Genomic DNA, 72,089 nt, shown 5'->3' with positions numbered 1-72,089 from the left:
ATGTATGTTTATCATTAAATGTTTTTACAGTTTTAAAGTTAAAAGTTTAATTTAGCAGTTATAATATATGATTATAAAAATTTACTGTTGAAATTGATGACAAAAGTTTTATGCAGAAATTTTTAAATTTATATTTATTCTAAAAGCAGTCTTGAAGTTATATTATTAAATATTGTTTTACGAAATTCTTTAAAAGCTCATTTTAGCCACACACTAATAATAATCTTATTTACTTACTGAGCGTCGTCTCACCCCAATCATATTTTATTTCAGATAACTCTGAAGGACATGTCGGAAATCAGGCTTAGCAAGCATGCGGGTGGGGATTAGAAAAATAAAGATTAATTAGAAATATAGTATGATTTCAGATATTTACGTTTGTGTAATTTTCTTCTTTTGAAATAAGTGATTGTAACATGAATAATTAGCGCTCTGGTTTGAATAAAATTTGAGTTTATTTGCTTCCGCTGTAAATTAGTAGTAAAAAGTTAATATCCCAGGCCCCTCGGGGTCGGGGTGTTACATATAAGGCTTAGTTTGGCCTCTCTATGACTTTATAAAAGGCCTTTTCAAAAGGGCTAATTAATATTGTTGTGAAATTTGTCCCCCTGGGGATGAAAAAAGACTTATTAGAAAGAAAAAATTGGCTTGAGTGTTTGATAAAGATTTTGTAAGGAGTCTAAAAGTGTTTAAAATAACAAAAAATGAATACATATTGTTGAAAAATATAATTAATGCATTGATAGTTTTGTAATATTTGAGAAAAAAAAAAAAAGACTAGAGACAACAATGGAATAAAAAATTTGTTGGCAAAAATCTAACTTTTAGCTTTTGAAAGTTTAAAATATGTAACTTTTAAAAGTTCCTCAAAAAGCTAAAATTTGTTTTTTTTTTTAAGTTGAAAAAGTTATTTACAAAATGCGTTATCTTAGCTTTAACTTATAAAAAGGAGAAGTCAGGGGAAAATGGGCCGGGGGGGGGGGGGTGGGGAACTTGAGCTAAGGTTTTTTTTAGCCTATCTCACATTCCATATCCTTTCCCACCTCCCCCCAATAGTTTCGTAATCGTTTTTGTGTGAAAAGATAAAACGTTAAAAATATTGCACAATGTTAAGGGTCCACAATCATATCATAAAAGTGTTTGCTCATCTTATGGGGCAATTTTAGGTCTAAAATGTGAAGAATGATTTAGTTTTTGATCAAATTACTAAGTTGGGAAAATGATCATTTCCATAGTTAGGATAAGATTCTATGTGCATAGGAAATGACACCAAGTGGCAACCTATAAGGCAAGTGGCATCCACCACTTCAACATTCGCATCCATCCCCTATCTAGTTAAGTAAAAGGTGCAACCACACTCCCTCCTATAGCTACTATGCAAATTAGTTGAATGTTGTTTTTTTGAGCCTTTTGTTTGTTTATAAATAGAGACTTAGAGCCTTCTAAATGCATTATAGGAGATATATATATATATATATATATAAGGTTGCCAAGATTTAAGAATGAAATTTTTTGTTGCCTTAATGCTTTAAGAATGGGAAACTAATATTGGTTGGGTATCTTTTCAGAATGAAACAATCTCTTCCCATAGGACTTGGAAAACCTAAAAAACAAAATATATATATCATCACAAAATTAAAAAATGTTTAAGGACCTAAAATTGTTCATCACTAAAAAATCTCCAAAATCTAATAACTATTTTTTACAGTAAAAAAATTTAATGAAAAATATATCTTGTTGCTAAAGTTATTTTGTTTATTTGTTTTTCAATTCCACAATATTCCTATACAGTTTCTTTGATCAATTGCGTCTCTATTTTGGAAGGTTATAAATCAATTCAGTATCTCATTCACCAAAAAAATAAAAAGATATGATTAAATGAAATATTTAATCAACATATGAAAACAACATTTGAATACTATCACACAAACATCTCATCAAAATTTTAAATATTTCAAGATACTATAGTGTTAATGCAAACATTAACAATTAATTCAATAACTTGAAAATTGATGAATTAAAGGTCCATAACTCCAATAAAATCACTCCACCATATCTAAAATGCAAAAAAAAAAAAAAAAAAAAAAAAATTACATACGAAAATTTGAAATTGTATAACAATTTAATCTAGCATAGAATTGTTTTATATTTTTGGGTACCAAAAACCTTATTTTAGGTTAGTTTTTCCCACCCCCAATTCCTGTTTGTGAAACTGTGAGCTCATTTTTAATACACCATACTTTAAGTTGATTTTCACACCTAAGGTTCCAAGATGTGAATCATTAGCCCATTTTTAGCACATCTTGATAGTTACAAAAGTTTTATTGCTGTATAGTTTATGACTTTTAGATTCATATTGTGAATTTCGAGTATCTAGAACACCATTTTTTAAGTTGGTATTTTCCTAAGGTTCCAACTTATGAATTAATAGCCTATTAGCACAGCTTGATCCTACATGTCACATTACTTGAAATATTTACAATTATTAGCATATGGTTTTTCGCTTTTGGATATGTATTATATTATACAAATAAAACCTTATTTTAAGTTGGGTTTTTTCCACATAAGATAACTGTCGCAATGTCCTAGACAGCCAGCTCCCAAAAAGGGGATCGAATCACTGAATCGCCTTGACCGAATGGTGAACTCAAAATCATGTGAACTTGGTGTAATATATGGGACTAAGAAGTTGGTCAAATATAAGTCAATGGAGTTGACACTAACCTATTTTTATCCTCAATTAGGTTAAAACACCTATTTAATATGTTAAGCTACAATAGACAACATTACGAGGTTGGATTCAGGAGTATAATTATTCAAATAGAAGGTACTTACACCCCTTCATAGCCGTGCAATGGACGGTATCTAATTAGCTTATAATTACCTTTGAATCAACTGATTGAGACTCCAATTTGTTTTATTCATTTCCCTAACTATTAATTAGTAGATACCCCTGCAAAAGACAAAGACTACTGTTGTTTCTGGTGTGGCTCTTATACTTCGGGGGTTTATAAACAAAGAGAGAAAAATATATGAATGTGTTCTTGGTGTAGGGCAGCAGCAAATACTTGTCAACGAGGGGATAGACTAGTCAATGAGGGGTCTTCTCTATCTCGTCAACGAGTGCTCTGTTCTGGTTTATGAGTGCTTCTGAGCTGCGAGAAAATATTTGAATTTTGAATGTAAACGGTGTGATGGTTGGGGATTCGGAGGGAATTCTTCGAGGGCGTGTTATATATGTTCTTCTGAGCATATTTTGTCATGTAAGAGAATAAGAGAGGGTGAGAGAAGGAGAGAAGATCATTGTAGTGTGTAATCTTTGATCTTCATAGTGAAATCTCTTGTCGATTGCTCCCGTGGATGTAGGCTTTGCCGAACCACGTAATTCTTGGTGTTGCTACTCTTATCTTTACTTTCTTTATATTGTTATGGTTGTGGAATAATTCTATATTTCACCATTAAGATTGTTGCATATGGTATTGTTTGATCCTTTACAATGTTTATTCCGCTATGCATTGTTTGAAGAGGCGTTATTTTCACAACAATTGGTATCAGAGAAAGGTTTATACAAAATTTCAAACAGATAGCATGGATGCAACAACTTGGAATGAATTGGGAGCAATCATTCGGTTTTGTTTGGCTAAGGACTTGTTGTATCATGTCATGGATGAGAATTCTCCAGCATTAGTTTAGTGAAAATAGGAATGTCAATATATGTCTAACAGTTTGTCAAAATCTTCAAGTGTAATGGAGGAGGACTCGAAATATAGTGATAGAGATATGCTACATGTTTCATTGGGTTCGGAGTGCCTCACAAGTGATTCTTGGATCTTAGATACTGGATGCTTTTATCCTAGAAAATGGTTTGACATCTACAAGTTAGTTTATACTGGTTGCATTTTGATGGAAGAATGATATTTCATGCAAAATGTTTGTTATTGGAAATGTCAAAACCAAAATGTATAATGGTGTTGTAAGAATCATATGTGATGTAAAGCATGAATCGGGTCTAAAGAAGAATGGTATTTCATTAGGAAATTTAGACTGTAATGGATATTGTTAAAATTATGAATGTGGAGAAATGAAAGTGTGTGAAGGTAACTTGATAGTAATGAAAAGGGAAAAAGTAGCGTGAAATATTTATGCACTGTAGGGTGTTACAGTTGTAGGTGGAGTTGCAACTGTTGAATCTGAGTCAAGTATCCTATGGCATATGTGATTAAAGCATATTGGTGATTACATGTATTCAGATATTTGGGAACCAATGATGATAGCATCAGGGGATAGACATATGTATTTCATATGTTTATCACGAAGGTCTTGGTGTACTTCTTGCAGTGGTTGAGGTGGAGAACCAGACTGGGAGAGAGATTCTCAAATCAAACATTAGGGCTGAGTACGTTGGTTTTGTTCAAGGAGTTTTGTGAGCAAGGCAAGTTATATATAGGGCTTGCATGGTACTTCTTAGTGAAGTCAATAAGTATGATGCGTTTCTCATGTGACCAATCACCAAAGGTATCGCTAGATGAGAAAGTTGCAAGTGAATTGTGGGCAAGTTTTGCGGTAGACTACTCGGTTGCAAGTGGATGTCCACAGGTGCACTATTCTAATGATGGAGGATCTAGGCTTGATGTTATGTTCAGACGGTACACTTTTCTAGGGTATAAGAAAGGTAGGTGCAAGCTGGGTGATCCTATAGCAAACAAAGGGGTGATCGAGGACATAACTTTTGGTGATAGAGCCACGGGGTAGCGTACTCAGGCAAAGGAAAAGAAACAAGTGCCATAAAACTACAGTAGCAACAATCATGTTATTTAGGTGGAATTAGGGACTCAAGGCAGAAATGCGGGAAATTCTATCTTGGGTCAATAGTATCATGGTATGAATGAGCATTTGATGCAAGTGGAGCAATAGACTTAGGGCAAAGATGACATAGTTCATATTGTAGGGAGTTTTTCAGCTCGAGAGATTAGCAGGATCATGGTGGGCTCATATGCACTATCAGATCACTACTCAGGTGAGTTGGTAAGGCTTCCAGTTTGGAAGAGGGTGATAGGATGACGTGGAGTGATGTATATGTTGTGTGTGAATAACATGTTATTGGCTAGAAAGACTTTGATTGAGGCTAATCAGTTACGAACTCTGTTGAAAGGTTTTGACATGAATGTGATAGCTTTGGTGTATTCCTAAGAGAGAGAGGGGGGTGTGAATTGGGTATTTAAAATTTATTCCTAGGTTTAACTTGTTCAACAGTAGTATTTCACAACTTAGGACCTTTTTATATACACACACCCAAATGAGCAGATAATATGCGAAAATTAAATCATGCGCTATAACATACACGTGCTGAAATGTAAAGTGTGGAAAATATAAAGTACACGCGTGATATGTTATCGGGGTTCGGCCAACTGTGCCTACGTCCCCACCTTGGCTAACAAGCACAAGGATTACCATTATAGGCTCACTTAATGGGTGGAGTGGCACCTAATACAACCAGGTCAATTAGCACAGGGCTGACCTTAACCTTTACAAAATCTCCTTGCGGGGTGGAGAAAGCCCTAGGTCAAATTCACAGGGCTGATCCCAACCTGATCCTTCCGGGTTAGATCAAACCCCCCCAGGCCATGCCTGGAAATACAACAGTATTTTTCACAAAGTAACCGGTACAGTGATTATGCTTCTCAAGTAAAGCAGATATGTACCCAATACGCACAGTATAAACAATCAACCACACATCAACAATATAGGTAAATATAAGCTCAGTGATGTGTATTTTTGTGCAAGCTACACTCAACAAGATATGATCGTTAATATGCTCAAGGGTTTTCTAATCAAGTTATTTCTTTGAAACAGTATATATCAAATCTCAATAATAATCAAGGTTTCAAAGATGCTGCAAATATTCAAAACAACTCAAAATATTTTCTTCAATGTAATATGCTCAAGAGTTGCTTGAAAGAATAATATAGCTTGTAGAAAAAATGTTTTTGCACAACAAAATCAAGTTATAGGAATCTTTGCAATGACAATGCAAAGATCCTTAAGCTAATGAGTTTATCCCAACACTAGATTTATCAAGTAAAAATCTGTAGGAAAACTCTTGCTTAACTCCCATCAAACAATCAAGCAAAGCAATGAGAGTATGAGCAATACTAATATACACTAGCACAACCAATATACTCTCACAAAACTAAAATGTATCAAGGGAATAGAAATTTAAGAGTATTTGGACAAAAGGAGTATTTTCAAGAGAGAGGATTTTTGGCTAATGAATTTGCTAATCTCTCTCTAATCCTCACAAATGAAACAATATATATAGGCCAAGACCAAAATATAGCTGTTTAGGACCTATAGGGTAATATTAGAAAAGTTCTAAAATGCTTAGGGAGTACTAACCTAAATTAACTCAATTTACCGCAATTAAATTATTTTTAACTCGGCGAGGTTCGGGTGGTTGAACTGTGGTTCGGTCGCCCGAACAAACACAGTTATAAATGTCCTTTAAATTAGTTCGGCAGTTTGAGTGTAGGTTTGGTAGCCCGAACAAAAGTCAAAAATATTTGTTCGTAGGTTCGAGTGCCCGGTCCTAGGTTTGGTTAACCAAACTAGCCAATTCAGTCGCTTGAGCCCTGTTTTGAACGTGATCGTTCGGGCGCCCGAGTAGTTGAAATGGAACCTGACACAGGTTCGAGTGTCCAAGGGAGATACGCTCAAAATATGTTCGATCGCCCAAAGCATGGTCAAACTGTTGACTTCTCAATAGTTCGGGCGCCCGAGTTGATTTGTTCACCTAGGGTTCGTTCACCCGAGATCTCTCACACTTTCCGTATTTTGTCCAATTTGTCGCCAGAGATCTCTTATACTTTCCCTATTTTGTCCAATTTTATTTTAATTCTTTCCCATGATAATGTAAGTGATTATGGAGGCTTTATGCACAATGTGTAGGAACCTAGGGTCTTTTCAAGTACGCCCAAAAACCTAGCGTCGGTCAACCTTCGGTCGACCGAAGGGTGCCCTAAAGTCATTCGATTCCTATGGTCAAACTACGGTCTTTTTGAGCTTAGAAAACCTACATACATGACATACAGAGATTATTACAAACCGATATCCTAATTACTATTACAGACCCAACTGAATGAAAAAATACAACACATGAAAGCAAAAAGGGTCTTCATATTTCTTCAACTCTCCGAGTGCTATCATATGATATTCTCAATGAAAACCTGCACAACAACTTGGCAGACATTAAATATCTAAGTATTTGTCAAAATCAAAATTGGGTGTGACCTATCAAGTCAACATAATGTGTTGGATACGGCCAAAATAGGTCTTGGTTTGTTGATTCGCATGGAGAAAACTGCAAGGAGATTAGTGTTATCTCAGGGTGGTTTTGTGAACAGGGCTACAAGGAGATTGGTGTTATCTCAGGGTGGCTTTATGGATGGAACCGCAGGGAGACTTCGTTTGCTATCTCAAGGGGGTTCTATGGAGAATCATTATGGAAGGTCTATCGTACGGTACCCAAGGACGGGTTGTGATGTCTGGGATGTGTCAAAGGTTCCCATGATTGTAATGGGGTGTTTCAGCAAGCAACAGAGTGGACCGTCAGTTGTTAGTTTTGTTGAACACTATATAGGGGGCTTTGGTGATAGAAGACTTGCAGTAGCTTTTGTGTTTACTATTGTGGGATGGTCTTATTGGAAGCCTAAGGTGAAGTCTTCGGGTATTAAGGTCTAAAGACTTCTAATAATTTTTCTACTTTTTTTTTTTGAATTTTTTATGATTTCTCTACAATTTTGTATCAATTTTTTTGAAATTTTTATGAATTTAAATTGATTTTTTAAAACATTTTAAAAATAAAAAAGGGTTGTTCAAATCGGTTGAATTGAGTCAAATAGGTCAATCTAGTCCAACTAGTGAATGAAAGTAGGATCGAGTTAACCCGATCAATTCGGGTTGACTTAAGTCAAATTGGATTAACCCAATCAACATAAGAGAGGTAGGAACTAGGTTAAATTAAGCACCATGTTAGACTCTCTCACTGGACGATGCTACGAAACATAGATCATGACATGTGTTAAAATTCGGGTAGCCCGGCCCCAGAGAAACATAGATTGAGCAGTCGAGAGCCTAAAATGTGTCACGTGCGATGAATGACACGTGTCAGTCGATCTAATGGTCCAAATTCAATTTTCGTTTTATTATTATTTTACTCATTTTATTGCTTTTCTTTTTTTTTTCCCCCCAAGTTTCATTTCTTTTGTCTTCACTTCTCTCACCTTCTCTTAGCCTCTTCCCTATTCAAAACTAGAGCAGAGAACCCTACGAGTTCTCTATTGTCCCTCTATGCAGCCATGGAGACTTAAGCCTCCTGGCCACTAGTTCCTTAACAAAACTACCACACTCCCTCTCTATTCAAGTACCGGACTCCTCCAGCTTAACAAGTTACACTCACCCCCAACCCAAGTATTTATCTCTCTTCTCCTCACTAGTCTCTCTCTCTCTCTCTCTCTCTCTCTCTTTCTCTCTCTCTCAAATCTCTCACTCTTTTTGACCTTGTCTCTTCTCTAATCTCATATCTCTCTCTGCATTTGAAACCCAGTAGAGAACCTTTAAAGGTTCTCTACAACTCCTGTCATTGCCATGGGATCCCCAAGCTCCTTGTTTCCAAGTGCCTTCCGGTGAACAAAGACTCCAACCAGTAAGCTCACTTTGGCCAAGTTACTCAGTAGGAGCCCCCAAGACCTCATAAGGACCCTCATTTGCCTAAGTACGAATGCTCTCCCACTTTTCTCTTCTTTTTCAATTGTTTAATCTTGCACAAACAAGTACAAAATATGAACAGGACAATCTTGCACAGTCTAAGAACATGCCTCGAGTCTTCACATAGCAAATAGGTAGAAGAACTCTCGTCAATTATATGGGTCTACCATACGACCCTGCGAACAATTATGGGAGAAAGCCCCTTCATGCTCGCCTTTGGAACGGAAGCAATCATCCCTATGGAAATAGGAATCTCTTCTTGACGAACGCAACATTTTAACAAAGAGAACAACAATGAAGAGTTCAGAGCAGAGTTAGATCTTCTGGAGGAAAGGCAAGATCAAGCGCACGTGAGAATCACAACATACCAACAGAAGGTGGTCAGGTATTACAATGCTCGAGTAAAGGCACAAATGTTCAATCTAGGAGATTTAGTCCTAAGGAAGGTACAAAACAACCCTGCAGAAACTAGGTCAAGCAAGTTGAAGCTCAGTTGGGAAGGACCGTGCCAAATAGCATCAGAAATCAAGTTGGGAGCATACACATTGAAAGACTTAGAAGGGAAGGAGATTAAAAACACATGGAACTCTGAAATATTAAAGAAGTACTATTCATAAATTGCTATTCATAAATTGTACGCTTCAAAAGCAAGTTACAAAAGCTTTGAAAGCAAGTTACAAAACGTTAGAAAGCAATAAAACTTCAAGCTGGTTTTTTCTAGTCACTAGCTTTGATACCTTCTCCACCCTCCTCTTCAATCTCTTCAGTCTCGTCAATCTCCTCCTCCGAATGTGGACTCTCATTGCCATAACCAAATGAGCAGACACCGGTTAGGGGAAGATCAGGATGCAGCGTCCTAACCTACTCTCGACACCTCCGAAAGCTTTCTCGGTACGACTGATAAGTATTGATGATAAACTGGTTGGAGTTGCGATAGTTCAATATCGCGATGCTCACAGAAGCAAGTTCCTTTTCATTCTGAATCCTCGCAATTTCCTCTTGAAGAGCCCTCTCCTGATGAACAGCTTCGGAGCGAGCTTCGTGTAGGTCATTCTACGTAGTGACATATCGTTCCTTGGCCTCCATAGAGACACGATACATCTCGACCACCTTTTCCTCCATGGACAGAGACATAGCTACTAGCTGAAAATAATATCAATAGCAGAATGTACTGCGCGCCAAAGAGTAAGACTAGAAAGGGTAGGGTCGTGTAAGGTAGGTTCCCCGGAAGCTTTAGGTGTCGATGGAACCATCTGAGTTGGAAGCTACTCGTCATCTATTGCGGGAACATCTTCCACTTGAGAAGAATCGCCTTGTAATTTTTTTTTTCTTCTTTCTTGCTTGCTCTTTGTCTTTTCATTTGAGCAAGCACGATCTCATAGCGATTAAAGTTCATACCTAGCGATTAAGGTAGCGATTAAATGTTTGAACCTAATTAAAGGAACTTCAATTGGTTAAAAATAAAAAATAAACTAGTGTGGTACATATGCATATAATATATGAAAGTACAGATAGTTTAAGTCATTTTGTTGACAAAAATATTATTATTTTTTCAAAAGTATTAAAATTAGATAAAATTGCAATTATGGATTTTTAAATAGTTTAGGTTTTAATCTAAAAATTCCATTTCATTAAAAGTAAAATAAATGTGAATATATATTTTATATAAACGTTATATCTTAAAATAAAATAGATAAGTTCTACTAACATCTATAAAATTTTTGTAACATTATCATTTAGGTAAATAATAATTTAACTTCTAAAAGAGAAAATTTTGAAATAAACACATCAACCTAGAAATATCCTCCAAATATTTAAAATTAAAAAAGAAACTCATTAATTGGTTGTTAAGCAAGCAAAATATTGAAATTGCAAAATATATAGCTAGCAAAACATAATTTATAAATTGAAATAAACTCAATCATATTTTCAATGGAAGAAGTCATATAATGAAATTTTAATTAAAAATTTAATTAAAACATGAATTAAAAATGGTAACATAATTTAATAATTTTATATTAATTATCTTTTGAAACTTAATAATGTTATTCAAATAATAATAATAATAATAATAAATATTTGCACAATATTTATAACAAAAGTGAGCAACCAAACAATACTTATAATCAACACATTTTAAACCAAACAATACTTATGACTTTTAGTATTTTCCAATTCAATATTAAAATTAATATGATTTTAATCAAATTATTTCCATGTTTATAATATTTTATTTACTTTATTTCTTTTATTAAAAGGAATTTATACGAGCAAATTTTCTATATTGATTATTGAAAAGATAGCATCACATGTGCATGCACATAATTGATTTTACTCTAAATAACTCATAAAAGTTTTATTTATTTTACATTTAAGCTAATTAAGAAAGAAATAAAAGTAACTTAATTTCAAATAGATACAAAATTAATTAATCCCAAAGAACCCCTTTGTCAAATTATTGATGTTTAAGTAATTCAGTTCTCTATATTAAAATTATTTACATACAATAATTTTAGTGGGTTAAAATGATTAAATTTTTATGTGTAAATATTAATAGTTAAGACAAAAAATACCTTTGAAATCTTCTGAAACTTGGTAAAAAAGATGGGGAACTCTCTTGATGTTCCAAAAATCTTCTTGACTTCCTCTCAAATTTCAAAAATATCACAGGTCTTCTTTGAGATTTACTAAAATGATACAAAACTCCCCTTGTCTTTGTAAAATAAAAGGGGAAGTTTGTTTCTTTTTGGCAAATCTTAGGAAAGATCTCTGAAATTTTTAAAATCTTAAAAAATGTTCATAAAATTTTTGAAATCTTAAAAAAGGTTAATGTCTTTTTACTAACCTTAAAAGAAGTCAATGCCTTTTGTCCTAATATCTATTATTAAATTACATCTTATATGCATTCAATTCATAACATAATATATATCCTATTTTTTTTCTTAAATATCACATTTTTTTTTTTTTTTTTGTAATTAGACTCAATAACCTTTAAATTTTACCTGATGGACATCAAACCCAAGTGAAATTACCTATAAATTTATCTTCAATACTGTAATTATTGAGTAATTGGGTAAAATGGAAAACCTAAACTCAATGATAGGTCTCTCTCTATTTATAATATATGTAAGTATAATTGGAATGACCATAATAACCTTACTAACTCACACTTATTACTAACAAAACTCTAATACATAATAATAATAATAATAATGCTAAAAGACTAAATAACCATTAACACTCCCCCTCAAGCTAGAGCATATATATCATATGCTCCTAACTTGTTTTAAATGAATTGAACACAAGCACTTCTCAAGGCTTTAGTGAACAAATCAGCAAGCTGAAACTTAGACTTCACATGAGTGGTCGTAATGAGCTTCTGTACAAGTTTATCTCGAATAAAGTAGCAATCAACTTCAATGTGTTTTGTCAACTCATAGAAGTCAGGGTTGGAGGCAATATGAATACCAACTCGAATATCACACATCAACTCCATAGGTTGACAATATGGAAAGCCTAGTTCTTTCAACATGTTCTTCAGTCAAATAAGTTCACATGTGGTATGCGTCATAGCTCTATACTTTGACTCAACACTCGACCTGACAACCACAGTTTGTTTCTAACTTTTCCAAGACATCAAATTACCATATCATGTTGGATTATCACTTTACCTAAAAGTTTAAGTTTTTAGGTTGTGGGCCAACAATGCATATCAAGCTTTAACCCCCCCCCCCCCGGCGGGCGCACGTGGAGAGATACACACACAACAAATAATACCAATTATAGGGAATATAATTCTTTTTAAAAATATCACACAATAAAATATAGACAACAAGACTAAAATTTAGGACCTCCTTGTATCCTACTCTAATACCATGTTGAGTAGTTAGGTAAAATAACAAACCTAAACTCATTGATAGATTTCAGCCTCTATTTATAATATATGTAAGTACAATCGGAATGACCATAATACCCTTACTAACTCACACTTATTACTAAAAAAACTACAACACATAATAATAATAATGCTAAAAGACTAAATAACCATTAATAGTAATTTTTTATCTTATGCATAAATCTCATCTAATCGACATATAATTTCAGCAAAAAATTAATCTCAAATAAACATGAAAAATAGTTTACATTAATCCTTATACTCAAATAATTTGATTTTTATACTAAACGAGATTTACACAATATTTTTCACATGCATTAAAATGACTAATTTGTTATAATTTTATGTTATATAGATTAATATTAATTATTAAATTTCATATAGTATTTTGAACAATAAAAATGTCTTGATTCTAATGACAAAGACAAAGTCACTTGGGTATTATCAATTTTTGATTCTTTTCACTTGGGTATTATCAATTTTTGATTCTTTCTCTTTCTACCATGCTTGGCAGCATATCATATTTAAAAGTTCCATGGTTATTTTTAATTCTATTTTTTTCCATTTCTTTCCATTCCAATATAGCAAATGTGTATTTATTGCTATAATTTTTTTTCTCATTTCTAATATGTTCCTCTTATTCTTTGTCTTAAAAAATATATTCAGTACACGTCTAATTTATAGTATAATAAAACTAATTAGATCCTTCTAAGCATTCTTATATTCATGTATATATTCTTTTATAAATTTATAGTTGATTTTTTTTTGTTTGTTAAAATGACAATTAGATTCTTAATAATGAAAGAACTTTTTCTGTTGATTCATTTATTTTGTATTTTTTTTTTAATTTGAATATCACTTTCACATTACCTCCAATAATGGGAGGCTTACTAACAGGCGTCTGACATATTGTTCATTTCGACGAGATATTGTTCATTTTGACCTACTAACTTCATAATTTTATCTTGTAAAAGGTGTCTCGCATAGTCAAATTCAAATCTTCCTCACAAATCTAAAATTTTTCTAATACACATCTAATGTGGGACCGTCACATGCTCTTGTCCGATCTCTAACTTTCTCGTCATAGTGAACCATACCTGTGTTTAAGATCCACTCATATACATGATAATATCCCCATGGTGGTTCTAATATCAAATGTAATAGTTTTGGCCCAACTCTGTTGAGACATTGTTTGCTTTAGCAACTGATCTCATGATTTTGTTGTACAAAAGGCACCTCATATAGCTCGAGTCTGAACTATCCTTACAAGTCAAGATTTCCTTAGTATACATCTGATGTATAACCGTGATACTTGAGCTATATAACGAGAGATAACTCATTTTTCATTCCATAATCAGTTTAATCCTTTTTAAAATTCAAACTCGAAAATAGTCTCAAACTTTAACAATGCCTCGTAAGAAAGTGATCGAACAAAATCTATCCATTCCTTATTCTCGTGTAATGATTCAAATATTCATCAAGTAGAATAAGGAGATGAGACCTAATAATTGAAGGCTAATATTATATTTATTTTATATCATTTTGTTTAAAATTTTTCATACTTGCTTAACACGTTCTAGTTATTATTAGCTTTCTTATAAGTAAAACTTTAATTTCACACATACAATTTTTTGACCAGCATATATAAAAAATGAACAAGGTCTTCGGCCTCCAAATCGCAATGCATATTTATGGTAATTTTGAATAAAATAAAGTAAAATTATGAGAACGAAGCACCATTAATTTTTTTGTGCAATTACATAAAGAAATAGTCATTTATTATAATGCCACATAATTTAAGATACTTATTTGTTTATTATTTTTTAAAGGAAATAAATTTATTAAATACTTATTTTGATACATAAATTAATTATAATATTTTATTTAGAGACTATCCTAAATTGTTAAATTTAAGTTTTTATTCTCCATTACACGTGATTAGTTGATAATATGATAAAAATATATTTTCAATAATTTATGCGCAAATTAATTAGTCAAATTAAAATTTATATTTGTTACACTCTAAATTATAGTTTTTATAAAATATGTATGAAAAATAAATAATCAATGCACAGGTGTCTGTTATCTATTAGTAGAATTAAATGACAATTACAAAAGAGCGTGCTTAGGCAGAGCTGTGGTTGGACGGCAAAAGAAAACTATATTTTCTATCTCATACTTTACGTGCTATGCCACAAACCTCGTTCGCAAGGTGACACAGCGCCCTTCTACCAAAATGTCAATGTCGCATTCTCCATACTGCCACCTTTGATCCTCTACCCCACGCCACAGGGGACGAGGTACCAAATTTTCCATCACTTTCTCGCATTTTCTCTTTCTGGGCTCTGAAAACTTTGAACCAGCAGTTTTTTTTTTTTTTCTCTTTTTCAATAGACGAATTAAAAGCGTCGGCTTTCGTTCGCGGGCACTTTCGGCATGTGTCGTGCTGTATAGTTGTAGCCGACTTTTTGGCCTTTGTCGGCGTTTTGATTAGCTCATATTCTAATCTGAAAACAACGTGCAGATCTGTCAGAAGAAAATTTCAAAGTCTGTTTTGTTAGGTTGGGGCTATATATTCTGTTGTCTTCTCCGGCTTTAATCTTCTTCTAAATGGGTTTTGGGTTTTGTCATGAGTTCCAAGGTGGGTGGCTTTGATTTGCCGATCTGCACTGAAACTTTTGTGCTCTGCTTTCCTGGATTTCTCATGCGAAAAGGTTTGCTTTCTATTCTTATTGTTATTTTTTCTTAATTGTTGTTTTCTGTTGATAATGTCTGGACCCTTTAAATTATAATTTTGATTGATCCAGGGTTGTTTGGGTAGTAAATCATTATGGGGAACTGGTTCTTCTGGATATGAATTTTTTCTGCTAAGATTTTTGTTAATTGCTAGCTTTTGCTTTATTTAAATTTTGGGGTTTAAACAGGTATTGAACACATATAATCACAGTTTATTTATTTTTCTTTCGTTTCATTTGCCGAGAATTTTATTTTATAGTTGCTGATATTTGAGTTCAATCTATGGTTCTTATTGGGTATTGATTTTGCATGAGAAGTTTTTTTTTTTTTTTCTTTTAAAAAACAAGTTCGTTTTGTTAGCTTCTGACAAAGGCATACATTAAGGTCTAGTTGTCAATGCTGCGTGAAAGATGGTGTTATTGCTTTTTTGCTAAGAAACCTGTTTGAATAACTTCTGACTGGCTCAATTGGATGATTGTGTTGTTCTTTCTTTCTTTTTTTGTTAATAAACTCGTCCTATTAGCTTCTGATTCGTCTACACAACATGCATTGCTTTATTTTAACCGTTTCATGCCTTCTTGGCTTCAATGAATGTTGAAAATGTCTCACAGTTGACTTTTATTATATATATATATATATATTAATTTGGATGTGTTGCTCTTGATGGTTGTAGCTTTTGGTTCTTTTCTAAACTGTTTCTTCCCCTTGTCTGATTATTAATGCCCACAGTGCTAAACTACGCTTGGATATTTGATTTTGTTCTTTGAAGATTGGAGGCGTTGATCCATTGTAGGCGTTGATCTGTTGCTGTGAATTCATTCACTTTTGCTGGGTATGGCTGTGGCCGGGATTTCTTCTACCCAGTCACAAACATATTCACAAGGTTTTACCGTGGCTTTGGCATCAGCTGTACTTGAATGGTTGTTGATTTTTTTGCTGTTCATTGATGCCATTTTCTCATACTTAGTGACAAGGTTTGCTCGCCACTGTGGACTGCAAACACCGTGTTTGATATGCTCAAGACTTGATCATGTTTTGGGCAATGAAAAATTGGGATTTTATTTGGATTTGATCTGCAGGAATCATAAATTGGAGATATCATCCTTAGTTTTTTGTCATGCTCACAATAAGATTGTTGATGTTCATGGGATGTGTGAAAATTGCCTCTTCTCGTTTGCTACCATAAATAAGTCCAATGCCGAAACGTACAGATTGCTGGTTGGTAAATTGGGGGCAGAACCTCACATTGATTTTGATGAAGATCCTTCATGTGAATCTCATAACCTTGGCTCATTGATAAAAAGGCATTGTTGTTGTTGCAACAACCTTTTCATTTCTGGTGGTTATGCCCAAAAATTGCTTCAGACTGAGTTAGTTGGACCTAAGGCTGCTGAATTTGATCTGCCTTTATCCAGTGCTATTGTACATGATTGTGCTGACTTAAAGAAGAGAGAAAACAAATCATCTGGACCAGTTCACACTTCTCAGTTAAGAAATAGTGGATTTGATCCTTTGTCTCATATAGGCTATTCAGAGCTGAAGATCACTTCAGATACTGAATCAGATGTCCTGCTGTCTGATGATGATGATACGGGTGCTTTAGTTCGTGAAACTGATGGTCCTAAGGAAGATTTTCAAATTAAATGTGTACAGATGGAACCTCATATTGTTACTTCGACTGAGAATTTTATATCAGAGAAACTGATACATCCACCTTCCAAGCCTGAGGATTTGGTTTCATTTTCAAAGGTGCAGTTAGTTAATGTGGAGCCAAATGATGGGACAGTTGTCGCAGGTACTGATGCCGTTGGTCATGGCTTGGAGGAACTTTCTTGGCAACAGGCTGAGCCTAAAATTGATTCTTCTGGGTTTGCTCAGCTTATTTCCCATGAAGCTGCCCCTCAGTCGTCCAATGCAACAGAAACTGCCCCTGAAGTATTGGGAGCAAGTGGTAAGCTCTTAACTCTGTACTCTTTCTTTCCCTTTTCCATTGTTGTTGCGAATGTTTGGACACCAAATGAAAAATAAAGGCGCTTTGTTCCTTTCACCCTTTCATGGTATTTGAAACGCATATTTTGTCTCTCTATTACGTTTATGATAATTTCATGTCTTCCTTTTTCGTTAATACTTATACTGCATTTTAATTTCAAAGAATGATTTAATTCTTAATTTTATAACGTATGTATGTATGTATGTGTGTGTGTGTGTATGTATTCTGATCCTGGCAATGACTCCATTTTACATTACATCCTTCTGTATCGAAATCCAATGATAATGGAAATTGAATTGTTTTATTTCTATTTGATGCTTAAAAACCCCATTACCAGATTATGTCATATTCCTATTATGTAGCTTGTAATAATCTCTTGCCACCAATGTTTCAGACAGCAGTGAACTTGAGAAGCCATCCGTAACTGAGACGGGAGACATCTGTAAGACAGGAAGTGGATCAATAACAACAAGTGAAGCAGCTGTTGAAACTAGTCTGCAAGTGCCCAACAACTTGGAAGTGGTTTCATTTTCAAAGGTGCAGTTAGTTAATGTGGAGCCAAATGATGGGACAGTTGTGGCATGTACTGATGCCGTTGGTCATGGCTTGGAGGAACTTTCTTGGCAACAGGCTGAGACTAAAATTGATTCTTCTGGGTTTGCTCAGCTTATTTCCCATGAAGCTGCCCCTCAGTCATCCAATGCAACAGAAACTGCCCCTGAAGTATTGGGAGCAAGTGGTAATCTCTTAGCTCTGTACTCTTTCTTTCCCTTTTCCATTGTTGTTGGGAATGTTTGGACACCAAATGAAAAATAAAGACACTTTGTTCCTTTCATCCTTTCATGGTATTTGAAATGCATATTTTGTCTCTCTCTATTACATTCATGATAATTTCATGTCTTCCTTTTTCCTTAATACTTATACCGCATTTTAATTTCAAAGAATGATTTAATTCTTAATTTTATAACGCATGTATGCATATATGTATGTATGTATGTTTATTCTGATCCTGGCAATGATTCCATTTTACATTACATCCTTCTGTATCGAAATCCAGTGATAATGGAAATTGAATTGTTTTATTTCTATTTGATGCTTAAAAACCCCATTACCAGATTATGTCATATTCCTGTTATGTAGCTTGTAATAATCTCTTGCCACCAATGTTTCAGGCAGCAGTGGACTTGAGAAGCCATCCGTAACTGAGACAGGAGACATCCGCAAGACAGGAAGTGGATCAATAACAACAAGTGAAGCATCCGTTGAAACTAGTCTGCAAGTACCCAACAACTTGGAACTTGGTGATGCTTATAAGATAGCTGTTGGCAATAGGGGAAGACAGTTTTCTGGTTTGCTTGCAGAACAATGGTCTGGGAAAGATTCTGCAAAAGTTAATGAAGATTTGAAGCTCTTGCTGTCACAAATCTCTGCTAATAGAGGGATTGACCTACCATTGAATGATATGAGTCCTAGAGTGTCTTTAAATATTGATGAATTGAAGTCATCTGATGCCTCTGGTACGGTTGGGTTGCAGATTCTTCAGAAAAGGAAATCACTGGAGAGAAATGAATCTGGTTTTGAATCTCTGGATGGTAGCGTTGTCAGTGAAATCGAAGGGGAAAGTTTGGTTGATAGGTTAAAACGACAGGTTGAGCATGACAGGAAATCCTTAAATGCTTTATATAAGGACCTGGAGGAAGAAAGAAATGCTTCTGCAGTTGCTGCAAATCAAGCTATGGCTATGATTACTAGACTGCAGGAGGAGAAAGCAGCACTCCATATGGAAGCTTTACAATACTTAAGAATGATGGAAGAGCAAGCTGAGTATGACATGGAAGCACTGCAAAAAGCAAATGATCTCCTTTCAGAGAGAGAGAAAGAAATGCAAGATCTAGAAGAAGAGCTAGAGTTTTGCAGGAAGAAGCTCCCTAATGAACCAATTTTGGAGAGTATAGTGAGGTCAGCTTCTGATTTGAAGCCAGGAGGTACTAGATTGGAACTGTCAGATGCAAGTCATGCTGAAAATAATGCAAGCTCACCCAGCAACTCAGTTGCTATGGTACATGTATTATGTGATGAACTTGAAGGATCGGAAGTGCTGGTTGGGGGTAAGAATACGAGTATTGTGAAGAATCTGTTATCAGAGCTTGAAGATGAAAGATCATCTATTTCAAAGTGTCTGAAGAAGTTGGAGAAGAAGCTTCTTGAGTTCTCAAATAATGGATTACACTCTGACCTGGCAAATGGTGAGTATTCTGCAAATGAAGGAGATGAGTTAAATAATTTGAACACACTTGAGGTTAGAAAGGGGTCTGAGGAAAACAGTAGATTGGTAGAAAGCAGTGGAAGTCCAAGTGATCAAGAAGGACGTATTCTGTCATTTCAGGGCAACGAATTTGTTAGCAAGGAAAATAGTGAATTTAATAGTAGTGGGCAAGGTTGCCCCATGATATGTAGAGAAACTGATTTTGTTGCTCTTGGGAATGAGGTTTCTGATTTGAAGGACCGATTGGAAGCACTTGAGGCAGACAGGAATTTCCTTGAACACACTATAAACTCAATTAGAAATGGAGATGAGGGACTTAAGCTTGTTCAGGAGTTAGTTCATCACCTGCGAGAATTACGGAGGACTGAGATAAGAAGAGATCAGCCTAATTAACATGCTTGAGGCTTCATACTGTACTGCAAAACAGGTAAACTCTCTCATTAACATACTACTATGTTGATATAGTTGTGATGTTTCTTTAGAGAAAGCCGTCTAAGTCTCCAACCCCTTAATATTTCAGTAATATTTTATTCCATATGCCCTAATTTTTTTTGACAATTATTAACAAAGAAGGTGCTTTGTGAGGGTACTGTGTTATTAGGACCTGTTTAATACTTGACTTCAAGTATTGCAAACTGAATATAAATGGTGATTCCTCTATTCAGTACTTTGATAATGCATATTCAACAGTTGAGAAGGTCTGAGCTCTGAATTATTAAGTTAGATGGGCTTGACTGAAGATTGAATACTGAATTTAGGCTGTTTTCTGGTACTAGCTATTTCTAGTTCAGAAAATTAGCACCTTAAATTTTAATGAGACTCATTGCCGAGTATTTGATAAATGTTTAGTTTACATGCATATGTCTCCATACTATGTATTCTTTTGCCATGTGGTTTGCAAATAAAATATCATGGTGCAAAGTTAGTTCCACCTCATATGTTTAAGAAGAGAAAAATCTGAATGATAGTTTTTAGATTTTTATTCTCATTGAGTGAATGGTATTTCTTAGATGTAGCTGATAGTTTTCTAATCATATCGCCTAAATTATCTGCTTATCTTTTGGATTTGCAGTCCTTTATCTAGTGGTATGTTGTTTGGGATGCTCCATTAGACTTTCAGTGCATGATCACTTGATTAAATAATCTAGTGCTGCCCTGACCAAGAAAAGAAGTCTGAGATATAGATGGAACTTGAAAGTTGACTGTCAGGTGAAATTTTTGGCTTGAACTTCAATAACATCACGCAAAATTCTGAACTGTTTAACTGATTTATATGATTATTTGAAGTTGAAATTACTTACGAATTACAGCCTTTCACTCATTTCTAAATAGTTGGGGAGCAAATACAGAACTAACTAAACATTAGCATTTCCAGGAGATAAGCTGACATGATGTAGCTTATTATTTCCTAGTTTGGGGTTAATGTTAAAAGAAGTACAATCTTCATGTAAAATCATTGAGGTGATAACTTTAGCTGCACCTAGGTTTGCTACATGGTGGAAGAAAGCAGATGGGAATGAGAAGGAGAGTGAGAGAGCCAGCATACACACACACGCATGTGCGTGCATGCACCCATACACACACACGCACACACACACAGATGTTAGATCTTCTTCAGTTTCTACTAGGCAGTAGTGTGCGCATATGCCTAACTCATTTAAATTACCCTCAATATTATAGCAACAGTTGCTTGTTTCTTTCCTATAATCCTATGACACCAAGTTAACACAACAAACATGCGATACCATGATCTATGAGATGGAGATTGACATTCGACCTGAATAGGACCATGTTTTCTAGATGGCAAACCATCTTGAAATACCTCAAATTCTGAACTAGAGCATCCTGATGACTAGTTCTTTACCTTTCTAGATCATGACTAACACCAGTTGCAATGAATATAAAAGGTTGACTAACTTTAGGGTAATTCAGATTTCCATCCAATCTTCTATGTTGTCCAGGGTCAAATTGTTGGGCTTTGTGGAGCCTAGTTGTGTTTGATCAGGATGATGACCTGACCCGAAATAATGTTGTGTGGTTTTTTAATGGGAGATTTTTACTGAGGCTTAGTCCATGGAGCGGCTGTAGCGCTCATGGACAAGCCTCTTGGGGGTCCAGGGAGAACGCTTCCAGGAAAAAAATTTTGGCCCGTTTTGTAGCCCATTGTGAATCTTGTGCATAGGATATATATATATAAACCGTTGTTTGGGTGATTAGGGTTTTTTGACGCAGTTTTTGAGAGAGAAGAGAAGAAAAATTGTACTGTGCACTTTGTATTTTTCCCTGATAATAGTGAAATCCTTGCAATTTTGTGGACGTAGGCAAATTGCCAAACCACGTAAATACTGTCTTGTGCGTGTGATTATTTTTCTTTGGTCTGTGTTTTTTCTCTATTTTGTTTCTCACAAGTTTTTAGGGAATTTCATGATAATTTCCTTACAACTGGTATTAGAGCCTAGGGTTAGGTATGAGTGGGAGCAATGGCAGAGGAAGCAGGAAAGGTGCCTAGAATAGAAAAGTTCGATGGCACAAACTTTGGATTTTGGAGGATGCAAATCAACGATTATCTATATGGGAAGAAGTTGCATCTGCCGCTTCTAGTGGAAAAACCTGTGACTATGAAGGATGAGGAATGGACTCTTCTTGACAGAGAGGTACTGGGAGTTCTCAGGTTAACTCTGTCTAGGTCTGTCACAAAATGTTGTAAAGGAGAAGACCACAACAAATTTGATGAAGGCTTTAACTGGTATGTATGAAAAGCCGTCAACAAACAACAAGGTGCATCTAATGAAGAAACTGTTCAATTTGAAGATGGCATAGAATGCATCAGTAGCACAATATCTGAATGAGTTTAACACTATCATAAATCAATTGTCGTTTGTAGAAATTGATTTTGATGATGAGATTCGTGCACTGATCGTTTTGGCTTCCTTGCCAAACAGTTGGGAGGCAATGAGGATGACAATAAGCAATTCTACGAGAAAAGAAAAACTGAAATACAATGACATATGAGATTTAATTCTGACTGAGGAGATTCGCAGAAAAGATGCAGGTGAAACCTCAGGATCTGGTTCTGCCCTAAATCTTGAGACAAGAGGCAGAGGTAATGACAGAAATTCAAATCGGGGCAAATCAAAATCTAGAAAGTCTAATCGAAACAGAAGTAAATCTAGATCAGGCCAACAAGTACAATGCCGGAACTGTGGGAAAACGGGTCACTTTAGGAGGCAATGCAAAAGTCTTAAGAAGAAAAATGAAGATAATTCTGCTAATGCTGTAATAAAAGAGGTATAAGATGCATTACTTCTTGCAGTAAACAGTCCACTTGATGAGTGGGTTTTGGACTCAGGAACTTCGTTTCATACCACTCCATACTAAGAAATCATATAGAACTATGCTGTAGGTGATTTTGGTAAGATGTATTTGGCTAATGGTACAACCTTGGATGTCATGGGTATGGGAAACGTTCGGATATTGTTGCCCAATGGGTTTGTTTGGTTATTGGAGAAGGTTCGACATATTCCTGACCTGCAATTTTGTTTGTTGGTGGTACTTGGAAGGTTACAAAGGGAGCCAGGGTATTGGCTCGTGGAAAGAAGACTGGTACTCTATATATGACCTCAAGTCCGAGAGACACAATTGCAGTTGTTGAAGCAAGTACCAATACAAGCTTATGGCGCCGCAGACTTGGTCACATGAGTGAGAAAGGAATGAAGATGCTGCTGTCAAAAGGGAAACTACTAGAATTGAAGTCCGTTGATTTTGATATGTGTGAAAGCTGCATCTTAGGAAAGCAGAAAAAGGTGAGTTTCTTGAAAACTGAGAGGACATCGAAGGCTGAAAAATTGGAGTTAGTACACACTGATTTATGGAGGCCTTCTCCGGTTGCATCCCTTGGAGGTTCAAGGTATTACATCACTTTCATTGATGACTCAAGCAAAAAGGTATGGGTTTATTTTCTGAAAAATAAATCTGATGTAGTTGAGACTTTTAAGAAGTGGAAGGCTATGGTTAAGACAGAAATGTTTGAGGTCAGAAAATGGAGGAGAGTACATAGATGGAGGGTTCAGTGAGTATTGTGCTGCACATGGAATCAGGATGGAGAAGACCATTCTTGGGACACCATAGCAAAATGGTGTGGTTGAGCGCATGAACGGAACTCACAATGAGCGTGCTAGGAGTATGGGTTGCATGCTGGACTACCAAAAACATTCTAGGCTGATGCTGTTAGTACCACAGCTTACCTGATAAATCGAGGACCTTCAGTTACCATGAAGTTCAGACTTCCTGAAGAGGTTTGGAGCAATAAAAAAAGTAAAGTTTTCCCATTTAAAAGTTTTTGGTTGTGTTTCTTGTGTTCATATTGATTCCGATGCTCGTAGTAAACTTGATGCAAAGTTTAAAATATGTTTTTTCATTGGTTATGGTGATGAGAAATTTGGCTATCGGTTTTGGGATGAACAAAACAGAAAAATCATCAAAAGAAGAAATATGATATTTAATGAATAGGTTATGTACAAGGACAGGTCAACTCTAGTGCTAGATGTCACAGAGATGGATAAGACAAAATCTGAGTTTGTCAACTTAGATGAATTGACTGAAAGTACTGTCTAGAAAAGGGGTGAAGAGGATAAGGAGAATGTAGAATCATAGGTAGATCAGAGTACACCTGTAGCTGAAGTCCGTAGATCTTCTAGGACCATTAGACTTTCATAGCGTTATTAACCTGCTCTAAATAATCTCCTGTTGATTGATAGTGGTAAGCCAGAGTGTTGTGATGAAGCCTTGCAGGATGAAAATTCAAGTAAGTGGGAGTTAGCCATGAAGGATGAGATGGATTCCTTGTTGGGGAATCAGACATGGGAACTGACTGAATTGCCAGTAGGGAAGGAGGCTTTGTACAACAAGTGGGTATACAGAATAAAGAATGAGCATGATGGTAGCAAGCGTTATAAGTCCAGATTAGTTGTTAAAGGGTTCCAGCAGAAGAAGGGCATTGACTACATAGAAATATTTTCTCCAGTTGTGAAGATGTCAACAATTAGACTGGTATTGAGAATGGTGGCTGCAGAAAACCTACATCTTGAGCAGTTAAATGTGAAGACGACATTCCTTCATAGTGACTTGGAGGAAGACATTTACATGATTCATCCAGAAGGGTTCATTGTTCAGGGACAAGAGAATCTAGTCTACAAACTGAGAAAGAGCTTGTATGGCCTAAAACAAGCTCCGAGACAGTGGTACAAGAAATTTGATAGTTTTATGCATAGAATTGGGTTGAAGAGATGTGAAGTTGATCACTGTTGCTATGTTAAGTTCTTTAGCAATTCTTACATCATTTTACTGTTGTATGTGGATGATATGCTCATTGCAGGGTCTAGCAATGAGGAGATTAATTATCTAAAGAAGTAATTGTCAAAACAATTTGCAATGAAGGATTTGGGAGCTGCAAAGCAAATCCTTGGTATGAGAATCATTAGAGACAAGGCTAATGGTACATTGAAGCTTTCACAGTCAAAGTATGTGAAGAAAATTCTCATTTGGTTTAACATGAATGAAGCTAAACTAGTGAGCACACCCTTGGGTAGTCATTTCAAAATAAGCAAAGAACAGTCACCGAAGACAGAAGAAGAAAGGGACCTTATGAGCAAGGTGCCGTATGCCTTAGTTGTTGGTAGTTTGATGTATGCTATGGTGTGTACAAGGCCATACATTGCACATGCAGTGGGAGTTGTGAGTAGATTCATGAGTAGGCCAGGAAAATAGCATTGAGAGGTAGTCAAGTGGATTCTGAGATATCTAAGGGGTTCATCAGATACATGTCTTTGCTTCACAGGTGCAAGTTTGAAATTCTAGGGCTATGTAGATGTTGATTTTGAGAGAGAAGAAAAACTGTATTTCTGCACTGTATTTTTCCCTGATAATAGTGCAATCCTTGCAACTTTGTAGACGTAAGCAAATTGCCGAATCACATAAATACTATCTTGTGCGTGTGATTATTTTTTTTCTTTGGAGTGTGTTTTTTCTCTATTTTGTTTCTCATAAGTTTTTGGGAAATTTCGTGATAATTTTCGTACACAGATAACCCACACTTGTTAGTTACAAGTTGAGTCCCAATACATGGGAGTATTATGGGCTTTGACGACAACATTTTCAACTACTACCATTACTTTTGGAGGGGGTGGGGTGTGGGAGGAGATTTTCAATGTCGGAGAAGTACATCAGTTACAAGCATGGCTGAGGTCTTTAGTTCCAAGCTTTGTCTGGACATTTTTGACTCCACACTTTCTCTGCTGTCATCCCCTCTGAGCACAGAATTATCAACATGATCAAGAGGATTTAGTTGCTGCAGCATGAGGTCAAAAATACAGAAGGGTCCTTAATGTTGGCCAATAGAACTCTGGAACAATATCTAGTTGTTGCTCTCATTCACATCTATGGCCATATTCTTCATGTCACCTATTTCATTGCTTGTTGCTTATAGATTAAATGAGAAATACTGGTTCAGCTAATGTTGGTGGGTATAGAAGGGAGAGCACTACGAGGGGAGTAGTAGACCTAGACTAAGTTGGGCCTCAGGTAGTAAGAAAGGATTTGATACCACTCCAGCTTCAGAGGGATATTGCCCTAGTGGGACTTAAGGGCTGCTAATGTTATTTCTGTTATTCTTGAAATGTTAAAACAAAAATATCACCAATTTTCCAAGCTGAGACCAACATACTCGAGTAAAATTTACTCTTGAAATTATTAAAGCAAGTTGTAGATAATGATCGCCAAAAAATTCTAAAGTGAAATTGGCTGCTTCATGTCCCAAAAGAAAAAGAAAGAAAAAGAGAAGAAATGGAAAGAACGCGGGATTAGATTTCTTGGAAGTTGGAAGCTATAGATTGATCAAAATTTTATGGGCTAAACTAAAGAAGGTTGGTGGTTCTACAAGTTACAAACTTTGTGTTCAAAGGAATTAAGCAGAATTATTGCAGAACCCAACAGCAAATATTCAATATTTTGACCTCATCAAGCTTGAGGAAGCATAAAGCCACAATTATTTGTAATCTCATTCAAGGAAAATTTAGTTGTAGGTATACAGTTATTTTCCCCAAAATAAGAGTAAAAAAACTATTCGCATAAGAAAAATCAATGATATGATAAAAATTAGGCGCTTTGAAACAAACTTAGAATACATGCCTTAAATATATACTTAAATGATTTTAGAACTCAGGGGTCTGAATTGAGCATACGAGGTCCAAACTTAACGGAATCAGTTCCAACATGTCTGTGACTTTGAGGTGGACGTTCCGGAGCTTATGGTACCCAAAAACTCCTCCCAGCTGAAAATTATGCGCTTGGAAGCAAACTTAGAATATATGCCTTACATATATACTTAGTTGATTTTGGAACTCAGGTCTCCAAATTGGGCATATAAGGTCCAAACTGAGTGGGGTCAGTTTTGACATGGACATGACATTTAGGTGGACGCCAGTATTTAGTCTATGTTGCAAGTGTCCAAACCATCTTAGCAGCCCTTCCATTTTCTTTTAAAGGAGCTACTAGTAGTTTTCTATGTATGTGTTGATTCCTTACTTTATCTTTGAGTTATACCACTCATCTATCTTAACATTCTCCTTTCAATTACACTTACATTTTGGTATGTTTTTCATATCTTCCCAACATTAAGATCCATATAACGCGGTTGGTCTTGTGGTCATCTTATACAATTTTTATTTTAATCTTAGAGGCCTTTTACAATTAGATAACATGCCAAATGCACTTCTCCATTTGAACCTGCCTACTTTAATTCTACGCGCCCAACTTTCTTCGATTTCCCCTTCCAATTGATCCAAGGCTATGAAATCCATTATTACTATTTGGCATTTTTCTTCTTTTACTTCACATATAGTTTCATCTATCAAAATAATATCATCTACAAACAACATGTGACATGGAACCTCATCTTGGAAATGTTCAGTAAGTTCATTCATAACCTTAAGCTCCTGGGTAAGGACTTGAAGCAGACCCTTAACATGCACCTATTTTAATTGGGAATTCTCTAGTTTATTCAGCTTGATTACTAACACTGATCTTTGCCCCAACCTGCACATCCTTAATGTTAGAATAGAATGTGTTATTTTTGTAATCATGTGGTGTGAATGGTGGAATTTTTTGTCTTGCTCTTTTTATTATTAATATATAATAGCTATACAAAGAGCTCTATGTAATGCTCTAGGGAATTGTTGCCAGACTTTTCTCTTCTTATTCTCTTCTTTTCTTCTCCATCTCTAACTTTACGACATGGTATCAAAGCATTGATCTCCTCTAAATCTGATTTATCTGAGTTGGATTTAGACGCTCTGTTTTTATTGTTTCTTCTCTTTCCCTGATTGGTTCTCAAATTTGATCCCCTGGTAGGTTTTACAGTCGTTTAGAGACACTCTTCCTCTTGGTTAGGCTGTGCAACATCCTTGGTTGGATGCTGTGTGTTCATAGTGGTTTGCTGGCGTGAAGTCAGTCACATACTGTTTCTGGTATACTGCTGCTGTTGTCACATGATGATCCTGTATGTACGCTTCATTTTTTTTCATGATTGATTACTTTCAATCTTGTATCGATTGCTAGTTGGTTGTGTTTGATGACTCTTTTCTTGTTCTTGTCTGCACTTACAGCTGCTACTAGCCGTAATGTCTGTAGCTGCTGCCTGCAAGGTTGTTTATTAATTGGCTGCAGTGCTTTGTTGTGGTCTGCCCTGTTCTGCGCGATCAAGTGATTCCTCCTAGGATTATGTAACTTTAGTTCTGTGGTCAAGCTGCCTCTTGGAGTTTTAGACCGTTGAAGTTTTAAATTTTTTTTTTCTGCTAATGTGTGCTGCCTGATTTTGGATTGCTGCTGTGTTCTTCATTCTGGATACTGGTGTGTGCTGATTGTAGGGTATTGGGGGTGATTCTAATGGCCCCCATAGAGAGCTTCAGGTGATATTGTTAATGTACAGATCGACCACCATCAAATTGGTTGGATCCTCCAACTACTTGTCGTGGTCATACGCAGTGCCTATGTATATTATTGCAAGGGCACGTTTAAGTATCTGCTGCATTTTCCATTCAGATTCTAAGGATTTTATGAAGATTGGATGAAATAGAATGACATCTTGCATATATGGACGTGGAATAGGATGGAGCCGCAAATTGCTGCAAATGTGATGTTCATAGAACAACCAAGGCTGTATGGGATGATCTGGATGATCTTTATGAGAGCTTTTCATGAGATAAAATCAAGCTTGTGTTTTTGACATAAATTAGAAGTTTTCAAATATAACAAAGAAGGTTGATCCATCGCTGAGTATTATAGAACTCTTAAGGGTATAATAGAGGAATTCAACTTCTATCAACCATTAGTTCCGAAGTTGAGATGAGGTGATTAAGAGATAATGACAGAGTTCTTGATCTAGGATGAATCCTAAGTTTCAAACCATTTGTGATTAGATTCTCGCTGATGAACTCATACCATCCATGAATGAAACACATGTTAGAATCCAACAAATCACCAAAGATGGCTCTCAAGCTTCTTCTCTAGCCTTTTTCTATGATAATTCATCCAAAGTTACCACTGTCTCTAACCATGGTTAAGGAAGTGTTCAAGGATGAAGATGAGGTTTAGATGATGGTTGTGGCATGTACATTGCATCAAGGTGAGGAGTTTGTCAAAGCAATTCTCGTATTTTTGCACACATAATAGCAAGGATAATCATATTGTATCGTTGTTGGGATCTCCATAGGAAACTGACTTGAGAAAATATGTCTTTTGTCGATGATGATTCTACTGTTGACTCTTCAAGTGCACCTAGTGATTAGGGTGTTGATTACATCATCCATTGTATCCTGAGAGGAGTATAACGTTCTTCTTCACACGGTTCAATAATTCTAAACTCAATCTTCTATATCTAGTACTGCTGTTTGGGTACACTTCTTGCCTGTCATCCTCCTTACCCTAGGTTGTTGATTATAGTGCCTTCCCTCATATGACAAGTAGCCCTATTTTATTCCAATCGAAACCCACTACCTCACACTCTAAGGTCATTTAGAAGGTTCAATCACGCCCATTTTTGGTTGTGGCAATATTCTTTCATTTCCTTTAATTCCTACTTCTTCTCTATTGTATGTGCTTAAATTTCCATTGAATTGTTGTTAGTTAGTCAATTAACTAAATCTCGTAACTGTTTCATGACCTTTTGTCCTTTCCACATTATTAAGATCTCTAGGAAGAACAAAAGTAGTGGAGGGTTTGAAGGATGGCTTATGCTATTTCAGTTGTAGTGGTGGTAGATCTAGTCCTTGTAACACAACTTCAATTTCCACTCATGGTGTTTCTTTGGATTAGGGGCATGCTCATTTATGTCACTTATCCCTTGAAAAACTACGACAAATTCTTCTTATGTTCAAGTATATTTTGAGTTTTTTGCGTGTCAATTAGGAAATCATATTAGGTTATCTTTTTCGTTTAGAGTTGACTCATAGTAAATCATTTTTCTCTTTATTTATTCAGATATTTGGGGTTTGTGTATAGTCAAAAGTTTGCCCGATCATCAATATTTTGTTTTCTTTGTGGATGATTTTTTGCATGACCAAGATCTATCAGTTGAAAAATAGTTATGAATTTCTTAATATATTTGCTAATTCTACTGAGAAATAAATTCAATTTGACATTATTACTCAAAATTCTCAACCGATAATGCAGTTAAATTTGTTTGAGCTTCAGTATTTCTGCTTGGCCAAAGGATTATTTGTTAAACATTATGTGTACATACCCTCTATACATTTACTTGACATAGCACGATCTATGCTATTTCATATTCATGTTCCTATAACCCTTTTGAATGATTCTCTTCTTACCAAGTTATCTTTTGCTTAACAGGATAACCTCTAGTGTCCTAAGGGAACAAATAGCCTTCTTTATTGTGTACCCAGAAACATCCTTGTTCTTTTAGTGCCTTATGTCTTTGGGTGCACATGTTTTGTTCATAATCCATTGCTTAGGAAAAGCTCACTCGTTATGTTGTAAATGTGTCTTTGTTGGGTAAAGAACTCATAAAGGATATAAATTTTTTGATTTCCACTATTGCAAGAAGTCTGTTAACACAGATATTACTATTTCTTAGAGGACACCTTATTTCTATAGTGTCGATCCTCCCTTGAATCAATTCTGAGTTCATCAACAATCTCTAGTCCCCCACATGTGTTGGTTCTCTTGTTCCTACCCTTACCCTTATGGAGATAACTTCCGCCTCTTTCCTAAATCTGTTACTTACTGTCCAAGAGAAACAATCGAGGATTTATGAACAATAGAAAGTAGGCATAGACATCGCTACCATCAGACAACCCTACCTACTTTATTGTTCATATTTTGACTTTTAATTTTGGACATCCATCCCAACGTGACTTGGATATACCAATTCCTCAAAAGGTACCTAATCATGTATGTAGCAATCGTTAGTTGCTTCATTATATTTCAATCAAACCGTTGACGGAAAGAGTGTAGCCATCGACGGTTTTAGTCAAACCATCGACAGAAAGACCAAACCGTCGATGGTTTTTAGTTATACCGTCAACGGAAAGATATCGAGAGCAACCTTCTCTGAATGTTCAGACAAACCGTCGATGGCAACAAACAAATAGTCAAATGTTTCCTCCTAGTCAGACCCCAACACACTGATTACACCATGTTTTCTCCTTGTGCATGCCATCCACACAATTATATGAGCCACAAAACACAACAATCTCCACCTTGGTGAATATAAGCCCCTTAGGAAAAACTGAAAACATGAACCCGCTGCACCAGCTTGAACTTGGGACATTAAGTTGGGACCGCCTCCTGTCTAGCAACTAGAGACAAATACCAAGTCCAAGCAACGCCGCTTGAACTTGCCGATGACAGTTTTAGCTTCTACCATCAACCTCGATATAGTTGTAGATGCAATACCTTGAGACTACGCCCTAGGCTTCCAACAAGGCCTTCCCACAACAGTAGACACAAATACTGCTGCAAGCCTTCTATCACCAAAACCCCCTGCATAGTCTTCAACAAATTTCACAACTGATGGTCCACTCTGTTGCCTACTTAAACACCACATTACACCATCATGAGGGACCTTTGACATATCCCAAACATCACAGCCCGTCCTTGGATACCGAGCAGTAGACATTCCATATCGATTCTCCACAGAATCCCCTTGAGACGGCAAACTAAGTCTCCCTGCGGTTCTGTCTACAAAATCACCCTGAGACAACACCAATCTTCTTGCAGCTCTGTCCATGCAAATCTTCAAACCAAAACCCTTCTTGGCCGTACCTAACACATTCATGTCAAAAATTTTCAACAAAGTTCCCAACTAAACAATCTCAGTCAAAGTCTTCCTAGCCAATAACATGTCATTCACACACAACAGTTACATCGCTCCATTGCATCCTATCACCCTCTTCCACACTGGAAGCCTAAAAAACTTACACATTTGATACATATGCAATACTTCAATTTCACTCATCCACCTATTTTTTCCTTTGCCATGCATTGCAACTTGAAAAATAGTAGGAACCTTACTGTTGGTAGTAATGAATGCATATAACACCAGAATGTCAAATTTATACTTGAGTGGTAGTCTGATAGTGCACATGGTCCCACCGTGATCCTGCTGGTCTCCCGAGCTGAAACTCCCTAAAATATGAACAATGTCATCCCCGCCTTGAGTTTATTGCTCCACCTGCATCACATGCCCATTCATATCGTGATACCATTGATCCGAGATAAAACTCCACGCATTTCTACCCTGAGTATCTAACTCCACCTAAATTACATGTTTGCTGCTGCTGCAGTTTTCTAGCATTTGTTTCTTTTCCTTTACCTGAGTACGCTGCCCCGTGACTTTATCATCACAAGTCATGTTTTCGATCATCCCTTTGTTTGCCACAGGATCACCTAGCTTGCACCTACCTTTCTTATACCTTAGAAAGATGTATTGTCTGGACATAACACTAAGTCTAGATCCTCCATCACTAGAATAGTGCGCCAGTGGACATCCACTCACAACCGAGTAGTCTACCGCAGAATCTGCCCACAATTCACTTGCAACTCTCCCATCTAGCGATACCTTTGGCGATCGGTCAAACGAAAAATGCGTCATACTCATTGACTTCACCAAGAAGTACCCTGCAAGCCCTGCAAATAACTTCTTGAACGAAACTAGCGTACTCAGTCCCAATGTCTAACCTGAGGATTTCTCTCCTAGTGTGATCCTCCACCTCAACAAGAAGTTAAACCTGGGAAACACATCAGGCTTGTGCCATATGAGATAAACCAAGACCTTTCGTGATAAACCCACGAAATACATATGTTTGCCCTGTGATGCTATCCTCACCGGTCCCCAAACATCTGAATACATGTAGTCACCCATATGCCTTAACCGCATATGCCACATAATATTTGACTTAGATTCTATAGCTGCAGCTCCACCTACAACCGTAACACCCTACAGTGCATAGATATTTCCCGCTACCTTTTCTCCTTTCATCACTAACGAGTCGCCTTCACAAACTTTCATTTCCTCACTTTCAGACTTGTAACTATACTCGTTACAGTCTAAAGTGCCCAATGAAATAACGTTCTTTTTTAGACCTGGTACACGCCTTACATCACGTATGGTTCTTACAACACCATCGTACATTTTGATTTTGACATTTCCAATACTAAATATTTTGCATGAAATATCATTTCCTATCAAAACACAACCAGTATTAATTGTCATGTAGGTGTCGAATCATTTTCTATTTGTTGTCATGTGATAAGAGCATCTAGTATCTAGGATCCAAGAATCATCCGTGAGGCATTTCGAACCCGATGAAACACATAGCATATCACCATCACTGCTTTTCGAGTCTCCTTCCACTACATTTGCAGATTTTGATGGACCCTGTTGATTTTCAGCATTCCCATTCTTCCACTCCGGACATTCCGGTCTTATGTGCTCCATTTTACCACACCTAAAACACTTCACGTCCTTCCTCTTCCCGAACTGCAATTGCGATCCATTCTGGGACTTACGTCTCCTATGTTCTTGGTTACTTTTCACCACAAGTCTTTCACTATGTGAGACATCATTGCTGGCCATTTTTCTTAGATGAAAACCGAGCAATGTGCTTGCCACCTTTTCCAAATTCAGGCTCTCCTTGCCCCATGTAAGAGTTGTAACCAAGTTCTCATAAGTTTGAGACGCAGGTAGGGAATTTAATAGCATTAGCGCCTTGTCTTCCTCCTTGAACCTTACATCAACACGCACCAAATTGCTCACAATCTAATTGAAAGTGTTGATATATTGGTTCAAATCCGAACCCTCCATCATCTTAAGCCAATACAGCCTTTGCTTAAGAAAGAGTTTGTTCGATAAAGACTTAGATATGTACTGGATTTCCAGTTTATGCCAAACTATTGCCGGAGAATCCTCATACATGATGTGATACAACACGTCATCAGCCAAACACAGATGGATGGTTGATACTGCCTTTGCCTCCAACTCATTCCATGTTGCTTCATCCATGCCTTCCGGTTGAACTCCGTATAAGGCCTTCGCCATGCCTTGCTGCACCAAAAGATCCGTCACCCTTTTCTGCTACAAACCGAAATTCCCGGTTCCATCAAACTTGACAACATCAAATTTTGCAGATGAAGATGCAGAGGCCATTACAACAATGCTCTGATACCAATTTGTTGTGTAAAACCCCCAAATGTACACAACAGAATATATATTTGTATAAGGATCAAACAAACAATGCAGCACCTAAATGGTGAATACAGAACAATCCACAGCCACAACAAGTAAATGAAAGCAATAACAATAACAATAACACTAGGAATTACGTGGTTTGGCAATGCCTACATCCACGGGAGCAAATGGCAAGGATTCACTATCTTCTTGTGTAAATTACAAGAGTAATACAAGAACTCTCTCAATTCTCTCAACAATCATCAACCAACACTCTAAATACATCCAATAGGACATATAAATAGAGTTCCCGAAGGTTTTCCCTCCAAACCCTAACTAAACTAATGTCCCTTTATTCAAAATTCAAAATTTGCATTGGTCCCCAAGTGGAACCATTGACGGTTTCAGTCAAATTGTTGACGGAAAGAGCCAAACCGTCGACGGTTTCAGTCAAATTGTTGACGAAAAGAGCCAAACCGTTGACGGTTTTCAGTCATACCGTCGACGGAAAGATACTGAAAGCAACCTTTTCTGAATGTTCAGACAAACCGTCAACGGCAACAAACAAACAATTGATGGTTTCCTCCTAGTAAGACCCCAGCACACTGATTACACCATGTTTTCTCCTTGTGCATGCCATTCACTCAATTATATGAGCCACAAAACACAACAAATATGTATATATATTAAAGGGCAAACCTTGAGCTATACGTAATGCTCCAGGAAATTGCCATGCTTTTGTCTTTTTCACTTCTTCTCTTTTTCTCTTCTCCATCTCTAACTTACAACACAATAATTTATGTTTACCTACTCTCTTCTTCTTTTCTAATCCACACATACTATGATACAGGCACTATCATGGTCTTTCCCTAGCCCAATAAACAACATTTGTAAATCCATTTTCCTAGGCCAATAAACAACATATGAAAATCCCTATTCTTTCCCTAAAACTTTTCAATCTTCTTAAAAGAATACGCTTTCTATGATTGGTCTCCTTATCATGAAGCCAAAACGACGTTTTGAAACCCTTATTAGAGCCTTAGAATTTTCTTCAATTACCCTTTCCCTAAGTTTAAGACTACAATAGTTATTATATTTTGAATACCTTATATATATAGGCAGCGGTATGTTTTTAATTACTCCTAAAATTTTGTTAAATAATTGATCAACCATATGCTCCTATTCATTTTAAACTCCAAATGACATTTTGAAACCCTTACTTCTTGCCTTGGACTTTTCTTCAATTACCCTTTTCCGAAGTGTAATTCTCGGATAGTTATTCTATTTTGAATATCACCTTTATTTATATATAGAGGCAGCAGTGTGTTTTTTATTAGTCCTTACAATTTTGTTAATTAATTGATCAACCATATGCTCCCATGCATTTTAAACTTTGAATGGGAGTGCAACTCCTATAATTTTTCATTTTTCATCTTTCAAATGCATGTATAACTTTTGTGCACTCTAATATGTCTAATATATGTCTACTTTTTTGCTTTACCTCATTAATCAATTATAAGTTTAGGACTTCTACATGGTTTTCATCAATACTTTTAACTAGGATAACTTTACAATTTTTACATGACTATTGATCTGACAAGAAACTATTTGACTTATATTTTGTGCATCATAAACATTATTAAGGCCCATATCCCTTCTTAAAACAAGTGTTTATTGTTGTTTGATCACTTGACATAACAAACTAGCAAACTCTAAGATCTTTCATGGGATCTTTTTTTTTTTCCTTGTGACCTCCATATTTATCCTCATGATTTTTACTTCTTTTCCTATGTACTGTTTAAATCAGCCCCTGTGAATATATCTTGTATGATATTATGAAAACAAACGAGAAAGAAACATACACAAGAAGAAAGATAAAACTCAGCCAACAAATCTCATTGAATTAATATCATAGAAAACCACATTGCTCCTGTCAAAAAAACCAATTGCAAAGCAAAGCACACAATCCTATCCCTAATTAAATCAATATATTAAGTTCAATTTTGAAAAATACAAGTATTAACTACAAAAGCTGCACACCACCACAAAGCCCTCATGTTCTTAAGCCTCCCGAGAGCTCTAAAATCAATACTCAAAAAAGCCTCCAATAAAATCATTGGCTTGTGGAAGCCTCTATTTTTTTATTTTTAATTTTTTTAGGATTGATTTTAGCGGCATGTGCGGTACTGGTCATGTGATTGTGGAGACTATTCTTTGAAGGATGCAAATTGCCTCACTTTTGAGATTCGTCCTTGGATTGGTTTAGTGAGATATTCAAGATGAGAGTGAAATAACAACACATGAACCAGGGTGTCTAATGAGATGATCATATGTAGGCTAAAAACGCAACAAGAAAAAGCTTGCAATAATAACAAAAGACTAGAAAAAAAATATATATATATATAGCTCCAAATGATTGAATGAGTCAAAAGTGAGCCCTAAAGGGCCACCTTAAGCAATTGAAAATGAAAGCAAAGTTTCTTTTTGAAGATTTTTATAAGAGCAACAACAACACCACCACCACCACCACCACCACCACCACCACCACCAATGTTGTTTGAGGTGTGGCTCTTATACTTTGGTTTTCTTAAACAAAGAAGGAAGAAGAAAAACATAAATGGGCAACACAGCAAGGACTCATCGACGAGTGCCCTGTGCTTGTTGACGAGGAGATCCCAAGAGCAGGAAAATCTTAAGAGTTTTGTACTCGTCAACGAATGCCCTGTTATCATCGACGAGTGGTCTTCTATGGATCGTCGACGAATTCAATGTACTCGTCGACGAATGTGCTTGGGGTGCAAGCAGTTTTTCTGAATTTTGAATTTTAAACGTTGGGTGGTTGGGTATTCGGAGGGAAACCTCCGAGGGGCTATTATATATGTCATTCTGGGCATATATTGATAGAGAGTGTGATAATTTGAGAAGTGTATTGTGTACTTTGTGATTTTCTTAGTGAAATTCTTGTGTCATTGCTTCCGTGGATGTAGGCTTTGCCGAACCAGGTAAATCTTGTTGTTGTTCTTGTTGTTTATCATTTTATGGTTGTGTTTCATTTACTTGTTGTATTTATTCCGCTGTGCATCTTAATTATTCGATCCATATCACAACAAATCGGTATTAGAGAGATTGTTGTTATGGCATTGGGATCTTCTTCTGCAAGATTTGACATCGTCAAATTTGATGGAACCGAGAACTTTGGTTTATGGCAGAGGAGAGTGAAGGACATTCTTGTGTAACAAGGAATGGCTAAGGCTCTACTTGATACTCAACCGGAAGGAATGGATGAGGCAACTTGAGTAGATTTGAAAGTAAAGGCCGCTTCTACAATACGCTTGTGTTTGGCCAACGAAGTACTCTATTGGGTGATGGAGGAGGATTCTCCAACGGCTATATGGCGAAGTTAGGGAGCCGGTACATGTCCAAATCTCTTAATAATAAAATTTTTCTTAAGCAACGTTTGTATTGACTTGCAATGGTTGAAGGATCAAACTTAGATCAACACATTAATGCTTTCAATTAAATTATTAGTGATTTGATGAAAGTTGATGTTAAGTTTGATGAGGATGACAAAACTTTGATGTTGTTAAACTCTTTGCCCTCGACCCATACCTATGAAAATCTTGTGACCACTCTTATGTGGGGAAAAGAAACTCTTGGTCTAGAAGAGGTAACAAGTGCTTTTCTAAATTTTCATCGAAAATTGAAAATATGCGATGAAGGAGAAGGACTTGTGGTAAAGGGTAATAACAAGCGAGGCAAGGGAAAATCCAAACATGGATCAAGTTAGAAAGCCCGAAATCAATCCAAGAAGAAGAAAGAAATCCGGTGTTAAAAATGCGGTAAAAAGGGGCATGTGAAACCGGAGTGCTCGGATTAGAAGAAGGGAAATTTTGAGAAACGTGAGGGTACTTCAAAATCTGTGAATGTTGTTCAAGGAGGTTTAGCGTGTAGTGATGGTGATATTCTATTAGTTTCAACGGGGTCGGAAAATCTAACGGACTCTTGGATACTTGACTCGGCATATTCTTATCACATGACTCCGAACAAGAAGTGGTTCAGCACTTATAGGTTAGTAAATTCTGGATCAATTCTTATGGGTAATGATGCTTCTTGCAAGATCATTGGCATAGGAAATGTAAAGATAAAAATGTTTGATAGTGCTGTAAGAACGTTGTGTAATGTAAGACATATACTAGAGTTGAGGAAGAGTTTGATATCACTTGGTACTTTGGATTGTAATGACTTTAATTACAAGTCCAAAGGTGAACATCTGACAGTATGGAAAGGTAATATGATTGTAATGAAAAGGCAAAAACTGGATGGGAATATTTACACATTGCAGGGAACTACCGTTGTAGGTGGAGCTGCAGCCGTAGATGCTGAATCAAATGAGACCGTCTTGTGGTATATGCTTCTTGGGCATATGGGGGAACACGACACGAGGGAACTACACAAGAGGAAACTTTTGAAGTGCTTGAAATCATGTCAGCTGGAATTTTGCAGGATTTGTGTTCCTGGAAAACAGAACAAGGCAATGTTTAGATAAGCTAAACACAAGACAAAGGGTATTCTTGATTATGTGCATTCAGATATTTAAGGCCCGGTTAGAGTTGCATCAAAGGGTGGACATGTGTATTATGTGAGTTTCATTGATGATTACTCACATAAGGTCTGGGTTCACTTCATGCGTTACAAATCAGATACGTTTGCCAAGTTTAAGATTTGGAAGGCTGAAGTGGAAAACTTGACAGGGAGGAGAATCAAATACCTAAGGTCGGATAATGGGACCAAGTACGCAGATTCTCAGTTTATGGAGTTTTGCACGAAGCAGGGCATCAAGAGACAATTTACAGTTCGTCGGTCAACTTAGCAAAATGGTGTGGCAGAACGGATGAACCGGACTCTTTGTGAAAGGGCTCGGTGTCTTAGATTAAATGCAGGGCTACCGAAGAACTTTTGGGCCGAGGCAGTGAGTATGACTTGTTTTCTGATAAACCGATCACTAAGGGCATCACTAGAGGGTAGAGTGGCAAAAGAGGTTTGGACAGGAAATGTAGTAGACTACTTCGGATTGAAGGTATTCGGATGTGCAGCCTATGTTCACATATCTAGTGAGGAGAGGTCTAAGCTTGACCCAGAGTCTCGTCACTGCATTTTTTTGGGATATCCAGAGGGTGTGAAGGGGTACAAGCTATGGGATCCTGTGGCAAACAAGGTGGTAATCAGTAAGGATGTAGTCTTTGATGAAAAGGTTATGGTGAAGCGTGCTCAAGAGTATGATGAACAGAAACAGGAGCCAGAAAGCTGGGGCAGTGATGAACATGTTGTGTAGGTGGAGTTGGAAGCTCAGAGCAATGAAAATGATTATGGTCCTATGGTTGCAGGGAGTTCTAGCTCGGGAAACCAGCAAGTTGATGATATTCCTACACGGAGATCCAGACGCACTATCAGACCTCCACCAAGGTATGGATTTGAAGAGTTAGTATCTTATGCTTTTCTTACTAGTTGCAACGATCCAACTATATTTCAAGAGGTAGTGGACGGCCAAGAGAAAGATAGGTGGATGGGTGCGATGATTGAGGAGATGGAATCACTTCATAAGAACCAAACTTGGGATTTGGTGGAGCTTCCAGATGGGAAGAGACCGATAGGTTGCAAATGGGTGTATAGGAAGAAGGAAACAATTTCAGAAAAAGGAGAGAAATTTAAGCATGGTTGGTAGCAAAAGGATACTCACAGAAGAAGGGGATAGATTATGATGAGATCTTTTCTCTAGTAGTCTGACATACTTCTATTAGAATTGTGTTGGGGTTGGTAGCTCATTATGATCTTCATTTGGAACAAATGGATGTGAAGACGGTGTTTCTTCACGGTGAATTGGAGGAATAAATCTACATGGTACAGTCGGAGGGATTCATTGAACCGGAAAAAGAAAATTTAGTTTGTAGGTTGAAGAAATCTCTTTATGGGTTGAAACAGTCTCCAAGGCAATGGTATAAACGATTTGCTTCTTACATGATCAAGATTGGTTATAAGAGGTGTGAGTATGACTGCTGCGTATATGTGAACAAGCTTGAGGATGGTTCTCTTATTTTCTTGTTATTGTACGTCGATGATATGTTGATAGCTGCAAAAGATTTAACTGAGGTGAATCAGTTAAAGGACCTATTGTATAATGAATTTGACATGAAGGATCTTAGTTCGGCCAAGAAAATACTTGGGATGGAGATTCGCCGTGCCAGAACTTCAGGGAGATTATGACTATCTCAGGGTGGCTATGTACATAAGGTGTTGGAGAGGTTTAGCATGGCTAATGTAAGACCGGTGTGTACACCTCTAGCGATTCATTTCAAGTTGTCTACTGTAGATTGCCCAAGTACGGATGAGGAAATCCGAGACATGTCAAAGGTCCCCTATGCTAGTGCTGTGGGGAGTTTAATGTATGCCATGGTGTGTATCAGGCCAGATTTGGATCATGCGGTGAGCGTGGTAAGTAAGTTTCTCTCTAATCCAGGAAGGCAACATTGCAACATTGGGAGGCCGTCAAATGGAAACTTAGATACTTATGGGGTACATCGTGATATGGCATCATGTTCGGCAAGCAACAGGGTTGCCCTTTAGTTATAGGGTTTGTTGATGCTGATTATGCTGGAGATATGGATGACAGAAGGTGTACAACGAGATATGTGTTTACCCTTGTAGGAGGACCGGAGTGTTGGAGATCCTATTACAGTCTCTAGTAGCATTATTCACGACTGAGGTGGAATATATGGCAGTTGCTGAAGCTGCGAAGGAAGCCTTATGGATTATCGGTTTAGTCAGAGAGCTGGGGTTACAGTAAGATGAAGTGGTGCTGCATTGTGATAGTCAGAGTGTCATTTACTTGGCGTAGAATCAGATATACCATGCTAGAACAAAGCACATTGATGTGAGGTTCCACAGGGTTCGAGAATTGATTGCTTCGAGTGAGCTTGTGTTGGAGAAAGTTCACACATTCGAAAATGCAGCAGATATTCTGACAAAATCGGTTATTTTTGAGAAGTTCAAGCGTTGCTTGGACTTACTTTATGTCTCCAATTGATAGAGGGAGACAAACCCAACCAAGCGTTTCAAGTTCAAGGTGGAGCAGTTAAACATGTTTTTTGGAATTCTCCTAAGGGGCGTATAATCACTAAGGTGGAGATTGTTGTTTGAGGTGTGGCTCTTATACTTTGGTTTTCTTAAACAAAGAAGGAAGAAGAAAAATATAAAAGGGCAACACAACAGGGAAATCTCAGAGTTCTGTACTCGTCAACGAGTGGTCTTCTATGGATCGTCGACGAATCCCCTATACTCGTCGACGAATGCGCCTGGGCTGTGAGCAGTTTTTCTGAATTTTAAATTTTGAACGTTGGGTGGTTGGGGATTCAGAGGGAAACCTTCGAGAGACTATTATATATGTCATTCTGGGCATATATTGATAGAGAATGTGATCATTTGAGAAGTGTATTGTGTACTTGTGATTTCCTTAGTGAATTTTTTGTGCTATTGCTTCCGTGGATGTAGGCTTTGCCGAACCATGTAAATCTTGTTGTTGTTCTTGTTGTTTATCATTTTCTGGTTGTGTTTCATTTACTTGTTGTATTTATTCAGCTGTGCATCTTAATTATTCGATCCATATCACAACAACCAATAATAATAATCCTTGAGAAAAATAAGAAAATTCTCTTATTTGTTTGTTTGTTTGTTTGTTTTTTTTTTTTGGACACATTTTGCATATCTAATATATTTTAAGGTAAAGAGATTAAAAAATATCAATAAATGATTCGGGTCGAGTCAATCGGAACAATTGGATCAAATCAACCTAGTTTTGTATGTTGTGGGGCTTCCCTAGTTTTGTAGTGCAGAACTAGAAAGAGAGAGAGATCCTAGGCACAAAGACACTACAACTTCTCGAACCCAATGATTGTAATGAAAATGCCATAGGTGGAGTGTTTGTGCCAATGTGCTCTAAAGAAATGGTCTCTCAAGTTCCTTCCCGTTGCTCCTCAATGCATGGAGGTTTCTATGGGGCAAAAGAAAGGCATAAAAAACGGTGAAAAAAGGGGGTTGGCTAGAAAACATGGTTGAAATCTAGTGATGATTTGTGTAGGAGAAGGGGGGATGATATGCACATTGATGCATGAGCTTGCCTCACTCAAGTGTGTGCATCCACGCACTTGTTATTATTATTATTATTTTCTTGAAAAGGACAGTCTCATAATGACAGCATTCATCCAAGCTCCTTGAGCTCAATGCGTGCATCTATGCGCCAAATTTTTTTTTTATTTCTGAATTTAAAAAAAAAAATTTTTTTGTCTAGAGGAAAATTTAACTCATGCAAATCAATCTGATGAAGGCTTAAAAAATGAGAATAAAAACACTAAATAAATAGGTAAATTCTCAATTTTCATGCAACGACTCTCAAACTACCCCATATCACTTGGACCATTCTAAAGCACTAAAAGAGGGCAGCTGAGGAGGAGAAGACTAGAAAATTAAGGAGAAAAGGAGATGGGAGATGACAAAGAAAATGATATAGGAAAAAGAGATGGAAAATTTGTCAAGTGCTCAAAGTTAACACAACAAAAAACAGTGTTGGCAAAGGCCTTAGGAAACATTTGGCGATAGAAGAATATTGAAAAACAAACCAATTGTGGAGTATAGCCCAAAGAAAGTCCTAAATAAGTCAATAGTCACCTGATAACACCACAATTCTTTGAAGAAGCAAAATTTGAAATTGTATGACTCAAATTAATGCGGATTGAGACAATTATTGCATCTGACTTTGAAGTATTTTTCATGGCCAATTTATTCCATTGTTTTTTAAGATGATCTCATAATTTTAAAGTCTAAAAGATGGACCACCATTATATAAAATATGAATTATTATATTGCTTTCTTAGCCATCTAAATTACTTGAAGAACTATATGGCATCTAATAGTGTTTGATAAAAAATGAAGCACCTTCAAAGAGATGTGTGGATTTAGATAGTGGATTGATTGTGAATGGACTTGTTATGTCAAATTTCATAAAAAGTGCGAGGATAGTGATAGAAAGAATAGTAGAAATCGTAGGAGGGAGAAAAGAGGGGGATGAAAAGACTTAGATTAGAAGAGATAAGGAGAGAGGACCACCATTATATAAAATATGAATTATTATATTGCTTTCTTAGCCTTCTAAATTACTTGAAGAACTATATGGCATCTAATAGTGTTTGATAAAAAATGAAGCACCTTCAAAGAGATGGTGTGGATTTAGATAGTGGATTGATTGTGAATGGACTTGTTATGTCAACTTTCATGAGAGAGAGAGAGAGAGAGAGACACTAGGGCTTGTTTAGCTTTGGATTATTGCATGACGTTTGTCACTTCGTTGAGTTTAGTTGGAGATCCCTTTACAATAACCATTACACGTTTTTATATCCTTTTAGGGTCAAACCTCCATTAGTTCTATGTTTACAAGCATAAATTCAAAATAATGAATCTTGATAACAGAGGAAGTTTATAAAATATTTAAAACCTAATCATAAATTTGGACTATTTCATAACATTGAAGGTCCAAATTATTATAATTGACATGTTTGCCCAATGCTCATCTACTTTGTTACTTAATGATGGGCGACCTTCGCCTTATGACTTAGGCGACCATCGTCGTGAAATATTTTGGCGAACTTCGATGATTGACATATGCAACCATCGTTGCCTGGTGACTCCATGTTCTTTGTCACATGGGTGATAAGCGATTTCATCCTTGGGCAATTTGTGCGTCGCCTGTGATGTTTGACTTACGCCTCAGCTAGGTAATTCTCCACTTAGTCACTTGGGTAACTAGACGACACGTGATTCACCTTGCCTGGGAGGCGACTATCATAGTTGAACGATGACCATCACATCCCGAGGAGCTGCACAAGGATGACACAATCAAATAGTGTTTGATAAAAAACCAAGCATCTTTTAAAAGATGGTGATGATCCGATTGAGATGGCGCAAAATGGGCTCGTAATGCTAACCAATGTCAAAGGTGCAAGTATAGGGATAGAATCGTAGAATTTGTAGAATCATAGGAGGAGGGAGGAAGAAAAAGAGGTGAAAGGACATAGATTAGAAGAGGGGGGAAATTGGAGATAAGAGGAGATAGATTAAGATAGAAGGAGAGAAAGAGATAAATAGAAAAGAGGATAAAAGGTGTTGGGCCTGTTCTAGCTCTAGGTTATTGCATTATGTGTTTTGAATTGATTTTGCGATATATTACAAGATAGTTGCAAGGTCTTAAATTTCGATTTCGACTCAAATTTCGAAGCTCCAAAAGTACGGAAATTTCGACGGAAATTTTGATTTCGATGTCAATTTCGATTTCGATTTGAAAGAATAATGGAAATTAGTAATAAAGCATGAAATTCTTTGTGAAACTTTAGAAATGGTTAACGAACATAATAATATAAGTTTTAGGGCTAATATATTACAAATTAAATACATCTATGTTTTGTATAAGGTGGAAAGTTGTAAAATAGTATGTTTATTAAACATATTTGTAAGATAGTGTACATTAAACATATTCAATTAATACAAATGAAATTCATTAATCATTTAAATATTATTTATTATACAAATAATGATAATTCATACATGAATGGTTAAATAAAATGTTACTTTAGTTTTATTTTTTCATATAATTTCAAAAACACTTGTAATAATCTTTTGTTTCGATAAAATAAATTAAGATAGAAATTTCGCTTCACTCCTAAATTTTTCATTTGAATTCTGACAAAATTTCATCGTATGGTTAAAATTTCAACAAGTTTCACTAAAATTTTGAGATTTCGATAAATTTCAGATGATTCGTTGAGATTTTGACAGAAATTATGCAGGATGGAAATTGAATGCCATTTCGATTTTGAGGGTGACGGAAATAAAAAATTTCAACGAAAATTTCGACAATTTCGTGGAAATTTAAGACCATGGATAGTTGTACCCCTATTTATACTCCTTTAGGGTCAAACATATATAATTTCTAAGGTTACAACTTACAAATCTTAAAGTTAAGCCATAAATCCTAATCATAAATTCGGTCCATTTCTAAAGATTAAAAATCTTATCATACATTAGGACCATTTTTTAAACATTAAATACTCAGTTATTATAGTTGACATTTATGCTTGCTTAATGCTTATCTGCCTTGTCACTTGATGACTAAGTGATCCCAGATGATTGGGCGATATTTATTGCCTGGTAATTCGGTGATCTCCATTGCCTAGGTGGTCGTTATGATCTCCTTGCTTTGCCTGGTGACTAGGCGATCAACATCATAATATGTCCATTTGGCCTTTGTCGCTTAGGCAACTATGATATTCTCGGTTTGACAAGTAACTTGCCTTGCCCAAACATTTTTTCCATTGTGACTCTTCAGGTGATTTCCCTAATTGGGTGACTGTCACCATTCTTTACGAGAGTGCAAAATAGAAAGTGCTAACAATGCCTCTCACTGTTGCCTCATTTGGTTGCACTTAAATGTTTGTAAGTGAGCATCCAAAACTCTTTCAGTCTAGAATATGTATTATATTCACTGTGTTCCTTGGCCAAATAGTTTCCTGATCAGTCATTTACTTATAGGTAATCCCTCTTAAACTTGTTGGAATGCATTTGATCAATCGATGATGGGAATTAAGAGAATCACCCTATATCGGATCTAGGCTAAACCAAGGGATGGTCCTTTGTCTAACTCAAAATTTTTGCCGATGAATCTGTCAATCTCCAAATTAGTCTTGAGATCATTTTGATTATCAAGACTGCCTTAGCCTTTGGCGAGCTTTGAGTCCTCAATTGGAAAAAAGGACTTTTGAATTCTTCATGTTTGGCCGAGTTAAAGTCTTCCTCCTCCTTAGTATAGTTTACCACTAAGGAGTTTTCATGGTGTTGGGTAACGGTGGGATCGACCTCTTCATCCTCTTCTACATAATCAACCAATAAATCGTTCTCATGATCTTCATGGTCGATATTATCTGTAACCAAAGCTTGTTGCCTCCCATATGGCTGATTTTGGCTGAAATCATCATAAGTGAATATTGTTTTCCCCTCAATATCCATCTGTAAAAAGGCGAGTTGGCCAAGTCCATCACGATAATCATCGGTGATGGTTTGACCACTTCCATGGAAGGACTATAGGCAATTTGCAATGGAGGCCTTTGCGGATGTTTCTGTTGTGAGTCCTGAACTACCAAATATGTCCTTTCGCAGGTTTTCCATGCGGGATGTCATCTCACTCTTCAAATTGTCCACAATTGTCTTTATCACGGTTGTTACCTTTGTGAGATGTGTGAATAACTACATAAAAAAAATTTCGACAAATTGTTGCCAAATCGTCGTCAAATCAATATTGGTTAGTTTTATTGGCCTTGGCAACATCCTATTCTTATTTTACACCTTTAGTAACTAGTAGCATAAAGGATCTCACTGGACATTCGAAAAAGATGTTTGATTGAAAACCAAGCATCTTTTAAGGAATGGTGATGATGAGATTGAGATGGGGTGAAATGGACTCATTATGCTAACCAACGTTAGAGGTGCAAGGATGGGGATGGAATTGTAGAATTGGTGGAAATCGTAGAAAGAGGGAGAAAGATAGGAGGGTGAAAGGACTTAGATTAGAAAAAAAAGGGGGGGGGGAATTAGAGATTGGAGGAGATGCATTAAGATAAAAAGAGAGAGAGATAAAGAGAAAAGAGGATAAAGGCATTGGGGCCTATTCTAGCACTAGGTTATTGCATTATGTGTTTTGAATTAATTTTAAGATGTCTTAGAAGATAGTTGTACCCCTATTTATACACCTTTGGGGTCAAATCTACATAAATTCTAATGTTACAAATCATAAACTCAAGTCATAAATCATAATCATAGATTTGGTTCATTTCTAAACATTAAAAGCCTCATCATAAATTAAGACTGTTTTTTAACATTAAACATTCAATTATTATAGTTGACATTCCTGTTTGCCCAATACTTATCTGCCTTGTCACTTGATGACTAGGTGAGAACCCAGATGATTGGGCAACATTTGTTGTTTGGTGACTGGGTCGATCTCCATCGCCTGGGTGGCCATTATTATCTTCTTGCCTCATCTATTGACTAGACAATCAATGTCGCCTGATCACCATATGGCCTTTGTTGCCCGAGCAACTATTTGATGTTCTTGATTCGCCTAGGGGACACGTAACTTGTCTTGCCCAAGTAATTTTTCCATTGTGACTCTTTAAATAGGCGATTGTCACCATTCTCCACGGGAGTGCAAAAAAGGCAGTGCAAACAAATAGTAACACTAATAATAGGAAAAATAAACCATAATGCCCTAAATTAAAAGATGATGTTTTGTAGAATGAATTTGAGAAATCATTTTCATCTATAAATGAATAGAAGGAATAATGCTTGTTGTACATAGGCATACAACCTATATTATATAATGGTTTCCAAAATAGGGAATGACTATACTTCTAGTTATGTGGTCTGCATGTATATTTTATTCTCTGAAAAAGAACATGGCTAATGTCAATGCAAGGATTCTTTCCATATACTCAATTGGGAAACATGAGTAGGAGCAAATTTGGGGGGATAAGTTGATGTGACACTAGTATGCTAGATTTAAAATTGTCTAGGTCTCAAAAAGCATTGATATTTAAAAAAAAAAATATCAGTGAGAGGTTATTTCTTTTTATATTAACCCACCTAAAGTAGCTTATCGAATAAAGGGGGGAAAAAAAACTGTCTAATTTGGGGAAAACTTGAAGTTGTGTTTGTATGAATTTTGGAGAAATATTTGTCACTTGATGTATAATTCAGTGCGACTTTTGACTAAGTATGCATTATCATGCATATATACGTGCATAAATGCATGTGTGTGTGTGTGTGTTCCAAATTAAAGATCTTTGCATTCAAGTATATATTGAATGCTATTTATGGGTGAATATTAAATGCTATGTGGATTATATTTTGTTCAAATCCTTATTAAATGTTGCTTACAATAAGTGTATTCAATATTATCTTTATTAAGTATATTAAATATTCTTTACATTTCAATGTTATTTATAATTTTTTTTTTGACCAAGTCTCGAGAGGCTATCATGTGGTCAAAACATTAAATGTATTTCAAGTGGAATTTTCTTGCGAGTTATTTATCTATTGTGAATGTTTCTTTATTTTTTATTATTAATCTTTTACATTAGTGAATAACATAATAATATTATAAAAAAAATTAGTTGATAGTAAAACCTAAATAGATATGCTTAATCACATCTTGCAAAGTTATTCATATTACATATTGTATACTTTAGTTAAATTTTAATTGTCAAAAAATAACAATAAAGCATTCCAATATAATGAGGTCATTAATAAATTTAAATAAAAATAAAATACATAAAATCAGTGCATATGTTTTTGTGTATGTATTTTGATATGCGAGAGAAGAAATTTTGCATTCAACAAAATGGATTTAGAAAGCATCACTGTAATATTGACAATTTCATAAAGAAAAAGATCTGCGTGTAGGACTTCAGACAAAAATTTCACAAATCATCTACATAGTTTCAAAAGAAATAGAATCTTAATTAGATTGTCAGCTTTACCAACCAAAATCCTTTAATATAAGTGTATCATCAACCATAAAATATTTTCTAACTGCAAAGTGGGACCTCTGCTCGTAGAATGTTTTGGCAATATTGCATTATATATAGGCATTTTTTTTTTGTCTTTCAATTTAGAAGTTCTATGCTAGAATATTTTGGCAATGTTATGTTGTACATAGGCTGTATTTCAATCTAGAATCAATCTTGCAATTGTGGGAGTTAGCAATAAACATGTGAGGCAGTTGTTAGAAGATCGCTCTTAATCATTGCCCTTGTAAAAGTAATATTTGATTATGAGCTATTAGTGCTGGTTGTAGGATGTTTAATTAATAAGTTCCTACAGGAGGTAAATTAAGCATACAAAACTATTCCTTGTAGAGAATATATTCTCTATGTTGATCTAGGGTTGCTTATCTTGTTAGCTGCTTATTCTCATGCAAAACACATTGTTTTGGTGGATGCAAATGCGCAAAAATATTTATTCTAACATTTGATGGAAATGAATGACTTCGTTGCCCTTTTTGTAATGTTTGATACTTGAAACTGCAATGCGTGACCATGAATGGGGTGAATATGGATGATGGGGATGAGATTACTTTTAGAATTTCAGAGAGGTTTGTTTTTAAGATTTAACTGTTAATTGTGCTGATGGCTTGGAAATTCATATAGGAAATACAAGTTTTGGATATTTAGGAAACAGAAGTGGACTTAACGTGCCTGTGCCCCCACCCCCCCGCCCCCCCCTCCCCAAAAAATAACTAAATAAATAGATGTAAACAAGTGCAAGTGCCAGCATTAAGAACTCTCAAAATGTGAAGAGAAAATGTGCTTAATTCACGTATTAAAGGTGATTGTTCTCGCAAAACTGTATGTTTGTAAATGAGAACTCAGCCCTATAATGAGAAAGATGATATGTTAAATTAGTGAGACCATATTTTATTTTATTTATTTATTTATTTTTAAACTAACTGTTACTGATATTTTAATTGTTGATGTTGGACAGTTTTATATATTACATGGCGCATTTTACCCAAGCCCCCCTTGCCCCATTTTGGTGCATCTTAAGGCCATGCAAAACCATATAAATAAAGGGAATAACCTCAAACTTCTAGGATGGTGTGAATGCAAAGCCAGAATCTTGTCTCAACTTCCTTGCAGTTTTTGGATTTAATTAAAAATGATAGTTTGATGCTTTAGGGAGAGCATCACTTTAACATATGGAACTTGATTTGGTGATGGGCTAGTGACGGGCTATGTTCGGCAATTTAGAATTTTGAAGCAGTTTATTTCCCTAATCACAACTTCTGTTCTCAACTGCTTTTGTTTTGCTCTATGGAATGCAAAATGCATGTGCTTTCCCTTCTAAAATTAGCAAACCCATTTGCATTAAGTTAAATTTTTGGCTTTTGATGCTCCAGATGCATATGGAAAAAAAGACTCATGATCTGGAAAGTAAAACATATGCTGTTGAATCAATCAATTTCTGGGTATGACCGGAAGGAATCAATTGTACAGAATCAGTGACTCCTCCCAAGGTACAGGATACATCGCAGAAGACACTGTTGTGTCTCTCCTTCTCTTCAAGCTTCGTTTGTTGTAACATATTTTGCATTCTTCTTCGATTTTACTCAGATCGTTATTTGCAGTTGGGTGAGGATTTTTTTTTCTCTTTATTTTTTTTAACATATAGTTTTGAGATCGAGGTTTTCACTTCTATTTTTTCTTTGCTTTTTCCTGGTTTGATTTAGAGTCTTCATCATTTGAGGATTTTTGTGTGTAAAGCCAAGTGCCATAGTATTATTATTATGCTTCACTCAAATTGATTAACAAACTTCTTTGTACATTCAAACAGGTAGTGATATTTAACTTGTATACTTTGCTTTCTGCCTAGTTTTTGTTGATTAGAAATCCAGTTTTTCGCAAAGTGCGACTCTTGTTCAGCACAAGGCTACGAGTGAATCAGTAAAAAACGTGTTGGAAATCCGCGTGATCTTCATGATCACATAGCTCGCTGAGTGTGTGTATATAAATAAATAATAAAAATTAAGTACTTTAATTCATGGATATAGGGGCATGACTAAAGTCGTGTATCTTTAATGGTTAATGAAGCATTTTCCAATTAAGATATATTGAAATAATGAAGTTGCATTGGCCAAAATCATGAATCTTCTTAACCAGTGTATCATAAAGGATGTATCATATTAGATTGAGGTACATTCACATAGGAGGAAGGGAAAGGTCATATTATGATTCTTTGATGGATTGAATCACTTATAGATTATATATGAAGGGTTCTTGGTCCCTTTCACCACTCAACCTAGTTTGATAGAAATTTCATCTCCAGTCTAAACGTAAGAGTGAATAGGGGAGAAAAGAACAAGTAGTTTTTGCATTATTGAAGAAAAGTCTATTGAATGCTGAAACTTGCAGCCTATGTTTGATTCAAGGATATATTTGTGAAAAAAAAAAGAGAAAAAAGTACGAAGAAATCACTTTTGTGGTTTTTTATTTTCTTTATATAGTATTAAGATGAAAATTGGTTTAATATAACTAAAAAATTTGAGTAAAATTAAGGTGCAAAATCAAAGTTTTATTCAATGATTCAGTGCAAGAATCTTAATATAGATAATTTCCAAAGTCAAGAAAATTTCTTCTAATAGGAGAAAAGGAAAAAAAACAATACAAAACAAAAGGTAATTTCAATTTTTAAAAAATGTAGAACGGGAATTGTCTTATGTTCAATAATGTTTGAGTTTGTTGATTGAGCGACACCTAAGGGTACTATAACAAATTATCTTCTCCCAATATTGATATTATGTCGAATATTTTTGTGCCAGTATGGTTGTCTGATGCATTTTGTCATGGTAATCAACTTTTAGTGAAACTTTTTATTTTTATTTATAAATTTTGTAACAAACTATGACTATGTTTTCTGACAATTCACTTATTTTTATGGTAGGGTACTTTATAATAGTAAGATTTTTCCGAATATTATTATGACCAACTCTATAATAATCAAAACATAGAATTTCATTATAAAGTTCTCTCTATACAACTTGCCTCACAAACTATCAATATTAGCATTTCGCATTTGAGGTACAACCCATTTGCACTCAGATAAGATTATATAAAAAACCATTAAATTTCAATATAAGATTATCCATGGTGAGCAATTTCGCAAAATATATAAGAACTAAAGTGTATTTTGTCTTGAGCATGGATAAAAAATGAAAAAAGTTAAATAATTTCAATGATAAAATTTTTGTTGGCTCAATTAAATGAAATAAATTGGGCGTTTCGTATTGATTTAAAGAATTTTATAGTGGTTCAATTTATGTGGTTGGAGAAGAATATTGACCTTAAACAAGCTAGTTTATTCTTTTAAGTAGATTTATAAAAAAAAAAAAATACTTAAAATTTTATTCTTTGAATGAAAGAGGCTTTTGCACACTAGGTTTTATTTTTCTAGTTTGTATGTGAAATACAAGAACCCTATGTTTGACGAAACTTAGATTTAGATTTGTTTTGAATTTTGATAAAATGTAATATAAACTTATATTGAATTTATCTCAATCCACACAAAAGAGTAGTCAATAATTACTATATAAACTAGCTCCAACCAAATTTCTTTGGAGGACCCTATAAAAGTTGACAATAGAATATGCCACAAAACATTTCACAATCAATCTCGCAATCTTATTGACTAGTCTCAAAATATAATTCTCAATTCACAAAGATAAAGAGTAAAGATGAGTAGGAGAGAACAAGAGAGCACACTTTATTTTTAATTGAATTAGCTGTACAAGTTTGAGCATTGAACTCCAAGTATATACGAGTCTAAACTATTTTTTATTTATATTGACTAAGTACAAATTCTAAAAACTATTAATATCAAAGAATTTGTGTACTAGTGTAATAATATCATCAACATGATCATTAAGAACGTTATCTACACCTACCTTTTCATCTTTATTTTTAATTGTATTAATTGTACAAGCTTGGAGCATTAAACTCCAAGTATGCGACTCACCGACTGAATCAAAGTTTTGGTTTATTAGAAAATACGAATTGAGGCGAAACAATTCAAATGGTTAATCAAGATTTGATTAACTATCTTTCAGGCCAATGTTAAACAATTAATCAAACCGAATCATTGGATTTAATTTAAACTTTAAAGCTAGAACCACTTAATATTCTTTCTCGTATATTATTGACGTCCAAATTTAAATATACAAACGTAAAAATTTGAGCATCATGAGAAATCAAATAAATTTATAAACTTTAAATTAACATCTACTGTAACTTTAAAAGTATTCATCTTAGCATAAATGGAATTCATATTCCAAGTTTTAATTTTTTTAAAATAACATAATTATAATAAACCCAAGTTCTAAATGATTGAAAACAGATTTTTTTATGTAAATTATTAAATATGATATCATATAATATATTATATGATACCACTTCTTATTCAATTAAACACCATTGTTGAATAAAATTAACTAATATTGTATCGAAAAAAGATGTCCCTAGTTGACTCATGAGTCATGATTCATTTCTTTGTGATTTTTCTCTTTTGATGGTTTCTGCTATAGCTATAGTTTCTTGGGTGTCCAGAAATTTGACGCTAGCGCTGTGCACATGTTTCTTCTTAATCATATTTGGGCTACTTCGTTTTGATGACATTTAACCTAGCTGAAACTCAAATGGACCATTTAGGATAGGATTTGATTCCACAACTTAGACACCCAGTTGGCCTCTTGTTCAAATAGGTAAACACAAGGTGTGTGATGGTATGTGTACGCGAGAAGTTCAAATGAAATTTACCGAATGTTGTAAATAAAAAGAGGAATACAAAAAAAAAAAAAAAAAATTTGGAGCTATAGAAATTCAACTGTCTAGTTTTTCAGGAAGTTGATGTTGTTAATCATCTTATTATCTCATTTTGTTGTAAAGCATGTCCTTATATAGACAAATATATTGGCATCCTAAAGGTTAACCACATAATGAACCATTATGTGGGTATACCAAAGATTGTAACCTATTATTTAAATAGTCATCCACATAAATATACATGTTTTACAACACTTCCCCTTGAATGACTATACACTATGAATATGTCTCGTTAAAACCTTTGCTAAGGAAAATCCTATGGGACAAAACCTTAACGAAGGAAAAGGAGTATAATATTCATACTTTTCCTAAAAATACAATCAATTAAAAAATGTCCTTAAGTTGTTGTCTTCTAATGTTATGTACCTACTTCTTGAAAAATTGAAGTTGACAATGCTTTTATGAATAAATCTGTTGAGTTGTCACTTGAACGAATTTTGCAAATGTCAGCATCTTTTTTTCTTCCAAAATTCATTAGTGTAAAAGAATAGCGCAACCAATTATACAACACTTATTTTAAATTAGCAAATTTCGAGAACGAAAGTTTTATAAGGATGGGAGAATGTGATGACCCAAAAATATATATACGATTAAAGCATAATAATAATAATAATAATAATAATAATAATAATAATAATAATGGTCATTAAGTTAATATCAATGCAGAAGTACTATTTTGTAGGATCATTGATTCTATTTTTGATGCATAAAAAAGAACTTGTCTTAACGAATACTCAGAAATCATTGCGGCTCAGTCGCTCCCTAGAGGTCGACCTAGTCAAAATAGAATTTCATACGATAAACAGGGTAGACACTGTTTGTACACGTAAATAAGTATATATATACATAAAATAATATTTTGACTGACATGATTTGTAGAAATATATAATAATAATAATAATAATAATAATAATAATAATAATAATAATAATAATATAGGTATCCTGTGCAGAACCCACAAGATCATGTGGGACACATATGAGTCCCGAAGCCGTATGGGGTCCACATGAGTCCAAAGGTGTATAGGGCTTATAAAATCGTGTGAGAATTATTGGAATTACATAGGACCCACTTGGGGTCTTGAAATTTTGTGGGGTCCACACCATGTGGGGCTCACATGAGTTTTCGAAATTCGAACTTAATTCTTTTTCATAAAAAAAAAATATTAAAACATATCTTAAAAATAATAACAATGATAATAATAATAATTTCAAATATATATATATATATATATAAATTAATTAAATGGGAGTGTCGACAAGCACTCCCATTTTTCCCACATGATCTCCATCCACATCTCATACTTAGTCCATACCTAATTCATCTCATGTCTATTCTTTAATTTAAAAAAAATTATAATTTCACCTATGTCCCCACACTTTTATAAATTCCATTTTCTTTCCCAAAATTTTCCTATAAATAGGAAGCTCTCAACTTTCATTTTTCACAAAAAAATTTTAAAAGAAGAGAAGGACTAGTGAGTGAAAGAATTAGTGGTAAAGGAAGAATTTTTGTTATAATTAAATTCTTACTGACCGACTCTTTCTTATCTCATTTTTAATAGATATTCGTTGTGTTCGTAGCACAAGGTAAAGGAAGAGGTAAGTAAATTCGATTATGTTAGATTTTTTATTTAAGATTTTTACCCAAATTTATTTGTGAGTAAATTTTGATTATGTTAGATTTTTATTAAAATTTATACTCAAGTTTATTTGTAAGTAAATTTTGATTATACTAGTTATTTTTATAAAATTCTCATAAATTTATTTTTATGCATGTTTAATTATACCAGTTTTATCTTTAATATACTTGCTTTTATTTTTGAGACAAGAAATGTTCTAAACCTCTCGGGTATTTTACAGCATAAATTTTTATTCAATAAAATATTTTTGACACGAAAATTGTGTGGCATGAGCTTATTTTTACGTTACATATTTCACGAAAATATGAGTAAAAATGACATGAGTTGATTTTTAGTTACATATTTCACGAAAATATGAGTAAAAATGAGATTTTCACGATATTATTGTAATTTTAAAAATTCTACAATAAGATGTTTTCAAAACCTCTTATGGCACAAACAATACAGAAAATTACGAATACTCGGTACCGCAGCTTAAAATTTAAACGGATCAAAGTCCACCCACACTGTTTGCAGAGTGATTTTATATGGTAGTAGATTTCTCCTAAGTGCACACCTGGGTCGGATCAGGGTTTAATAGGAAAAATCTCACTTAATGATGATGTACGTTGATTTAATTTGGCCGACCAGTCAGTTAAATCCAGTCTTCGGACATTACAACCTAGTCATAGGAATAAACATAACTTACAATTAATAAGCCTAAGAGTGATTTTTACAGTACGTATATATACATATTTAATTTCGTATACAGAACTATTGACGAATTGAATGAAAAGTATATGTTTATGTGAATGAGGACATTTTTGTACCTAGATAATGATTTAATAAGGAAAAGTATATATACATGATTAAGTATTATAGTTATAGTTTTGAAAGTTAAAAAGTTCAGTTTAACAGTTATAGTATATGATTATAAAATTTTATTGTTATAGATAATAGTAAAAGTTTTATACAAAAATTTTTAAATTTACATTTATTTTTAAAACAATTTTGAAGTTATAGTATTCAATATTATTTTACGAAATTAAAATATTATGAAAGTTCATTTTGACCACACACTAATAATAATCTTATTTACTTACTAAGTGTCGTCTCACCCCAATCATTATTTTACATTTCAGATCATTTTGAAGAATGTACCAGAAATTTGGCATAACAAGTGTATGAACAGGAATTGAAAGAGTAGAGTAGAATAAAAATTTAGCATAATACAATTTAGAATATGTTTGTGTATTTTAATCGGGCTGATTCCGTGTTTGATTACGTGGAGCCTCTGGAATCGAAGATATAAAACGAGAATGGAAGGAGTTTATCAAAGTGCAGATCAGATGTGGAGAATGTGGAGAAGTATTTGATTTTGGGTTAGTTTTATTGTTGAGAGGACTAATTCTTTCAAAAAATTGAAGAAGTAGAACATTAAGATTTTGAATTAGTTTCAAATTAAGCATCAAGGAGTTTGTGACAGACCTGAAAAAATTACTTCGTGGTTAAACCTCCAGTAGGGTGGATAAAATTTAATTGTGATGGGAGTTGTAGGGGCAATCCGAATAATTCAGGAGGTGGAGGAATTGTTTGGGATTGCCATGACATGGTAAAAGTGGCTTTTTCAAGTTATTTTGGCAATGGTACGAATAATAGTGTGGAATTAAAATCAATCAATGAAGGAATTCGTTTGTGAAAACGTTTGCATTATTTTAATGTGATTATTGAAAGTGACTCGCGAATTGTAGTTGATTGGCTTTAGAAAGGTAGATGTATTTTGTGGTATCTTTAAGAATTTTAGGAGGAGCTCGTGGTGGAGTTAAAAGGAGTGAATGTCATGGTGATGCATCAATATAGGGAAGACAATAGTGCGACTGATTTTCTTGTTAAAGAAGGAGAAATGGGAAACAATGTAATTTACGAAAAACAATACCTTCTACCACGTTATCTAAAAGATATTTTACGGATGGATAGGTAGGGTCTTGTTTCCATTCGTCATTAGTTCAACTCTAGAGTTTCGTTTGATGTATTTTGTTTTGAAAACTTATTTTAAAAAGATCAAAATGCTCTATACAATATTGGATGCACATGATTTTATTTTGGACCTATGTGTATGGTCACAAGGTTATATATAATTTTTGACTTATATGATGTTGGTATCTCTACACTACAAAAAACTAGCTAGACCTTTAGGGACGTAAGAAAATCGTCACTAACAATAAGAAACCATCACTATTAATTATTATTGATGACCTAATAATGACGGTTCTGAATTGGTAACTATAATTGTCGTATCAATTGAATATTAGTAACGAATTAAACAACTGTCACTAATGCTAAACCACATTAGTAACACCTGACAACCGTCACTAAAAGGGTGGACACCGTTACTAAAACTCTCAGTACTAAACCCAAAATAAGTAGTACTAATATCACACTATCAAAACACACAATCTTGTGACCAACATACACAATATATGAGTATGGTCAAAACAATGTGATAAAATGCATGCATATTTTGCAAACATTCAGAGCATTCACCCACGATGTTTAAACTTCATAAATTAAAACTTGTTCAAACTCAACAAAGTGCCTCAATACAAAGTGCCTTAATTTATATAGAATCCAAACGAGACCAATACCGAAATGTCTGTAAAACACATTATAATGAGACTAAGTCATAACATCTTAGTGTTTTTCACAAAATGAAGCTAAATGAAAAATGTCAATCGAGACCAACATCAAAATGTCTCTAATACACATCATAATGAAATTAAATCAAAATGTCTTCACATTTTATTACTCATGGTATGACCATAATTATGATTTTGCATTAGTGTGTACATAATATAATAAATATCAATTAATAAATTGATCAATCCACGTTATTCTCGAGAATAACATAGTTATTAGAACATAGTTTAAGTTGCATCTACTACCATAATGCATTCCTACTAATTAACTCAGAACATCAACAGTATTTAACTAAACCTATACTAATTACGTACTTGTTTTTGAAAAAAACCATACTATAATGGGCGGCTCACATGATAGTAAGAGAGAGAAGGGACATAGGCCCACAAAACCCTCTCTTTCTCTCTCTAGCTATCACTGAGCTCCATGATCCCTAGTATTTTCCAAAGCAAACTACATGTAGCATTGACCTTCTAGATACTATACTTATCCGTTGTTAATTTTGTATATTGTACTACTTGTATATATGGTACAATTATATAAAATAGCGAGCAAGAATAAATGTTTGGATGATAATTGTAGTATTAGTGTTTCTAAAAAAAGATCACCATGAGCAAAGAACAATCCTTAGATCAATTACTAAAATATATAAGTACCTTTTTTTTTTTTAGTCAATTTTCGAAGCTCACACTAAATATAAGTTATACAGTGAAAGGTAGTCCAATATCCCATCTATATTCCTTCTCATCCATCTTAAAGTTCAGACCTAAAACCTTAGTAATTCTAAATAACATACAACCCATATGTAACATTACTAGCCCATGTTGTTAAAATTTTTTGTTAAAATTTTTCTTCAATATAAAGTTACAAATTTTAACCACTATAGTCTGCACCTTTAACTTGTTACACAATAATACAAATTAATGCTCCAGAGTCCATACATATATTTGAAAAATTATTCAGAGGATCTCCCCCTCTATGTGCCTGTATTGTAGATGTTAAATGTGTAGCAGTTTGGTCCTACATTCATTAATATTTGACATATAAAGAGGGGGACCCATTTTCAAAATATATATATATACATACATACATACATACATCCATACATATCAATATATATATATATATATATATATATAAAATTTAGGAAACAGACACACAAACATATGAAGGGGGAGCTCCCTTGTATAATTTCCCCATATGTTCCATATACTTGTAAAATTGTAGAGGGGATTTGTCCCTCCACGTGTTCGTGTGTTTATTTCCTAAGTTTTAAACATGTGACAAATTGATCCTATATTTCAATGATACCAGGGATATACAAGAGAAATCCAATTTCAAAATATTTTGAATTTTAAAAATAGACATGTGGAGGGATGGTCCTCCGTATAATTTTTTTACTAGACATGTGGAGGGACAGTCCTCTGTATAATTTTTTTACTAGGGAAATTATATAAGAGACCTCCCCCTTCGTGTGTCTATATGTCTGTTTCTTAAAATCCCTACTTACTGAAAATGAACCCTTCCTCTGTAGATATCTAATATTAATAAATGTAAGACTAAATTATTATATATTTGACTTCTAAAATACAGATACACAGACACACACAGGGAAGGAAGTCTTCCGAATAATTTTGCGAACATATATATAGACTCGGGAACATTATTTTATATTATTGTATAGTAAATGAATGGCATGTGTTTGGCGGGCACAACGAGTCAAAGTGGATACTATAGTGTTTAAAGCTTGTAATTTTATATTAAAAGAAAAATTTTAACATGGGCCAATAGAAGAAATTTAGATGGGATATCATATTACCTGTCGCTGTATGACTTGTACTTGGTGCGAGCTTCTAATATTGACTCTTTTTTTTTTAAATGTCTTTCAACAATTGATCAAATGATCGTTCTATGCATACGCGGCCGGCATTACATGCATGCCGATACCCACGTGGCACTCCCAACCCACGCAACGTAGACCTGTTCAATTTTTTTTTGGGGGCAAAAACGTAGACCTGTTCTGCTTCCACCTTCAACCTCACGTATTCAACAACTTCAACTCCATAAAAAAAAAAATACACGCTCCATCGACTGTACTGTAGTTAATTTAAAGAGTTCAAGACAAGAGGTTCTCACGTCCCAGTCTTTGATTTTGACCATATCTCCCTTCCATACAAATACAATTCAAATTCAAACGCCGCGGTTTCGCCGTCAACGTCACTCTCCTCGATCAAATCTAAACCTCAAAACGCACCTAAATATGTGTATATATAACCCCCAACACTCTCTTAAACTTCCACATAATCTCAAACACTGATCTTCGGCTGGCCCTAATTACTTAGACCCACTCATCATCTCCTCCTCACACCAAACAAAGAAAAAAAAAAAACTTGCTTTTTTTTTGGATTGATCCATAACTAATTATATCCAAAACCATAGCTTTCTTGATCATTAGTTTCATCAGACAAATGGGTTCTCATCATCACAAACAGGATGGCTTTACAAGCGCATTAATCTTCATTTTGATCATCGCCATCTCGTTGGGTTCGGGTTTTGCGAGGGTTTTAGAGGGAGATCACGAGCAATGGGTGCAGGGTCATGAAGAAAGTAAGAAGGGATTAATGATGCTTCAGTCGCTGCAGCGCGGCCCCGTGCCGCCGTCGGGTAAGTCGCCATGCACGTACATCCCCGGGCGAAACAGCGGCCACTGTACCTTAAATGGGAGAAACTTTGCCGGCCATGGCGCCGCCCATGCGCCGCCGGCGTTTCCGGAGTTCGTCGTGGAGGTTGGGGTGGCTTCGGCAGCGAACGGGAGCACTGACCGTGGGAAACAAGACTCCAGTTCATGATCCATTGGGAGTAACATTAATAAATGCCATGTGAATATAATTATACGTATGCATACATACCAGCTGGGAGCGGCTTCGGATTGACTATTTATTTATTTATTTATTTTAGAAAATACTGCAGACAAATATTGCAGATTATAAATTAGGGAAGGAGATAGATGAAATAGATTGTGTAATAAATAATCTTTAATTAGCTCTCCATTTGACAAAGAAAATTGTAATAATGTGTATAGATATCACACTCCCACAATTCCATTCTTCTTGATCTTGAATGTTGACTAATTCACCATATATTGATTATGCAACCACAATTCATAAAGTTCAAACTTTTTATTGACTTTTGGCCACTTAGTCACGAATCATTCACAATTCATAAAGTTCAAACTTTTGTTGACTTTTGGCCACTTAGTCACAAATCATTCTAAGAATCAAATACAGTTAATTATTTGACAAATGCTAGAATAAAGGAAGTCACAAATTTGACCAAAAAAAGTCATTCAAGCAAAATACAGGGTGAGGTTTGTTTTATTGGTCCTTATTTTGTTTTGTTTGGACTTGTAGTCTTTTTTTGACTGGATGTTGATATTGTTTTTTGGGAGGCTTTTAAATCTATTGTTTTCTCCCATTGCTTGTCTTGTAATTATGGTATTCCTCCGCCAAAAGTGAGAGTTTATTAATAAATAAATGGACATGTCGCCCTTCTTTTTACAAAAAAAAAAAAACCAAAAAAAAAATCCAAAAAAAAACCAACAAAATAAGTATTTAACTTTTCATCCCATAAGTTCGCTTTGAACGCAATCCATAACATATATATATATATATATATATATATATATATATATATATATATATATATATATTTGTAAGTCTATTTTGACTCTTTAATATGATGTAAACATCCTAAATAACATTCCAAATTGTAGGTTATATTATAGGAATGCTCATAGGTCACAACTTGACTAATATGTTTAGTAGCAATAGCATGCATGCAATAGAAAAGACTCTAGATTTCATAAGACTCATTGTCTGCCTTCTAATCTAAACCCCCATACAACTTGTTTAAGAAACTCATAGTCACTCTCATTTGATCCACACAAGCTTCATAAAATAAAAAATGATGTCATTTGTGAAAACAATCACGATTTAATGCTAAAATTATTTTCAAAAAGTTTGATAGACTTCTTAATCCCCTCCTAGATTTCATTGTCATAATTATGTGCACGAATCTTTCCATTCACTACAACAAATCTAGTTGTTTGGGACGATTTATTTTTAGTTACAAATGCAATTTGGTCCCAAACTGTTCGTTATTGGGGATGAAAATTTTAAATAGTCCCTAAAACTTCACTCTAGCAATGATCAAATTTTTCGTCCTTAAATGTTAAAAAATTTCGTCACAAAAGACATGGTGCCAAAAATCCTCCCACCAAAATTTAAAACAAAATGTTTTAAGGACGAATTTTAACTATTCATTAACGAATTTATTGTCGTTCCTATTGAAATAGGTTCTAGAGATGAATGCAATTTTCATTCCTAAACATTTAATCTCTTAGGGATAAAACATAGTCTCTAGCCAGGGACGTCACATAAGCACACTGGGGGATGAAAATAGATGTATCAATGCAAAATGTTAACCTATGGAGACGAATAATTATTTTGTCTCTGAAGAGTTTATATTTTGGAGCAAAAATTTAAATTCGTCCAAAAATATCATTAGGGACTCACCTTTAAGGATAACTTTACAGTTAAGAATTCTTACTGGTTTCAGAATTCTAATAGATAAGAGTGTGGAAAATACAAAGATCGAAGGCAACCTTTGCAACACTTGACCCTGACTCAATCACCTTCATCTCGGTCTAAGCCTTCAAGTTTATTCCTTTTTCTTTGGATAATCATGGAAGAGTAAATAAATTATTGCATTTTTCTTACCAATAATTTGATCCAACTAACTATGGACTCTTGAAACCACGTGATCTCCTCCTAGATTAGAACCTCATCTAATCACTTAACCAATTTTCTTTTCAAATTAGACAAACCATTGGAGTGGTTGGTGGCCAATATAGCACGTTGCACGCCTTCAATTAGTTTGAGGCAGAACCAAATGTTGGCCACTCAAAAGCTTAACTCTCAATCTAGCAATATGCTGCCTCTCTCTCTGTTTGTCTCTATTCCTCAGGTGCTCGACTGTAAAAACTATTTTAGAATCCTTTAGTTCATATTAGCATGGCTCATACAATAATAGTGATTGTGTTTTTGTTGCATGTTTTAAATTGTAAATTGAGTATTCAATTAATTCATAATACATTCTCTTTATTTATGCAAAGAAAATTGACCACATGTATCATCAGGCTTGAAAAGGAGGACTAGACCTTAAAGATGGAGTAAGAGCCTACGTCAATCCTACTGTGTTGACAATACCTTAAATAGATCAATTAAAATAAGACATCTACAATAATTATAACTATTGCACACTAAGAACCGTTTCCAAATATTGCTAAAAATGAAGTCCCAACACATTTTGCAAAATGATCAAGGATTATTTCCCCAAATGAGTACTCATGACTATATAATCATAGGAGCAACCATGTCCACTTAGTTGAAGGTGTGAGATAAAAGATAATCATTTTGCTTCTTAAATCTTTTGAAACCCGGCCTAAAGCTAGTTTAAGCGTTAGAGAACTATCACCTAAGTACCCTTTTGATTTGTATATTTTGTGAGTTTTTTACTTTTGACTTTCTAATCAAGTTCAACTCTCTATATCAATTAGGGCATGAAATTCACATTACAATTTATAATAAAAATGGTTATTGTCACTCCCCAAACCTGCCAAGTGGGGTCTGGGATGTGATGTGATCTAATCACCTATGTTTGATACCATAATATCAATCACGCAGCAGAAAAATAAATAAACATTCTCAATAATATACCAGAGTTCTATATAAACATCCCAAAAACTTTCCAACATCTAGTATCCATATATATTCTCATAAAACTAAAACATAAAACCAAAAATACATCAGATCTGTACCCTCTCACAAAAATGCTAAGCTAACAAATCCAGCCCCAAGCTCGCTAAGCTCAATCGCGCGGAGGTCTTGAAAAAGATGAAATTCATATCGAGTGAGACACATCTCAATAATTTGGAATAGATTAATACCAGTGTGGGGCTATCATGAGAATTGTGTACAAAATATAATCATCATTCACAAATTAATCCAAAATTATGAAATTATTCTCCGTTCCTACTCATACACATGCAATGTATTTTATTAACGAGAGTTTCTCAAAGATTGAGGTGATTACCCGTTCATACAAGTAGCACCCCTCTACTCTGATACCTTATATAACCGGGTATGACTACAACTGAAACTTATCAGGGCACTCACCTTACTCAGTAAACCCTCGGGTGGATAGTTTGTCTCGTATTTACACACATTCAAATAATTATTTATCAGCAAAGGTTCTTGAGGATAGGGAAGATTACCCGCCCATACAAGCAACTTCCCTTTACCCTAATACGTTATACAAACCAGTATGGCTACATCTGATACTTATCAGGGCACTCGCCTTTTTCAGCAAGCCATCAGGCGGAGAGTTTACCTCGCCCTAAATACATATAGTACTATTATATATAATACATTTAATACTACAATTCACATTCGCTGAGATTAAGGTGTTACGTATCACTGTTCCTCAATCTAGCCATACACATTGGGCACTTGCTGAGAGGCGTTACGTATCACCGTCCCTCACAGTAAGCCCTTATGCTAAATCCCAAGAATCGGGGTGTTACGCCTCGCCGTCCCCCTTTGCTTTTTACAATAATTGTCATCGGGATATTACGTATCGCTTTCCCCCGAGACCTTTCTCAATAATCTTTACATAAATCTTACTTCCACATTTCACATTCACATTTCACTTTCTCTGTATTCCCGTCTACATTCATATATTATGTTCTCATTATATTCACTGGTTAAATTAACAATTATGCATTTAGAATTCACTAGCAGATGGATAACACACTGTCATGTTTCCCCCCATGACGGGTTGTGTGGCCCGAAGTCTGTACTTAACCCTGGTCGGCCCACCAGAGTTAAATAAAAAAAAAACTACCTCTTCAGTCTGTAAGTCAGATTAGTTTTCCTACACTGGTCCAGACACTAGGGGGAAATCTACCCTACACAACACAATCGACCATCCTGTCTCCACACTCTCCATGAGATGTGTGGGTGCATTAGCTCTTCAGAAATCACGTGCAACAGTACTGTGCATAACACAAAACCATAATCCACCAGAATTCTCAAACCATAACTTGCAATTTAACATTCACATTCAATTCTAATACAACAATCACACACAAAAAATATTCTCAACGCATCTCAGTATTTCCAACATCTAATAAATATATATCATAATTCATCGCAATATATTCTTTTTACTCATGTCACACGATTTAGAATAATATACATATTTATACATTTACTAAAAATACGCCAACCCACATTCATCATTCACATTACTGAAAATACACATTTAATTATCTCCACAATTATCCAAAAAATCCAGTACTTTTATCATTCCATTTTCGTAAATAACAACTAATAACACAACCCTAAACCCAAAATCACAGTTCAAATGATTGGTTTTTCTAAAATTCGCATAATAAACATATACTCACATATATTATTTTTCCATTTTAACTGGTAAATTCATAAAATTATTGGCTTAATCTATTCCCCTTACCTGATTTCCAGAAACTACGCAACTAGAGATCTCGAAATTATACCCGCAGCGCTCACCCGAACCTTGAATTCATAAATCTTAGTTTATCAATACCATCCCAAATAAATACCATTTTTTTTCACATTTCTTAAATCCATAAACTTTAAATAAATAATTGAATTATCAAAAATCACAAATTTGCTCAATTTCCTAAATATTACCCTAACGTTGGATTGGTGCCTGAAAATTCCAATTCAAAAATCCGCTCCGCTAGACTTGTAGAGAAATGCTTCTAGAATCACGTGGTGATTTCAGATCATCGGTTAGGCTAAAGATTTGAGAGAAATTAAGGAAAAATAGTGAGTTTACCTTACCCCAGGAGTGATACCTACAATGTTCCTACAAAAAATCCACTCTAATAGGAATGTCAGTGGCGGAGAATGGAATCCAGTGGTATCTTTCGTTTTTTGATCGGCCAAGTATTTGCCAAGAAAATAAGAAGAGAGAAAGAAGTGGCGGCTGGAGAGAGAGAGAGAGAGAGAGAGAGCCATCCAAATGTGAAATGGAAGTCTCTGGATTTCAAGTTCAAAGCAAAAATTTATCCAGAAGCTTCTTCTATTAATATATAATATATTATATTACTTACATATATATAACTATCATATTACTTAACTTAATTAATTCAATTTAATAATTTTTAATTAATTAATTAATAATTAATTTTATTTTATTTTTTTCAGGTTACTACAGTTATCTTCATCTCATACCTTTAATTGGGTGCAGATTGTTGAGTCTTACATCGACATGAGTATAAGAAGGGCAATTCTTGATTATCACGAGGGAGCTGTTGGGTCAGATATATCCTCCTTCCATCAGATATTTACGACCAGGCTGAGCTCCAGTGTGACAGATGGTGCCCTGGTAAAGACGCCAGACGCCCAACGCCAAATGCCAAAGCAACGTGAGATGCCGGTCCAACGCCAAAGGACTCGGAGCTTGGAAGCCTGTCGCGGACCAGTCAAGCCCATGTTTTAACTTAACAAATATTGACGCAGTCAAGTCAGACGCCCAACAACATGCGGCTTAACTGTGTTCTTCGCCGATGATCCGCACCGCTTTGCCCGCTGAGAATACTTGGGAAACACTACAACATTGGTATGGACTGCTATATTTATATTTATAAGAAATTAATTATAATTAAATAATATTATAAATATAATGAAAGCTAATTTCTTAGAATAAATATACAACAACAATAAAATTAAAACCAAACCTTATTCCTACTAAGTGGGGTCGGTTATATGAATCTTTTTCCGCTAATTTATGCGATCATGGACCATTTTTTGTGATAAATTCAAGGATATTAGATCTTTACTCACTATCTCCTCCCAAGTTATTTTTGGTCTACGCCTACCCCTTCTACTGCCCCCCACAGTAACTAAATTATTTTTTCTCATAGGTGCACTATAAGGCCTACGTTACAAGTGTCTATACCATCTAAGTCGTCCCTCCTTTATCTTATCTTCTATAGGAGTTACACCTAACTTACCACGAATATGTTTATTTCTTAATTTATCTTTCAATGTTAAACCACTCATCCATCTAAGTATCCTTATCTTGGCAAGTTTTACTTTTTGAATATTATATTTCTTCGTCGCCCAACATTCCGATCCATATAGCATAACTGGTCTTATAGCTGTCCTATAAAACTTCCCTTTCAATTTTAAGGGTATTCTACGATCACATAGCACACTTGAAACACTTCTCCATTTTACCCAACCTGCTTTAACTGTATGCATTACATCATCTTCAATTTCTCTTTCAGCTTGCATAATAGATCCAAGGTATCGAAATCTGCAAGTGCTATTTATTTCTTCATCTTCAAGTTTAACTTTGTCTCCAATATTCCTCCTATCATTACTAAAAGTACATTTCATATATTCTGTTTTATTTCTACTTATCTTAAAGCCTCTAGATTTCAAAACTTCTCTCCATAATTCTAACTCAGCCTCTACTTCATCCCTAATTTCGTCAATTAATACAATATTATTTGCAAATAACATACACCATGGAACCTCCTTTTGAATACTCTTAGTCAATTGGTCCATCACTAAAGAAAAAAGATAAGAACTCAAAGTAGATCCTTGATGTACACCTATGGTAATTGGAAATTCTTTAGTTTCTCCATCTATAGTCCTTACACTAGTCATTACTCCATCGTACATATCCTTAATGACATCGGTATACCCTTAGAATAAATATAATTATAAAAAATTATGGGTCAATGGTGCTATATTTGGGAAGCCTTTGTGTGATGAGCTGTGTGATCCTCAACACCCTCGCAAACTAAGTGTTGGATTTGAATGGATGTGAAGCTTGGACTAAAAAAATTCAAATAGTGTCCGAGGAATACTTTTAGTGAAGATGTCAGTAATCTAAAGATGAGAAGGTACATACCGAGTGTGAATTTTTCCAACAAGAACAAGTTCGTGCAAAAAATGATAGTCTAATTCAACATGCGTAGCACGCTTATGGGTAACTAGATTGAAGCTCAAAAAGATTGCACTCTTGTTGTAACATAATAAAAGCGGTGGTTTGGGTACAGAAATCCAGAGATCAGAGAGAAGATGAATAAGCCAAAGCAGTTCGGCAGCAGTGTGGGCAAGAGCACGATACTCAGATTCACAGCTGAAACAAGAGACAGTGGAATACACTTAACCACTTGAAAATGATCTTTAGTGGGAGCATGTAGAAACTGGTTAACTATGTTGACTACAGGAACATCAACAAGAGACCTGTATAAAGTGGGATTGGAGAATGGAGGACCATCAACAGACAGATTCTAGGAGACAATCATGGAAGTAGGAACCGATTTTCTGTCAAGCAAATGGGCATGAGTGAGGATATCTCGGGTGATTACGCGCTTAAATTGCGTAATTAGAAGCTTTAATTCATGCATTGCAAATGATATTTTGTATTTAAATGCCTAATTACTCTCAATATTCTAACATTGTGTTCTATTTATAAAATTTGGGTTTTATTGAGTAATGTATGAAATTTTGGTTTTTTTTTTTTTGTAGAGCAATTGTTGGAAGCTAAAAAAACCGACAGTACTTTGCAATCTATGTGTAACTCTCTCATCCAACCTCTGATTCAAATGATTCAAGATGCCGTAGAAAGATAAGAAAATAATCTACAATTTTTGTGTTTTGTGTTTTGCAAAATACTGGCAGCATCAAGGCAGAAATCAGACGTGAAGTTAGCATACGCCGTTTTATGGATTTTTTCGACAATTCTTCGTAATCTTGGCATAACCTTCTCATACGAGCTTCGATTGAGATGATTCAAAATTCTGGGAAAATCTAAAAAAAAGATCTACATCTTTTGTGTTTTAAGATTTGAGAGTTACGAGCTGTAAGAGGGTTGAAAGTGGGCTTGAAAGAAGAGGGTAATTCATGTACCTTTGAAAAAAAAAAAAAATCAAAAAATGAGATGTGACCTAGCCATGTAGCCTGGTCATCTTATAAGGGCAGTGTGCGCTGGGTACATAGAGTGGAAAGAAAAAAGAATGGAAAGAAAAAAAAAAGAATGGAAAGAAAAGCAAAAGGAAAGGATTGAAAAAGGAAAAGTCAAAGGAGGGTTTCCTTGTGGGGAGAGTGCCGTGTGCAAGAGGAGATTTGGAGAGAGCAACGTGCGCTGGGGCTGAACGGGAAGGAGGCTGCACCATAGAAAGAAAAAAAAAGATTTCTCTTGGTGAAAACGGAAGAGAAGCCAAACCACATAAAGTTTCTGGGAAAAATTATTTTTTTGGGGAGCTTTCTTGTGGTTTTCTTTTGGGTGGTGCTGCGGAGATACACACACAGCCAGCAAAGGAGAGTTAGAAGCACGCAAAAATACTATCTTTTCAGAATCGGAAGGCAGCGAACAACGGCGGTGTTCGGGGTGTTCGTGACGCGCGACGGCGGTGCGGCGAGTGTTGATCTTTCCCGTACGCTCCAAATTGAAGAAAATATGGTGAAATCTGTTATGTTGGATTTTATTTTCGGAATGAACTAAATTTTTGAATTCTAGGAAAACGATGTAGCCAGTTTCGAACTATGCTTGCTCTTTGATGCTAATCTGAAATAGTTTTCATTAATGTTTGTTTGAGTTATTCTGTGCCTAATGCTTTTAATTAACTGGCCATTAATTAAATGATTTTAGTCTTGTGATTTGCTACCGAAAGGGGGGATTATAGGATAGATCTTGGATAATTCAGCGTAGATAAATATAGAGATCGAAAGACTTGTATGAACCTACGTAGCATAAAAAATCGAGGGTCTTACTACGTTCTTGCGTTATTAATTTGCATACTCTTATGTTAAATAATAAACAAGAATAGGTTCCGATTGACTATCGAAAGAGGCTTTTGGAAAAATTGGCGATTTGCTAACAAACAGAGAAAACGAAGTTAAATTAGCTAAATGAGTAAAGCATAGTGAGAAACTAGGTGAAATCGGTTTCCTAGAAGTTTTCACCATCATCAATTTGACACGCGGTATCCAGTTTTAAATTCTCCTGAATAGTTTATTTAAAGTAGCCTTGTTTAAATTTTGCAGTCTAAAATTATTAATTTTTCTAAATAAAATCAAGGTTAATAAAATTTCGGTACTTGGTAAAATTAAGACATCAATCCCTGAGGACGATACTCTACACATCATTATATTATAAAACTACGATACTGTGCACTTGCAGTTTGCACCGGTCAAGTTTTCGGGCATACTTGAGCTGACTGAGTAAGAGTCCATTAGCAATAGGCAAGGCTTTAAGACCGAGGAAATAATTGAGAATACCCAAATATTTGGTGGCGAACTCGAAATGGAGTTTATGAGTGAAGATGTCAAGAAGAGATTTATGGTTTCTAGTAATAATGATGTCATCAACATAAATAAGTAAATATATAACTGTAGAATTTTTATGAAAAACAAATAGGGATGTGTCAGCACGAGTGCAAGTAAAGCCAAGTCGGAGAAGAAAGGAGTTGAAACGCTGAAACCAAGCCCGAAGAGCTTGCTTGAGGCTATAGAGAGCTTTCTTTAATTGACAAACATGATTAGGGAATCGAAGATCAATGTAACCAGGAGGCTGCTCCATATAGACATTTTCAGTGAGAGTGCCATTGAGGAAAACATTTTTGATGTCAAGTTGGCGAAGGGGCCACTAATTTGTTACAGCAATTGAAAGGACGACACGAACGGTAGTTGCCTTAATAACAGGGCTGAAAGTATTAGTATAGTCAAGACCTGAAATCTAGGTGTAACCTTTCGTAACAAGACATGCCTTGAGTCTTTCGATGGAACCATCAACGAGATATTTGGTTCAGAATACCAATTTGGATCCCACAATGTTGGTGTTGGCAGGTCAACGGATCAAAATCCAAGTTTGATTATTCTGCAGAGTGTGAACTTCTTCATCCATTGTGGCTAGCCAAGCAGGGTTCTCAGCAGCATATTTGAAACCTCTAGGCTCAACAAAGGCAAGTAGAGCCAAGAGAAGTCCAGAAAAACGCAAGACACCAAGACTTGTAGGATGACAAGTCTTAAAAATACTAGCCTTAGCACGTGTGAGCATAGGATGAGAACTGAGCAGGTTGGTTGAAGTAGGAACTGGAGGAGCCGTCTGTGTCTCAAGAGAAGCTGGTTGTGCCACAGGAGAGACCGGGCTTGAGATCGGCATTGATGAGGAGGGACCTGCAACGGAATCTGAATCTTGCAAAGGCTCATATTCTGGATCAGTACAAATAACACACGGATTGGAGCAGGACTGAGTAATTAGGGAAGACTGAAGTGCAGAGGATTGCAGAAGGGGTTCAGTTTGAGGTAAACTGGGTTCCAAAAAATTGGAATATTGAAGGGAAGTAAGGGGCGGAGCCTGAGTTGTAGTGATAGAAGGGAAATGTAGTTCATCAAATTGAGCATGATGGGTGATATAGAGTCTAGAGGTAATTAGATCAAAACAATGGTAGCCTTTATAGGAGGGACTGTAACCTAGAAAGATGCCTGGAACATTGCGAGGAGAAAATTTATTATGCATATAATCACACAAACAAGGATAAACGCGACAACTAAAGGGGTGAAAATTAGCATAATTGGGAGATGAACCATATAAAAGCTCAAAAGGGGACTTACCTCCAAGAAGTGGAGTAGGCAACCGGTTGATGATGTATGTCATAGTGCTAAAGGCATCAACCCTAAAATGAGGAAAAAGATGAGAGTGGAAAAGGAGGGCGAGACCAGTTTCAATC

General features: G+C 35.2%; 2 protein-coding genes across 13 annotated transcripts; both read left to right on the top strand.

The window, feature by feature from the left end:
- The first annotated feature begins 14,792 nt into the window (after window positions 1-14,792).
- On the top strand, window positions 14,793-50,906 carry LOC131154299 (myosin-binding protein 1). Of its 12 annotated transcripts, none has more exons than XR_009136415.1 (7): window positions 14,802-14,958; window positions 15,183-15,372; window positions 16,124-17,345; window positions 17,779-18,123; window positions 18,557-20,077; window positions 20,723-20,859; window positions 50,442-50,906. XR_009136415.1 is itself a non-coding variant. In XM_058106984.1 (6 exons), the coding sequence occupies exons 3-5, from the start codon at window positions 16,229-16,231 to the stop codon at window positions 20,041-20,043; spliced, it is 2,949 nt and encodes a 982-aa protein (XP_057962967.1). In that variant the 5' UTR covers window positions 14,793-14,958; window positions 15,053-15,372; window positions 16,124-16,228; the 3' UTR covers window positions 20,044-20,077; window positions 50,442-50,906. The 12 variants fall into 12 exon arrangements, 7 of the variants coding, with proteins under 7 accessions (XP_057962967.1, XP_057962966.1, XP_057962964.1 ...); XR_009136416.1 differs by having other exon boundaries at window positions 14,853-14,958; window positions 16,164-17,345; XR_009136412.1 differs by having other exon boundaries at window positions 14,871-14,958; window positions 15,053-15,372.
- Window positions 50,907-60,536: 9,630 nt separating this feature from the next.
- LOC131153207 (uncharacterized) lies at window positions 60,537-61,298 on the top strand. Its single transcript, XM_058105362.1, has one exon. It carries the CDS (start codon window positions 60,703-60,705, stop codon window positions 61,081-61,083), a length of 381 nt encoding a protein of 126 aa, XP_057961345.1. The 5' UTR covers window positions 60,537-60,702; the 3' UTR covers window positions 61,084-61,298.
- The last annotated feature ends 10,791 nt before the right edge of the window (window positions 61,299-72,089 follow it).

Source organism: Malania oleifera, chromosome 4 (assembly GCF_029873635.1).
Source record: "Malania oleifera isolate guangnan ecotype guangnan chromosome 4, ASM2987363v1, whole genome shotgun sequence".
Classification (NCBI taxonomy): Eukaryota; Viridiplantae; Streptophyta; class Magnoliopsida; order Santalales; family Ximeniaceae; genus Malania; species Malania oleifera.
The sequence above is the reverse complement of the archived record's forward strand: the minus strand, read 5'-3'. Positions and strand labels throughout refer to the sequence as shown.

Bases quoted from the DNA above. Each gene is read 5' to 3' on its own strand.
- LOC131154299 (XM_058106984.1), top strand. From the start codon at position 16,229: ATGGCTGTGGCCGGGATTTCTTCTACCCAGTCACAAACATATTCACAA. The intron at 17,346-17,778 runs GTAAGCTCTTAA...CCAATGTTTCAG, and splicing joins TGAAGTATTGGGAGCAAGTG to ACAGCAGTGAACTTGAGAAG. The intron at 18,124-18,556 runs GTAATCTCTTAG...CCAATGTTTCAG, and splicing joins TGAAGTATTGGGAGCAAGTG to GCAGCAGTGGACTTGAGAAG.
- LOC131153207 (XM_058105362.1), top strand. From the start codon at position 60,703: ATGGGTTCTCATCATCACAAACAGGATGGCTTTACAAGCGCATTAATC.